We start from the raw sequence: 63,707 nt of genomic DNA on the forward strand, positions 1-63,707 counted from the left end.
TTTATGTGTATTCCTTACAACAATTGTCAGTGTACTGGTTCAGCATGCTTTGGTTAATTGTGTGCAAAATGGAAAGTACAGGGCCCATGGATGCTAAGGAGCCCTGGAATTTACTCCTACCTAGGAATGAATAACTTCCAGTACCTGCATTGGTTAATTACATAGAAGTAGAAGTGTGCGCTGTTATTGGAGCACCCACTAGTACACTTTATTACTGTAAGAAAAATACTGAATTGTGGGTATAAATGTGACAATTTACATTAATATTTAGGACATAGCACATCTTGATAAATGAGCACTGATATATTTTCTAAAACCCTGCTATACAACTGTAGGCACATCCCAGAAATGAAGCTGTCTGTTGTTTTTTATACCTATGACTACATGTGTAGTAGTGAACACAAAACACTTCCGGATGTATTTATGAATAAAGCTGTTTAACCTTCACCACATGGTGCTTTTATTCGATGTTTCCATCTGTGCTGCTGGTCTGGGGCATTGTACCCGGACCACCAATAAGGAGCGGTGAGTGACCTGACTCTTTTAAAGATTTTTTTAAGGTTGTGTGGCTAATTGAACAGAGTAAATATTTCTATTGAAAGGAGCCTCCTTTTGGTATAGTAGTGTGTACATCCCAGAAATGAACATAATCATCCCTGCTCTGTGCTATGGGATCTTGTACAAGATCTGATCTTAGATACAGGCATCTAATTTGTGCAATAAAGTACAAGAAATTGCAACTAAAATATTTTTTTCCAATCTAAAGAAATAAGCAGCATATTCTACCTAGAACTATAATACCCACAGTATTGACTTCACACAAAGCCATATCCTTGTTCCCAAAAAAAAAAACACCCTGGAATTTCTGGAAGCACGCAAGCCAGGGTAGTATACACTGACACAAACTAATGAAACACATCTGGAGAGATTTTTATTGCTAAAGGGGGAGAGCAAGGGGGGAAAATATCTGAGTCACAATCTAAACTGACGTTGTTTTTCGGTCTTTGTAAATCCATATGGAATACATTTAAAGTGGAAAAAACAAACATTAGAAGAAATACACAAATATAGCAGTGTATTACAGGTTACGTAGGGTGTTATTTGGAATAACGTATGTCTTTTATATTTTCGAGTTTATTCTAGATGACATCAGTATATAACATATATGTAACAGATAGGCTAAACATAGAATGAAGATGACTGTACATGCCTTGGATTTGTTAGGCAGTTTTGACAGGCTGTCTCAGTCCTATTGGATCATAGTGGTCTGTCGCCAAAGTCTCTACTCAGCACATTTGCAGATCCAGTAGGGAAATCCACAATTTCATCTCAGATCTTATTGTACATGCCACCAACAATCCATTTGGTGGTCGAAGTGGAAAATACCTACAAGTTTAGTAGCAGATTTAGGAAATTTTAAACTGGAAAATCTGATGGGTTTCCCGCACTATTATCCCATTACATTTATTAAAAAGTAAGCACACTCAAGAAAGTATTTAACAAACACACTTTTATCATTTGCGTCAAGTGGGAACTTTTTGATAACATTTAAAAGCTGTGTCTGAAATTGTGTCAGCAGTATCTTTCTAAATGTTTCTAAAGTTTACATACAAGTACATATGCCTTTTCTTATAGACCTATAGCATGTCCCTACTTGCTGGCACACCAAGGCTATTTGGTGAGGGTATAGTTAGGTTGTGGAGCAAATGCTGTATCACTGTAAGTCCCTGTCCATATATTTTGATAGACAAAGTTGTTACCTAGGTTCTATGTAAATGCAATAACCCAGCAGCGTGCCAAGACCTTTGTGATATGCGGTGTTAAGAGTTAAGATGTTGCTTTCCATACAAATACCACCACTGCTCCAATCTTTGCACAGGCCATTAAAAATTTAATTAATATTTGTTTGCAGTGCTGTGGAGATAATGAAAAAATTAAATCATAATTTAATCTAAAAAAGATGGGCTTATGTATTTCCTGAGTATGCTACAACTAGACAGAGGGAGGTTTATAAAGAGTGTTTATAAAGAAACAGTTGTGCAGCAGAAGCGCAGAGTCTCATTTCAGATTAATTTTGACTTTGAGCCTGTAGAGCCTTTTTGAGTGGGTGTGAGAATGGGATAAAATAAATAAATTCGTATTCCAGTAACTGCTTCACATATGGCATATTCTTGAGATGATATCAGTAAGAGAGAAAATGCAAGTTTACTGACAATTTGCAATTGTCTTTTGTATTGGGTACATCATTAGGAAAGGCTAATAAAGTGTTAATCTCAATCTGCAGGCATACCTTCAATTCTCTCAATAGTGCCCTTAAGTCTCCCCATATTTCTCCCATTCAGATGATTGGAAGCCTCATAGAAAAAAAAAAACCTCTGAGCCTTGCTCCTGTACCAAGACCAAGACTGCTATACATGCATAGTATGTAAGACTATGAGGAAGCTTCCTGCTGATTGGCTCAGATCACACATTCCTAAGGGGGGGGAGTTTTTAGCATTCTTATGGGGGGGGGAGCAGGAGAGGGGAGAGAGGAGAGAGCTGATTCTGGCACAGGAAAAAAAAGACAAGAAATCTTTTTTCTTTTGATAGAGGACTCAGCATCGTGCATCATTTCTGTGAGTGCTTATGGCTGTATTTACATAGACCTTTCTGATAAAGCTTACTTAGTTTTTACCTTTCCTTCTCCTTTAATATCAGAGGAGCTTTAGATGCCTTTAACATCCTGCAAATATGAAAGGCTAAAGCCCCAGGTTACAACAATAAAGAAAAACATATCCATATGCAAAGTAATTGCCTTTATAAAAAATACCTTTAAGTAAAAACCCTTGAAATCATCTAAAAGACATAAGTGCTCATTTATGTCTGCAAGTACTATTGTGCTCTGCATTTTCCCCGCAATGAGCTGTGCATTTAACCGCTTTCATTAAAGTAATTTGCGCTTCTGTAAAGTTGTGCTTGGCACCACTCAGCCCTTACTGGATTCTGTTTAGAATTGAGCGCTGATGCACCCATTGATGCAGAGGAACCTTGGAGCTACCACAACCTTCAAACCAGGCGGTAGTTCCAGGGTTCCATCAGCAACAGGCACAGCATACTTGCACCCAAAGAACTAGGCTCAGATGAATGCCAAACACCAGAAATGAAGCCAAATGGACTTCTGCACAATTCTGAATGCATCAGGCACATTGTCCCCTTACAACCGCAATGATGCTGGTATTCTGTGGAAAATGCTACATTCGTGGGAAAAAATGTCAGTTGTTATCAATTGTATTTGCTTCGTACACTTGACGTAAATGAGCCCTATAGCTATAAAGTCTAATAAGAATAAAGCAACAACCACTTTATTAGATTTTTTTATTAAAGAGGTAAGAATAGCAACTACAATAAACTACTATAAACCTGCAAATGCTAATGGATTTATACTTAACCTGTCACAGGACAGATTTGTTGTGCTAATTAGCCTTTGGCTGGCTCAGGGTTGGACTGGGGGGGGTGCAGGGCCCAATGAGGCTGCCACCGCAGAGGCCCTGCACCCCCCCAAGGGGCCCCCACCATGGTCCCTACACCCCACCCCCTGTAAGTAACCAGACAAAACAATACAATATGACAGTTTCTTATAGTTTCTTAACAAATAGTGTTTATCAGATAAATATATATGTATAACATATAATTACATTTCAGGTAGGATTGGTTAAAGTCTGAAAGAATATGAAATCACACTTGTCCAATACCAGTATTCTAGAAGCATTTTTGCACAAAAAAAATATCAGAAAAGTAGTTCTACATCTGGTAGCCCCATATTTAATATGCCAAAGTTCATATGTGTGGTACACTTATGCAGTGTATAAGACAGTTGGTTGACGTAGTAATCAATTACCCAAACCATTCAAACTATTCAATTTGTTTTATTTCTGCTACAGCAGCACAGTTCACATTCATAAGAGTTTATTTACATTGTGTATGGGTGAGGGCAGCACCTTCTAAATCTGCAATGGCTGAAACACCTGCATCCCATGCTTGCTTCTACCTTGCAAATGCAGGAGGCCTCCTAGGAGGACCATGGGAGGCAAGGTAAAAGACAGACCTGTAATTAACACCTACAAAAGCATTGTCTTTCCAGATATTTTTGATTCAAACCCCCTCCTTTCGAAAAACAACACTGGGCAGGGCCCCTCTTATCTCATAAAATAATATAAAACATGAATACATTGTTGTATCAGCCATGTAGCCATGGTTCCAGTAATAAAAGAAGCCAGGAGTGCATCATTATCTCCCTCATGATTGGGGCTGGTTGATTTCATGTACATTACATGTAGGCCCAAAGCTCAATGACTTGAGCCAGTAACCTTGGTATATGAAACCTATAGACTTATGTATAGCATTGTAGCTTGGGTTGCCACCTGTTTTGACTTGGACAGCCGGGTTTCAGAAGGGCTGGCTGGGTCAAAACCTCCTGAGATTGATGCAACAGTTGGCCAATCGCTGATTGTTGCATCATAGCCCCACCCAGTGACATCACTGGCCTGCCTCTTCCCCACCGTGTGACGCCATGGCCCCACCTCTTCCCCACCCCCGTGACATCACCACCCACCCACCCCCTGCCGGCGAAAAAAAGCCATCAGAGGTGGCAACCCTAGTTGTAGCTGATGGGGTATACCAAACTAAATATGATAAGGAATATTTTTGTGAAAATAGCCTACAAAAAAATTAGAGGGAACATTGCCTACAAACTGTGATAAACACATGCATATGCTCAATAAATGACTAACACAGTCTTCAAACAGCCGGAATGTGATTTGTTTTTACATAGACATATGGAGTCTCAGTAGTAGGTCCATATTCTCACAAATATTTCTGGAGCAAGTGATTCTGTTTAACAGCCTGGGATCTGGACCGCTGATTAAACATATTTGCTTTTTTTAGATGAGATTTCTACAGCAATGACTAGTTTTAAAATATTGCAAGTAATGAAAAAAATGTGTTATGTATGTATGTTTGTATACTATTATTTATATAGGGTTACGTTTGTACACAGCAATGTAATGAATTACATTTATGCATAATGTCTACATTACTTGCACATTTAATTACTGTAATGGTATTTGTAACTGCTACTGAAAGAAGTATCTGTCTGTACTTTGCTATTCCCTGCACTGATCGTTCTAAGTAAATGAATGAAACAATCAGTGGGGTAACAATAGAGCAAACAGACCCCGGAGATAGAAGGGGGCCCAATGGGACTGTGGGGCTCTTAAGTATGAAAGTGGACAGGGAGCAGGGATTTGTACGTAAGCGGGTGGGGGCGCCTTTGGGCAGAAGTAAGGGGGTCGGGTAGGGTTTGCTACTCTGCGTCAGGCCCCTCCAAATACTTTTTTTTGGTGGGAGGGCAGTCACTAGAAGCAAAGTTTCAGTAGTCTGCCCCTTCCAAGCAAGATTTCCATTCCCACAATGCTTTAAATACTCTGGGATTTTCAGACCTGTAAAAAGGAGGATCACAGCTGCTGCTTTCAATAGTATTTATATTTACAGCAGTAAGGGGGGACACCACTTCATCAAGCTTAATGGACTTACAGTATTCAATCTTTGCATTCATTTCAGTTCCAGCTGTTTTATCACATTTGCTTCATTGAGATAGACTGAGACATTGAAACATTCAAATGCGTTTATATGAGACAATGCACAGTGTATTTGTGTCTAAAGAATAGGGTGCACATTTCACTTGCACACTGAACTGTGGAAATGGTGTCAACCGGACTTAATTTGTGACAAAGTGCAGTTGCATTAATATTGATGCATTGGCCGCAAGTGCATCAGGCGTATTGCACCCTGACTCAATGGCACTGGAATTCTGGGAAAACACTACATTATGTTAAAAAAATATGGAAATTGAGCTTAAAATTGCACTTTGCTCACTGCACTTGTGGTCGTTAATGACCCTTTTAGCAGATATGTTGATATGCACACGAGACTATGCTTGATATGTATTGCTCTGCCTTTATGTGAATGGTTAAATGTATGGTCTGTAATCTTCTGTCTGCTGGTAGTGCAATCCTGGCAGTGGTAACATCCAAGTTTTGTGAAGTTCTGCCAGTTGGCTTGGGCTGTATTCTGGTAGCTCTGACCTTGTCTGTAGTCAATCAGAGGATGTAACACGGAGGCAAGGTTTTATCTCTCTCTAAAAGCAACCAGTGGTTGGATATTGCCCACAATTATATATTCTTGTTATGGCCATATGTGGTACAAAAAGTGTCAAACAGTACACCACAGGTTTAACCACAGGTGAATAAACATAGAATAAAACAAGACCTACCAATGCCCAGATTCAAATAAATTGTTGTTCATTTAGTTGCCCTTTAAATATGTAAAGTTGCTTTATCTACATATGGAAATTTCACAGGATGTAGCTGAAGGATTCTGGTTTTGTCATTTTTTTAGTCATCTCTGGTGATGCCCCAGCATGCGCCATAAAATTCTGTCAGCTTAGGCATTTCGTAATTCTGCGTCCATAAGAGGAAGTGTATGTGTATTAAACTAACCCTTCTGTGCGTAGTTACAAACATCTGCAACATAAGGAAGCTTTCATAGTCCCATGCAAATAGTCTGAAAAATGTTATTTATTGAAGGATACTGAGACAGTACTATACACAAAGTTCTATGTAGAATCCCTATTTACGACCATCTCTTCATCAATTGATAATACCTGATATTTGGAATGTATGGAGTTTTTTTTCTCCTTTAAATACATGTTAATGTGTATTTTTATAGTATACCACCATTGAATAATGCAAAAATTATATTTAGGCTGTACTTCTGAAGTAATTAAAAACAGTTGAATGACAGTTAATTTATAAACCACACAAATGTATCATTTTGTTGTGTTAAAAGCAGCACATCTGCAACCTAATAAAATAAAACATTGTGTGCCCCATGCAGCTTTCTGAACAGTTGCCATGCCAACAGACATAAGGTTGCTGGATCTATGTAGAGAAATGACAGTATATCAAGCCTCTGGGCAGATTTAATATAGACTCCCCCCATGAGACACATAAATTAAAGAAATCCCATGTCCCCTATTTTACAGCTTACAATAAGAAAATACAGGTTTCTCCTATTTTGTTTGTTTGAGGTGGGAAAAGGGGCTTTTTTTCATGTCAAATTGTGTCAAAACTAGGACCAATAGTTATGTGAAGCAGTGGTGTAACTTCACTTATCTACCCTGCCCTTCCCCCCCCCCCACAAAAATATTTTGTGGGCCTCCTCCACACCAAATAACTGCAACCCCCTTACTCCCTCATACATGAGTGAATGATATGACAGTATGGTTGGTGCTGGGGCAATGTTGCTTGCCCCCCTATCTAACTCAGGGCCCCCTGAGTTCACAGGGTCTGCTGATAGGTAGTTGTGAAGAAAGATTACAAAACAGCTGTATTGTATGCTCCAGAGAAACCCTACCATTACCTTGATACTTCTGATATGAAGAACACCTATACATTATGGGGCTGATTCATTAAAACACGAGTTCGAATCGCGAATGGCAAAAATTTGGATTGGATACGATAATTTCTGAAGATCACAAAAATGCTTACGAAAAAATCACATTAGTCACGATAATATTGTATTGGCGATCCGAAAGTCACAAAATTTTCGTACTGAACGATTGTAAACAGCGGCAGAACCTTTCCGAATTTTTTGTGCAAGTGTATGAAAAAGTCGCACGGGCGTCCGAGCGTTCATGTCTTAATAAATACCCCCCTATGACTGCCATACCCTGGCTTTAGGAATGATAAACAAGAGACCCTCGTCACAGCTGGGTTACTGTTTAGGATCTTTGGGATTATCAAATTAATAAAGTTGTCATCCTTGTTGATGTTGGGGCAATGTCTGAGATCCTCAAAGACATCTTAAACTAGTTATCTATAACTGCTACTAGCACTGTGTAGAACTGCTACTGGATTTATAGGAAAATAAATCGACAATTTTAGGATTCGTCTGAATGCCAAATCTCCAAATATAAGTAGGAACCATATTCCAACCCTTATTTGAAATGGAAATTAGCAAAGTCAAACCCAAATTCAGGCAAATTCAAATCTTTCAAAATACATATACAAACACTGCTACATTGCTTAGAATGCCCAACACCAATCATTAATAAACAAATTATACAAAAATGGACCTGATACAGAACCCTGATATACCTCACTAAAAACCCTACTTCAAGTAGAGGATGTGGCAACCACCCTCTGTAGCTAGTTTCCTACCCACACAACATTACCAAGACCAAGAGCACTTTTTGTAAAGTAATTTTGGCATCATAAAAAGCAACTACATTGGACTGACATGACCTGTCCTTCATAAAGCAATACTAAATATTACTTAAAATACCATTCTCCAGAATATAATCTTCAATGTGATTCCTTACATTTTTTAAATACCTTGCCCACCACTTGTGAATGTCTTAGGGCAGTGCTGTCCAACTGGCGGCCCGTGACCCCCCTCTGTGTGGCCCCCAACCTGTCTGGCTGCTTTGATGGCTTACATTTGAGTAAGCTTTAAATGGTATCAGTACTGAAATTAACTGGCCCCCTGCATGGTTCTCACCTCAGATTCAGCCTGTAATCACCCCCATTGTTCACTTCTTCACACCTCAGACATAGGTACTGTAGGCAGAGTATGGCACATACAGCCAGCATAGGGCAGGTAGAGTATGGCACACACAGGCAGCATAGGTCAGGGAGGGTATGGCACACACAGGAAGGGTAGGGCAAGCAGAGTATGACACACACAGTCAGGGTAGGGCAGGCAGAGTATGGCACACACAGACAGCATAGGACAGGCAGAGTGCTGTCTGTGTGTGTGTGCCATACTCGGCTTGCCCTATGCTGCTTGTGGGAGGTGAACCTGGCAGGGGTTTGTTGTGGGAGTTTGTTAGCAGTTGGAAATAGCCATTAAATGGTCCCTAAGGTGTGTAATTATGTACTGGGGGTTGCTCTGCTATCCACAGGGGAGGAGGAGGCATATGGAATTTAAGGGTATATCTTAATATGACATAATTCTTTCACATATGAATGATGGTTGATATCCCCACAGTAAGGACCAAGCATTTGGGATTTTGCTGTGCTACCACCATTGTGATAAAATAGGTGTGGTTTGAAGTGGGTGTGGTTTCAAAAAGGGGAGTGGTCAAAACTAGCTTCCATTAGCGGCCCTCCACCATGTATGCTAGAGAAATTCCGGCCCTCGGCACCGTAGAAGTTGGACAGCACTGTTTTAGGGTATTATGCATCTTTGAGCATTGTGGGGGCCAAAGTTCCCTTAGGATTGGTCACAGGACCTATTTTCTATATAGACACCATTAGCGAGCACTTGTTACTTGCTGCAAAATTTAGTAGTGGGGCTGAAGGGAAAGCGGCATAATCCCCTCTAATCTGATCTGCACATTGTCTGTGCTTGCATACCTATTGGATCAGAGGGGGCATGGACAAGGGGAGGAGTGCCTAAGGCAGTGCTTGATGGAAATTTGGCACTGACTGCTCATGCAGTTATAGTGAGTAGGAATTAACATGCAACATTTCTGCCCTACGTTTTTAGTTAGGCTTTAGTTCTCCTTTAACTGCACTGGCTGAAATACTTGTATGTGCTAGTTGTGTCTAATAACTTCTTTATACATGACAGATGAATTACTTTTATACTTTGTGTTTAAAATGTAAGAAATATCATTATAAATTATCTTTTAGAAACCCAATAACCATCCTCAAATAGTAAGGGAGATATACAGAAATTCCATAAATGTTCCCTTCATAATGCTCCTGGGTAATCCTGTGTAATATCCATAAATAAAGAATAAATCTTTTTAACTTCAGGATGTGGTTGTAGTAATAACACATTAAATAATATAGTGACATGAGTTTAAAAGATGGATAAATTGTCTGTTGTTTTCTGTTTCATATTTGCGTTTTCGGTATGCTAAGGGCCCACTAAGAAAAACATGATTTCCACATTCAAAGTTAAAGGAAGTAGGAGTGGGAGTTGTGGGAAAGTAGATGCATAGGCTGGAATTTAGACATTTTATACCACAAACCAAGTTACAAAATAGATGTGACATTGTCTGTGATGCATTTTCCTGTGAGGAATTCTGAGTAATTTCCTGGCAGTCAAATTTACTTTTCATAATAAACAAGTTACATTCTAATTAAACTAATTTTTCCTGGAAAAGAACTCCTTGGACTTTTTATATATTCTATAGACCTCCCATACTGGAGTGGAAAATCTCCTGAATTACTATAGTTAGTTTAAATTGTAAATAAAAGGTTCATTCCACTGCTATTTTCCTACTGGTCATTTGGTCACTGGATAGATTTTCTTGGAAATGTAATTAATATATTGGATGTTTTCCTTTGTAATGAAAAAGAAGAATGGTACTTGTAATACACTGTGCACAACAGGATAGGAATATATATGTAGTGCTATCCAGCTGCTCCCAAGGGAAGTCAGCTGCTACATGCGACTCTTCACCTCAGCTGGACCCTAGCAGTAGTACAGGAGCAAGGATCTCCAGACTAAACTAAAGCACTAAACAGATTCACTTTCACAAAGAATCTTGGACACAAGCTTGTGTCTCTTCATTGCTTTACATTTTAGTAAAATAGAGAAAGCTGCAATTACTTATAATAGAAATATCTCAAATCTTTGCCTTCTTCCAAACCTATGCCCTGCCAGACTACCCTGACAGTAATAGGTAGTGATAAAATATATTGCCGTGAATATCACAATATGATCTTTCATATAAAACTAATGTAGTTTTCCAGTATAATATTTCTTCAAGTTTAAGAGTTAAGAGAAAAGTAACATTTACTACTAGCAAACATTTCCAGCCACAAGTAATGATAGGGCATAACTAGCAATTTTGAAATGGACATAAATAGCTAAGCATAGCTCTGAATGAAAGAAAAGTGATATCACATATGATGTGTGGTAAAAAGGAAAAAATTTTTTTTTAACAGCAGCTTTACATTTCATGTGTTTTCCTAGGTGAAGAATCACAATCAGAATAAATTTGACACAATATTACTTGTTCTTGAAGAGAATTTTTCAAGTTGGTATTTTTATATTACAGTATTGCATTATTATTATTATTATTATTATTTAGAAAAGCAGCACAGCTATAATTATGTTCTTGTAATGGTTTAGAAATCACGCAGGTGTACTTATAGAATACTAGGTTGCACCTTATGTTGATCTGCAGGACAGAGGATTTTTCTTTAATCATTTTTATTGCTAGTTTACATATGTAGTATTGAAGGTATTACATTGGCATTCTTTGTTATGTGGCAGTGGTAGTGCACATTTGGTGAGAAGAGATCCCTAAGAGTAGAAAAAGAACTAGCAATCTAAATGTTATCAATTTATTTATACAAAATAAGCATACTTGGTTGAACTATAAATGCGTAATCATATTATTGAGTATCAAACCTTAAAATGATCCGTTCAAATAAAGTGTGCAGTGACAACCAATGCACACATGCAGGAGTTAAATTAACCTTAAATACATCAGCCTCTGACGTGTTTTTTTTCTTTTATGTGAAGGACAGAACAATCATTATCAGCTTCAAAGGTGACCTGGAGCTAAATGGAGCTAAATGATCTTCAAATAACAATGATATTTAATCAAGAGTTGTAATCAAGTTTTTCCATTGTTTAAATGTTCTTTAGTAGGACACAATGACCAGCGATTCATCACTAAACTGGATAGAAATGCTAGTTTGATAGGCAAAGCTGGCACAAAATTGATTCTATTAGTAAATTTAAGTGTTTATTAAAAGTTGGTAGGTGCAGTGCTCAGTAATAAAATTGGCACAGAACTGCAATGACTGTGTTCATGCAAACTAGGACCTTGTATTAGTTTGCCTATTGTTTTATTTTGGTGAATGAGGCACACAACATGTCACACTCCAGTGTTCAGGAGCACCTTCCATCTGCCTAGACCATCTGATCAAGATAGATGTTTAGTACAGGGCTCCTGAACACTGGAGTAAATGGCTAAGTTCACTTATTGGGCCTATTGAATCACATGCACCTACAGGGTATGTAAGTGTGTGCTATTCCTTTTCTCACCTAAATTTGTCCATTAATTGGCTGATGTGACCTAATATGTATGTGTGCCCTTGGTTTGTTTGCAGCATGAATTGTTTGATCCCAGAGGGTGGCCCTTAGTACTTAATATGGCAGTTTTCTATTTAGGATTACCCAATGGCACATAATACTAAAGAAGAATTTTTATTAAATTTGTTTACTTAGACAATGCAGGGTTTCACATATGAGATGTGTTAAGCAGTTAAGAGACCTACATTATTTGGGGTATAGTTTTTCACAAAAATGAAAATGTAATATCTGATCATATTTCAAAAGTTTCTTATTTCAGTATGGTGAAGCTTATATTGAGTTTTCATTTTCACGAAAAGATTCCCTTCAACACACTCCACAGTCACAAAGTACTTTTCTTAGGTATATCAGATATGCCTGTAAGTGGGCTAGTCACACAAGCATATGTGACAGTGTCAGACTGGGACCTCAGGGGCCCACTAGAAAACCTTACATCATAGGCCCACTCCCCATACTATTTTACTATTTTTCCTTTTTTCCCCACCCAACCTCTTTATTCTCCTAGTGTATTTTATTTAAATGCTAGAACCAATTCTTCCATCTTTTTCTCCTCTTTGTTCCCATTCAGAAATAGGGAATGACCATGAAGCAGGCTTAATGGCCACCTGGAGTTTTCCTGGTATCCTGGTGGGCCTGTCCAACACTGTGTAAGAGTGTTACATCAACCCTGCAAAAGTAACTTTGTTTTTTCTTCTTCTTAGATGACAAGTACTGTATATAATGTATATATAATGGGCCAGTTCAAGTTCAAGAAGATAAACTGATGCCTATAGCTTTTCAAAGGCATTGTCATTTATAGGACCAATCTGGTCTCCTTGACCTAGGACAGTTTCCTGGAAAATAATAAGTGGCTACTACTGAGAAATTGACTCCCCATGAATTAACTCAAGTTTCCGCTTGTGTTACGTCCTATAAAGTCACTAAAGGGCCATTGGATGCCCTAACATATTTGTATCAATGTTTCTTCTGCAATACTATGCCAACCATTTAAATAATCCTGTAATTTGCCATGTACTGGAGTCATGCACATTCCTTCAGTGGGAAGTAATGGGGAACTGAAATAATTAGCAAAAATAACCACAGGGAACATACAGTTATTGTCATCTCATGCTAGAAATGGTACTTTTATTATGCGTTACTGGTAGAAGCCTCAAGGCATCTTATAGAACTGACTACAGTGGAAAGCTCTGTGTCACTTTTGGATGCTTACCAAAATCTAGACACTGGTGTATTGAAGGCTTCCCAGCAACTGAATAGTTAATGTAACTTTACCACAGGAAGTAACAATTGGACAGAAAATCTTTTATTGACGAATACAGATCACTCAGGGTTTTCTTTTGATGGTAACTATTGAAAACTGGACATGAACTCTGCGTTATGTGGTTACAGGAAGACAATCTTTTCCTTTAAATACAGTAAAATATAACTTTCCAAGGCATATTCTTATTCCATTTTTAAAAATAGTAATCAGTAGGAGATAATATATTGTTTGTTACTGAAGGGAAAGTGTTTACATTAATAATGGCATCTTTTGGCTTTCTCTTCTCAGAAGAGCAGAGCAATATTAATGTAATTTATGAGTATATGGATGAAAAATCTCTTATTAGCTGTTGGTTTGCCAACACTGCAGACAGCATGACATACAAACTGATATTATCAGTTAATTATCAGATAACAGATGTACAAAACAAATAAAAACAAATAAAAACCATAGGCAAAAGCAAAATTTTAAGCCACACTGATTATTAAGCATATTTAGTGGTAACATTAATGTGTTCTCTGATGCATGGGTTGCTGTGTTGCCAGTTAGTGAATACAGACAATATTTCAGTTCTGGGATTTCATAGATTAGAAGCCCCAAGCATTGTCCTATTAACTCCTGACTTTGTTACATAGTTACATAGGGTTGAAAAAAGACCAGAGTCCATCAAGTTCAACCCTTCCAAGTAAACCCAGCACACACAAACCTATACTGACCTATCTATACACTCACATACATAAACTATATATACCAACATCAATACTAAGGTGCCCATTCATTAAAGCACGATGGCCACGATTACAAAAAATTTGCATTTTTTCTAAAGTTTAGAATTTTTTGTACTGTTAACGATATTGTTAAAAAAGTACAACTTTTTTGTGATTCATTCGTTATTCCACCAAAAAGTTTTGTAATTCATTCAAGCTTTGGTATGGTGACTGCCTTTTGGCCAGGTTGGAGCTGCAGAGTGCAATTGAGTCCTATGGAAAGCTTCCAAAATCATGCATTGAAGTTTCAAAGTCAGAAAGGTTTTTGCGCCATTTACGATCGATCGTTCGGATATGAAAATTTTGTAACTTTTGGATCGCAACCACAATATTTTCGTACGACCACAACACAAATTTTAGCACAATTTGTACACATCAGAAATTATTGTGGTTGCTCAACATTTTTTCCAATCATACTTTTAACAATCTGAAATTCGTGCTTTGATAAATCTGCCCCTAACTGTAGATATTAGTATCACAATAGCCTTGGATACTGTGCTTGTTCAAGAACTCATCCAAGCCCCTCTTAAAGGCATTAACAGAATCTGCCATCACAACATCACTAGTAAGGGAGTTCCCCAACCTCACTACCCTCACCATGAAAACCTACCTACGCTGCTTCAAATGGAAGCTCCGTTCCTCTAATCTAAAGGGGTGACCTCTGGTGCTCTGATCATTTTTATGGGAAAAAAACACCCCCCATCTGCCTATAATCCTCTCTAATGTATTTGTACAGAGTAATCATGTCCCCTCGCAAGCGCCTTTTTTCCAGAGAAAACAACCCCAACCTCGACAGTCTAACCTCATAGCTTAAATCTTCCATCCCCTTTACCAGTTTAGTTGCACGTCTCTGCACTCTCTCCAGCTCATTAATATCCTTCTTAAAGGAACAGTAATACCAAAAAATGAAAGTGTATAAAAGTAATTACAGTATTATGTACTGTTGTCCTGCATTGCTACAACTGGTGTGTTTGCCTTAGAAAGACTACTATAGTTTATATAAGTAAGCTGTCGTGTAGCCATGGGGGCAGCCATTCAAAGGAGAAAAGGCACAGGTTACTTAGCAGATAACAGATAAACCCCCATTATATGGGGCTTATCTACTAGTTATCTGCTATGTAACCTGTGCCTTTTCTCCTTTTTTCCAGCTTGAATGGCTGCCCCCATGGCTACACAGCAGCTTATTTATATAAACTATAGTAGTCTTTCTGAGGCAAACACACCATTTGTAGCAATGCAGGGCAACAGTACATTATATTGTAATTACTTTTATACACTTTTATTTTTTGGTGTTACTGTGGACTGGAGCCCAAAACTGCACCGCATACTCAAGGTGAGGCCTTACCAGGGACCTATAAAGGGGCAAAATTATGTTCTCATCCCTTGAGTCAATGCCCTTTTTTATACAAGACAGCACTTTATTTGCTTTAGTAGCCACATAATGACACTGCCTGGAATTAGACAACTTGTTATCTACAAAAAACCCCAGATCCTTCCATTAAGTACCCCCAATACACTACCATTTAGTAGATAGCTTGCGTGTATATTATTTTACCAAAGTGCATAACTTTGCACTTGTCCACATTGAACCTCATTTTCCAATTTGCTGCCCAGTTTTCCTACTTTGTCAAATCTCTCTGCAAAGTTGCAGCATCCTGCATGGAACTTATAGTTTTGCACAGTACTTTCAAGGCCAACCTCCAGGTCATTAATAAACAAGTTAAAAGCAAAGGACCAAGGACTGACCCCTGCGGTACTCCACTAACAACACTGGCCCAATTAGAAAATGTTCCATTTACCACCACTCTGTAATCTATCCTTCAGCCAATTCTCTATCCAATTACAAATATTATGTTCTAGGCCAATATTCCTCAATTTTATTTTCTGTGAGGTACTGTATCAAACGCGTTAGCAAAGTCTAAGTAAATTACATCCACTGCCATTCCAGCATCGAGGTTCATACTCACCTCCTCAGGCTTTTTTAGCAAGTTTGAGTTTTCATAAGAACCTGGGATGAATGTGCAGGGGTGCTGACTGTAAGTAGTAGTAAGAAGACTTCCAAACGACTACTTCAGCTATTATAAGAAATACATGGAATAACATAAAGATAAGAGGCCACTATAAAACTGTTTTATACAAGCAAAGTCTTTAGCTTTGTGATGAGATGTTTTGGGGTATCCATTTACTTGTAACAGAATATTTAAAATAAAATTCATGGATTTGTTTCAGTGCAAATACGCTGTTATTGTTAAATATATCACTGCAATATTTCACATACAAGTGAAGATGGTTTTGTTATATTGTTAAGTACAAAATGTTCAAAGCGATGGAAAAAAATCATGAAATGACTAATCCAGCTGGGCAAAGTAGCTTTTTTGAATGCGTCAAACCCTCACATAACAGGCTTCCTTGTCTGTGGCTCTAGGCCTGTTAACCACTGCTTTATTTGATGAACTATTATTTGAATTAAGGAGGAAAAAAAAGCACTTTTGTTATGTGTCATCTGGTGTAATTATACGTAGGTTATTCAATGAACAATGTATAATTTACAGTGAATCAGACTACTGTGCACTGTTAAAATGTTTTCTTTATTCGGGTATTAATATAATGAATATATTTTCCGCTCCAAAGAAAATATGATACATTTCGCTGAACCAGTCGCTAACAAGACAACAAACAGGTACAGGCAGAATACAAAGAATTTTTTGTTAAAATTTGTAAAGTGAAGCAGTGTGACGTCAGTTTAATTTACGTATATACTGTATTAATTTATAAACTTTATTCTGGCATGTATCATTCTCTAAAGCATACATTAAGCAAGCACATGCCAGATGTTGCAGAACTAGAGCTTCCAGGACCTCCTGACAGCCTTCAGGGGCCTGTTATGCAAGGTGTATATATTTTATTATGTATATATCGATCTATGATTTGTTCAGACAGTGTATGCTGGTTATACTTACATACCACTCTTTAGTTTGTCTGGGCCCCCTTCCTTTTTATATTAGTTTTACTGTTCATGCAGATTACTAAAGTTGGTCATACACACACACAGGTTTTGTTGCAAGTTTGGATGAATCCTGGGAATGTGTTTGGATTACAATTGGTCTGTCCAGGCATAAAAATTGATCTGATAATGTAAGTTCTTATTCACTTGTATCGGCTGCAAACAGATCAGGAATTTAGAGGGCCACAGCTTTCTCTGAATGACAGATTGCCCCACTGGACATTAACCAAAGGATATCATTGGCCTGCAGTTATGCAACTTCAAAGTCAGCCCGTGCATGCTATGCCTTAACAAAAGATAAAAGAAGGAGCAGCTTTGTTTTTCAAAATTATGAGGTATACCAAGAACAGCATTTATAGACTGATATATGAACCCTAGGCAGGCTAATTATTTGAGGCTCCTTCCATCCAATACCACCCTCCCTAAGAGACACATGTTTCTGTGTTGCTGCCTTGCACCACCTGGACTGCAGCTAAATACATTGTTTCTTTTGTGCCATAACTAGCTCACCTAGTACTGGGAAGGCCCTTGGAAGGTGCATAAAGTGCCTTGTACATATTACAGCTCTGATCTTATTTTTACCTCTGCAAAAGTGAGGGCCTCTAGCACTTAGCATAGTGTTTATATATACCCCATCCCATAGGCAAATTAAATTACACTTCTAGTAAGGTTCTCAAATGTAGACCACGCATAATCTGGAAGTTGTGCATAGAAGACAAACTCTGATCATTCATGCAATACTACCTGTGGTTATTTAGAAGAAGACCTGAGAGTAAATAATGATTTTGTCTCCTAGACCAGACCTACACAGCTAAAAATGCACAGTGCATCACACACAGCTAGCAATGAGCGAATGTATTGCACCAGGCATGGATCCACTAGGAAATTCTGCATTTTTTTACAAAACTGGCACTACGCGTGGTCTACATTTGATAACCAGCATACACTGTCTGAACAAATCATAGATCAATTCAGTGAATGAGGAAAAAGTCGCCGTAACATCAAATTAGTTGAGTGAGTCAAAAAAGTCACCTGTGTTTCGTGGATTTTTCGCCATTTCACAAATATTTCAGAGAATTTTTCAGCAAAACGGGACAGATTCGCTCATCACTACACACAGCAGAGCATTGTTATTATGATATAGGCGTAAGTATAGTAATTCTGTAAGGATATAATTTTTCTACCTAAGATTTTTCATTTCTTTGTTTCAGCTGAAAATCCTACCTAATAGCACAACAGGGTGACTCTACATTGGTTGGGAAACCTATATATTAGTATTCAGCAGAGGACAATGAATTTCGATTTGCATCTTTTTGTTTTGTATATTCTTTATTTATGATACGTTCACATTTTTTTCCTTTTTATACAGTGTAATAGAAAAGAGTTGAAAAAAGAAAACACATATGACATTTTACATCTATTCAAGCTAACGGTTGTTCCTCTTGGGGGACCTTCTGTGTTATTAGTGGTTCGAGTGGTGTCCAAATGTCCCTGTTAGATGATGTCTCCTCCTCAGTAGCTATGAGATATAGTCCAGTAGACTGTGTTGGGATACAGGTCTCATCATATAGATGCGGCTTATGGAGTTTTCCTGACTGTCACACTACAATCCTATATCAGCCACAAATTGTATTCTATTATATCATTGTGTAAGCATCAAGAAGTTAGATCAATAAACCATATCTATGGATTTAAAAGAGAAAGGGTAAAAAGAGTTATACATAGAAGGTCGCACAGCCGTTCCTATTTTACTGGTCTGATCTGTATGTCTTAACTATTGCTTGTATAGATTTGCATCTTTTAATAAACTTCTACATTAAGTGGTTGCTTGATAATTCTGGAATTTTCTTATGTTTTGTGTGTTAGTGTAGGTTTCTCCCCAGAGGCATAGTTCTATTTTCCAGGGCAACAGTCACTACTACCCTGCAAGCAAGCTATAAGCAAACCTTTTGATAAAAGGAAAAGAAAAGACCAAAATATCGAGTTACTTCCCTGTAGTGGCAAGAAAATAAAGTAATAAATCTGTGCATTTCTCCTTACATAGTTCAACCAGAAATGTTTTTATTCTAAAGTTCATTAAAGTTCTCCCTTGGGACATTGAGGGTTGATTCTTTATGTAAAAAGAAAAATATTCTGGTAATTGAAGAACACATTTTGCTATATGAGCCATTTTCCAGAAACCCTCCCTCAGGTCTCTAATGAACAATTATGCTTTGTTGAAAGAGAACATTGTAATACTCACACAGAGGGATATTCCCTTACTACATCAGGACTCTCTCACATTTGTTGTTTTACAGCAGGCTTTTTGAGGCAATATTCCTTCACATCTTCATGTCCAAACCCTGGAAGCAACTTTCTTGTTTAAAGCTACAAACTTTTTCAGTGTCCAGTAGGAAACTAGTTGGCACTATGTCCCAGTTTGACTGATTAGGTTTTTTGTTCACTTTTAACTGTCAAAACCATTAACAGACCAATGCATTCAACACAAATGCTATAATAATCATGAAAACTCTAAAACACATTGGGCCCGATTCACTAAAGTCCGAAATAAGGAGTGCTATTTATAGCATGCGTTAAAAATCTTATCACTTCTTATTTTTCGCTCGATTCACTAAAAGGACACTTGTCATAATTAAGAAGCGATGTTCTTGGCGTTATTTATCTTGTGACGACATATTTTCAAGCAATATATTACGCAGCGCACAACATATTACGCAGCACGTTGCTTGAAAATATGTCGTTGCAAGATAAATAACGCCAAGAACATCGCTTCTTAATTATGACAAGTGTCCTTTTAGTGAATCGAGCGAAAAATAAGAAGTGATAAGATTTTTAACGCATGCTATAAATAGCACTCCTTATTTCGGACTTTAGTGAATCGGGCCCATTGATTAATATATATGCATTTCGTACTCTGAAATTACAAAGGAGGTATCTATTACATATAACGACACAGCTGTAGGGGGATGAGTCCCAGCTACTTTTGCAAATGGAGGAGGCTTCAAAATTGGGTCAAGTTGTTATTATGGGGGACTTTAATTATCCGGACATTGACTGGAGTAATGGGGTGGCTAAGTCAGAAAAAGCTAGTAGGTTTGTAAATATGCTAAATGACAACTTTTTATTTCAGGTGGTTCAAGAACCTACTCGGAATGAGTCTATTTTGGACCTGGTAATATCTAATAATACTGAACTTATCTCTAACATTTGTGTGGGTGAGCATTTGGGGAACAGTGATCACAACATGGTCTCCTTTGAGATAATGCTACAGAGACAGCTCTATAAGGGAGTAACTAAAACGCTAAATTTTAGACGTGCAGACTTTGCCAGTTTAAGGGCATCTCTGCAATGTGTCAACTGGGAAAGGCTTTTCATGGGGTTAGACACAGAAGGAAAATGGAACATCTTTAAAACATTGCTTTGCAGGTATACACAACAGTATATTCCCCTTGTAAGCAAGGAGAGGCATCGCAAAGCAAAACCCTTATGGCTGAATAAAAGAGTTAAGGTCGAGGTTGGTAATAAAAAACGTGCTTTTAAAGCATTCAAGTTAGCTGGGACAGCGGAAACTTTCATCAGGTACAAGGAAGCAAATAAAGCATGCAAAAAAGCTATCAGGCAAGCTAAAATAGAGATGGAAAGGGATATTGCAGCTAGGAGTAAAAAGAATCCAAAATTATTTTTTAATTATGTGAATAGTAAAAAAATGAAGCAAGAAGGGGTGGGAACTTTATTATCACGGGGAGGTACGTTGGTTGATGAGAACGGGGAAAAAGCTGAAATTTTGAACTCTTATTTTTCATCTGTCTATACATCTGAGGAGCCAGATAATGAAGGCTTCCCTTTTAATATACCCAGTGCTAGTAATTTAGCTACTGGCGCATGGGTCACTCAGGAGGAAATTCAAAAGAGACTTGAACATGTAAAGGTAAACAAAGGTCCAGGACCGGATGGGATTCATCCCAGGGTATTAAATGAGCTGAGCGCTGTGATTGCCAAGCCTCTTCACATAATTTTTCAGGATTCGTTGAGGTTTGGCATGGTGCCGAGAGACTGGCGGATTGCTAATGTGGTGCCGTTATTTAAAAAGGGATCTCGTTCTCAGCCTGAAAACTATAGGCCTGTTAGTCTGACATCAGTAGTAGGAAAGCTTCTGGAAGGGGTAATAAGGGATAGGATAGTTGAATACATTGCAGTTCACAATACTATTAGTTTGTGCCAGCATGGTTTTATGCGTAACAGATCTTGCCAGACTAATTTAGTTGCCTTTTATGAGGAGGTGAGCAGGAACCTTGATGCTGGAATGGCAGTTGATGTCATCTACTTAGATTTTGCTAAAGCGTTTGATACAGTACCTCACAGAAGGTTAATGATCAAATTGAGGAATATTGGCCTAGAACATAATATTTGTAATTGGATAGAAAACTGGCTGAAGGATAGAGTACAAAGAGTGGTGGTAAATGGAACATTTTCTAATTGGGCCAGTGTGGTTAGTGGAGTACCGCAGGGGTCAGTCCTTGGTCCTTTGCTTTTTAACTTGTTTATTAATGACCTGGAGGTGGGCATAGAGAGTACTGTTTCTATTTTTGCTGATGACACTAAATTGTGCAAAACTATAAGTTCCATGCAGGATGCTGCCGCTTTGCAGAGCGATTTGACAAAATTGGAAAACTGGGCAGCAAACTGGAAAATGAGGTTCAATGTTGACAAGTGCAAAGTTATGCACTTTGGTAGGAATAATATAAACGCAAACTATCTACTGAATGGTAGTGTGTTGGGGGCATCCTTAATGGAGAAGGATCTAGGGGTTTTTGTAGATCACAAGTTGTCTAATTCCAGGCAGTGTCATTCTGTGGCTACTACAGCAAATAAAGTGCTGTCTTGTATAAAAAAGGGCATTGACTCAAGGGATGAGAACATATTTTTGCCGCTTTATAGGTCCCTGGTAAGGCCTCACCTTGAGTATGCAGTGCAGTTTTGGGCTCCAGTCCTTAAGAAGGATATTAATGAGCTGGAGAGAGTGCAGAGACGTGCAACTAAACTGGTAAAGGGGATGGAAGATTTAAGCTATGAGGTTAGACTGTCGAGGTTGGGGTTGTTTTCTCTGGAAAAGAGGCGCTTGCGAGGGGACATGATTACTCTGTACAAGTACATTAGAGGGGATTATAGGCAGTTGGGGGATGTTCTTTTTTCCCATAAAAACAATCAGCGCACCAGAGGTCACCCCTATAGATTAGAGAAACAGAGCTTCCATTTGAAGCAGCGTAGGTGGTTTTTCACGGTGAGGGCAGTGAGGCTGTGGAATGCCCTTCCTAGTGATGTGGTAATGGCAGACTCTGTTAATGCCTTTAAGAGGGGCCTGGATGAGTTTTTGAACAAGCAGAATATCCAAGGCTATTGTGATACTAATATCTACAGTTAGTATTACTGGTTGTATATATATAGTTTATGTATGTGAGTGTATAGATTGGTTAGTATAGGTTGTGTGCTGGGTTTACTCGGATGGGTTGAACTTGATGGACAATGGTCTTTTTTCAACCCTATGTAACTATGTAACTATGTAACTATGTAATTTCCACTGTGCCTTCTTATTTATATTCCCTTCTGTATTTGAAGTGCAAAAATGATAATACATAAAGGCTTATTAACAACCCTAACTGCAATGATTGAAGTGCATTTTCACCATGTTTTTATTCTCAGAATGCACTTTTACCCATATAATTTAAATGTAATTGCAACTACACTGTAAGATCCTGGCCTGGGGAGCAAATGATCAAATTATTACTAGAATAGGACCTGTTGGAGTGAGGACCGCAAGAGCTTATTGATCCCAAACCTGCCCGATGGACATCTGGCCAATTTTAGGCCAGATATCAGTTGTGCAGGCCTGTTTGGGGTCCCTATACACAGGCAGATAACCAGCTGAGTCAGTCTGAAGGACCTGAATTGGCAGGTTAAATCTGCCTGTGTATGGCCACCAGGGGCAGGCCAAGCTGGCCTAGGCAACCCACCTAACCCCTGCACTTTCCCCCCTCACGTGTGCTCGCATGCACAGTTCCGGGGAGCGGGGAGGGAGGGAGTCATTGCCCTCACAGTGTTATGACAACTGGCGGGGCAAGAGAAGGGAGTGTGGGCTAGGGGTAGGCAGGAGAGGTTCCTGCCTGGTGCCCCCAATCATTGTGCCTTAGGCAAGTGCCTTTTCTGCCTACCCCTAGTTCTGTCCCTAATGACCACCTTTCTACACAATCTGCAACAGGGGGTGGGACTTATACAATGGCACTATGGGTAGTTATATGGAAGTACAAATATTGGCTTTAAATGCAAGTACCTTTATAAAATTGTGTCAATTATAATAGGAAAAGTAATAGTAATGGTGATATGCAAGAAATCAGTATGGTATTATGCCTCCTGCTTTTCTATGGTCAAGGAACTTCTTGATAATTTATAATATATTTATATATTGCAATAGGGGATATATTATTTACTATATAACATATACTAACTTAGGCTAGTAGGGTCATTTGAGTTTGACATATCCTGAACACAACGGTCCCTGTAAGTAGCAATCTGTCCATGCAGAGGCAGGCAAGAACTAATTGTATTTTCGATCATGTCCTGTGCCCCTCCTCTCCTAACCCTGTCCTGCCATAAAAATCACTACAACTCAGGCAATCTCCTTTAAATGCTTCTTTGTGCAAAAAACTTACATCATTTTATTTTTTAAATTGAGATCCAGCAGACGTTTCGGGGACACAGCCCCTTCTTCAAGTGCTCCTGCCACCTACTTTCTCCACCTTCCCTCATTTCCACCACTCTATGGCACTGGTTCTCTTGGAAATTCTGGGCTCAGATAGGCCTAATGGTAATCTTCCACTAATGACAGGCACTGTGTAGCACAGAGCTTCACTATCTACTATTTGTAATCTATAGGTATATGGTGGAATGAAGGGTGACATAGATTATGCACTAGGTGGGAAAGAGAGGCTGAACATTATGGGGCTGATTTACTAAGACACGATTTCGAATCCGAATTGGAAAAATTCCGATTGGAAACGAACATTTTGCGACTTTTTCGTATTTTTTGCGATTTTTTCGGCGTCTTTACGATTTTTGCGTAAAAACGCGAGTTTTTCGGCGTCTTTAAGATTTTTGCGTAAAAACGCGAGTTTTTCGGCGTCTTTATGATTTTTGCGTAAAAACGCGAGTTTTTCGTAGCCATTACGAAAGTTGTGCAAAGTCGCGATTTTTTCGTAGCGTTAACACTTGCGTGCAAAGTCGCGCCTTTTTCGTAGCGTTAAAACTTAAAAGGCGCGACGTTTCACACAAGTTTTAACACTACGAAAAAATTGCGACTTTGCGCAACTTTCGTAATGGCTACGAAAAACTCGCGTTTTTACGCAAAAATCGTAAAGACGCTGAAAAACTCGTGTTTTTACGCAAAAATCGTAAAGACGCCGAAAAAATCGCAAAATTACCGATCATTACGAAAAAAACGCAATCGGACGCATTCGGCCCGTTCGTGGGTTAGTAAATGTGCCCCTATGACTAACATTACGAACAAGAGTGTAGGACAGCTACTTATCTTCTTACGTATCCTTTCTTGCGTAACCACTCCCACTGCACACCACACTATTAGTGCTAACGTTTCAGAGCCAAACAATATTCATCTTTACCATCACAAATACACGTATTTAGTTAGACTATACAATTTAGCCAAATGAGGTATATTGCAGGTGAAGCGCCACATTTTTTTGCGTGAAACAACATGATGCTAAGACATAATACCAAAAGCAGTCTTTAGTTTGTTTATTTTTGCAAAGACTTGAAAATTTCAAAGGAAAAATACAGACCAAACAGATGGTTACAACATAATATAACATAAACAGAGCTGGATATTACTAACATTGAAATGTTGTAGAATACAATTTCTCTGACAAGACTTATTATAGAGAGAACTAACAACTGCTAAAGAAAATAACACCATCTACGGTGTTACACTAATGTGGCTCTTTTAGAAGCAGAGTAAGTTTTAAAATAACAAATACCATTGTAAAACATGTTTTTGTATTTCTATAGAATGATCTCACAGACATAAAATTTAGATTTTTAATCGGTTCAGTGGAAGAAGTACTTGGCATTGGAGTACTTAAGTTGTGCGACTTCATAACAAATGACATAACATTGCAAACAATTCCAGTATGCCCTTTACTTCTACCAAAAAATGTATTTATTTTCTGTGTGTGTGTGTGTGTTTGTTGAGCTTTTCTGCCCTGGCACACTCAGTGCACAGTTCAGAGCTTCCTCTTATTCCTGTATGCAAGTCTGTGAGTCAGTAAAATCCCATTTTCACATCATAAATTTCATACCATCATTCTCTTTCTGATTGTGCCTCAGGCCATACTACTTAGAGGAAATGCTTTTTTCATAATTTTACAGAATATTACAATTCAAACACAAATCTGTTAGGATTTCTGGACTGAAACACTGTCAAACTCCCAGTAAAACATCATCCTAGAGTCAGCAAGATGCTTCCAAGGCTTTCCTTTAATGTAGACATTAAATGCAAGGCTCACTAGTTCATTGTGTCCCTCAGTGCTCCTCAGTTTGTTGGTTCTGAATGACACACAAGCTAGGGGGGTTCCAAGGGTTGCCCTTGTGCCTCCAGCCTGCTACCCATCCTGTGTGCAGTGAATATAGAACATAGAGTGAGGCACTACTTAGCACACATACACAATATTTTAATGAGCCTTATAGAAAATTCTATATTAAAGTTTGAAAAAAATGAGGTATGTGGTTTGTTTTACAAGAAAAAATGATTGAATACATTAAAAGCAGTATTAGCCATCAATATCTAATACTGAAACACTATTAGAATGATACAGGGAAAATGTTAAAACAAACATATTCAGTATACTGAAGCTTCTACTCAGTTATTACTAAACTAGGGATGTACATTTGAAATTTCTAAATACCAGATCCTCCCAAAAAGGTGTGTATTATTACCAGGGCAGTATACCCTTCTTTTCAACATGAGCTCAATATATAGGGGTTTTATAAGGACATATTTTATGCTCATTGTTTTAATAAAGAATTATATATGGCTGGGACCACAACCAAAACATTGGTCTCACAGGCTTAATCCTCCTTCATTTGTGGCTTTCATAAGAAAGAAAATGATATAAGCTAATGGCTGGGGAGGTTCAATTCTGTGACTTAAGGTGGTTTTACAAGGGCCGATTCTAGCTACCAATATCTGTCCTTTAGACCGATTCGGCAGCTTATCGGCCCATGTATGGGCACTAACCATGGGCCTGCCTGACCAACATCTGGCCTGAAATCTTCCAGATCTCGATGGGGCAGGTTTGATTTATCGGCGGAGCAGGGACCTGGACCAACGGACACCTATACTCACTGTTCTAATTCAACCCTGTTTTTGAAGATATATGCACTTGCACAGATACAAAATTACTAGTGAAACAGGGGTCAATGTGCATTTAGTGGCAGAACTACCGAGGAAACAGACCCCAAGTCCACGAAGGGGCCCGTCTTACAGGGGTCCTGGCAGGGGGGGTTCAAGGTTGAACTGCAATTTTGCATTGCAGATCACCCCCAAATTTTGTGCAGGGCAAGGTTCTGTCGCAAAATATGCTTGATTTTGCCCAGGGCAAATAATCCCCCTGCATAATGGACATCTTTTATCTGTGAATAGACCTGTGCAATAGTCCTAATGGAAAACCGTCTTTTTCTACTAACTGCATATGGTGACAAAATATCTTTTTTTGGTAAATTTAGAGGAAGAGCAATAAAGAATTGCAATTTTACTTTAAATAGAGAAAAATTCTTATTAAAACTAAATTTGAAAAGATTCCTACCTGAATAATAATTCATCTAGTGCTGGTTTTTTTTACGAAGATTGTAAAATCTAAGAAACTAAAAAAGGCCCCACGTGCGCACAAACTTGGTGAAAAAGCCACCAGATACTGCAGGTGTTGTTATACCCTTACTGCATCATGATTTTACTGCGATGAGACAGAATTCCCAATAAAAATATATGCATACCTGTTTAGTGCCCATAAGTCATGCTTCCTGGGTGTGCTCTATATTATCTATATTGCTCTATATTATATCATATAACTCCTGGCCTGTTTCTGACTACCCTGATCACTACCTGCCCTAACCTGTGCCTGACCTTTGACTATGACTTAAGACTTAACCCTTCTGATACCATGCAATTGGACCTGTTTTACCTGTTTTCCAGTGCCAGCTTTCTCCTTAATCCCTATTTCCTGTTGCTGACAGCTTTGCGGACCTCACACTTATATGTTATGTGACTAAATCATTGCAGCAGGCAGAGAAATGTTACAATCTAATAAAACAATATATGTAAAAACAATTGACCAGGTCTAGTAAACCAATGACTGGTTGCTATGAGTTGCTAGACCTGGTACAAACTTTGCAACTTTTATAAAATTACCCCCTCAATTTTATATCTTCATTTTCTCTCCATCAGGCCTCGAGACCCAATTAAAAAAACTGATCATTTTGGATGCATTTGCACTTTTAAGCAAAATAATTTCATTTTAAAGCAAACATCTTCTATGAATCATGATTCTTAATGGTTCTTTATACATTTATGGCCACAAAAAACTAAATATTTTTTTTTTATCAGTATGAATCACCATATGAGTTACTGACGAACCATTTCCAAGCAATTTGCCTTTCAGAGTTTCCTTTATGAAACATGATGCTGAATAATTATTTATGCAGTTAAAAAGGCAGAAGCCTACAATTATTGTCTCTACATAATGTCTTCTCGAGGGCTGTGTCACACTGGCTAGAAGATGCAGGTTTGCTTGGGGCACAACTGATTTTTCATGCAATATTGTATTTTAACAGGATGATTGCACTGTGTGTCTTTTCACAGAAGAAGGGTGGATCTCCTATGACCCAAGAATATGCCTTAAGGCAGCCAGGATCACTGTTCAAACATGCCACACAGAACAAAGAGCTTTTTATACTCTACAGACTAGCTGCTTGGTTGTGCTTCCTACACTGATGTGAATAAAAATATAACTAGCCCTTTTTAATTATTAGTGGTATACAGATGAAAGCCAAGAATCACACTGTATGTCTGAGATGGAGCTCATTTACATGATATAATTAAGTATAAATGGTTGAGAAACAGTGAGGGTTATGTTTCATTTATTATAATGCAATCTCAATATTTGGAAATACGCAGAGCAAACACAGCATTCATTGACATATTAAAATGAGTTATCCTATATTTGGCTACAAATATCTTGTTTCCGCACAGACTTGACCTCTCAGGTGCTCACGATCAGATTACTGTAGATTCAGGCTGACAAATTAGATAAGGAGTTTAATTTTTGTCCATTGAATCATACTACACTGTGTGATTAAAAATAAAATAGGAAGCAGATCATTGCATTACTTTAGAAATGCTGAAAACCTGAAATAGCTGAAACTTGAAAGGGAACATCTCATCATTTTATTTTATACTTTGCCCTATTATTTATAAATACATAACATAGTTATATTGTTTGATTGCCATTTACATGGTTTTTTATTATCACTAACTCTTCTAGCTAACTTTATGTGGTCCTTGAACCGCTGCTCTAATTTAAACAATATAAGTGTAGGCCTTTACTTGCAGCTCTGACATATAAATCTTCAGATTGTGAATAAACAGCTGGAAAATGCTAACTGTATAGATAGTATAGATGGTCAATGGCCAAACCAAATATATGATTATTTTCATTGTTTATCTTTCTATGCAGGGCCACTAATTAAACCTAGCAACCACAGAGCAGTTTAAATTCCAAGCTTAGGTGATGCAACAAAAATCTTCCAAAAATGAGGCAAAATAGATGGAATGATCAGATGAAAAGAAAAAAAATAGGAGAATAAAGAGGTTGAATGGAGAGAGGAGTACAAATAATTTAGAGAGTGGGACTGTGGTCTAAGGTTTTCATGTGGGTCCCTGGTATCTCAGTCCAACACTGCAACGAAGCAATGAGTATGAGTATCCCTATAAGGCCAAGCGAGTGTGTGCCGTAACACAAACCGCTGCATGATTATACAATTGTACAGTAATATTATACACTCTAATACAGACTGATAAAAGAACCCCCAAGCATATGACAAGATCATTCTAATATGAACTAAAGGCAAACTTTGCATTTAATTGTATTTTTCTTATTATTTTCTGCTTCTTTGAATTTGTGAAATACGTGGCAGAACAGACAACTTGCTTTAGGTTTATAGAATACAGGTTAAATTGCAGGATGTTATTACCCCATTTCCATTCAATGCAAATGTAAATGTTGATCTCTGGCAGGTTGTGTGACATCATGTTTTGACCAAATGAAAAAAAACAGTCAGAATGTCATGTGTTTAGTCTCAGGGACATAACAACATGGAAGGAAATTGTCTGTGACTGCTAGGAATGTTCTGTGAATATTTACCTGTAAATTAGAAGTCTAAAATACTGACTGGCTTAAACTAGAGAAACTGCACGCAAGGACCTACACAACATGGAAAGACTGTAGAGCAGTGAATCTTGAATTATTGATATATGTGGTCATAAACCTTAATAGCCTGTCCAAGGCCAGAAGGAAGTGATAGTTACCATATCACCGGAATGAAAACCAGGGTTCCTTGGCTGCAGTGACAAGTCCTGTATTTTAGTATTATTATGACAAGGAATGGCTCAATCTGCAAAATGTGATTTTTCATTTTTTTGTTAGTCTCAGATCATTACCTGTAATGCAATATTTATGTTTTTTAAATGCAAGGAAAATACAAGCTGCTTGTAATATATAAAAACAAGCCTGAATATCTAATGCAGATGATCTGTAAAAATGTGTTCTAGAAACCATTGCCTGAACAATAGTACATAGATTACAGCTGAATATGGGCTTTCTCTAGTGGCTCATTATGGATTGTTTGCCTTTTTAATTGTGATGTGAGGCTGTTTTTATGAAGAATGAATTCTGAGCAGATGTCACTGGAAGACAAAACCAATGATTACATTCCATTGGCATTGCCTTGTAACAAGTGGCACCAATTATGAGCTGAAACAAACAGAGATGGGACAATTAGACCTTATTATTAATTGTACCCTGTATACGCTACTAAACTGAAATAATTATACTTTTAAAATAACTAAGGTAAGGTAACAATATTGGCCTGTAACACGTTAACCCTTTAGGTACCTGTCTGCTATAATCAGGCCTAAATAGAACACCATAGATGGTTTGGTCTAGGTGTCAGCCACTCCTTAAAGGAACAGTAACATCAAAAAGTGTTTTAAAGTAACATAAAGTGTTTTAAAGTAATTAAAATATAATAGGCTGTTGCTCTGCAAAAAAATTGTGTTTTTGCTTCAGAAAATCTACTATATAAATAAGCTGCTGTGTAGGCATGGGGGCAGCCATTCAAGCTGGAAAAAAGGAGAAAGGCACAGGTTACATAGCAGATAACTAGTAGATAAGCCCCATATAATGGGGGTTTATCTGTTATCTGCTAAGCAACCTGTGCCTTTTCTCCTTTGAATGGCTGCCCCCATGGCTACACAGCAGCTTTCTTATATAAACTGTAGTAGTCTTTCTGAGGCAAACACACCAGTTGTAGCAATGCAGGGCAACAGTACATTATATTGTAATCACTTTTATACACTTTCATTTTTTGGTGTTACTGTTCCTTTAATGAGCTGCTCCTGACAATGGCCCTTCTGACAAATATCTGATTAAAGCAATGTCAGGTATCACTAGGGAATGTTGGACTGTACAAGTTGATAGCAGGCATTGCTGCAGTCCTCTCTCAGTGTGTCTCCCCATGTGATCTGATTATTGGCCCAGTGGCCATATGATCAGATCAGCCCTATTTGACTAACCACTGGATTAACAAACTTAGAAAAGATCTACTTGTCATAAGATATAATTTAAAGGAGAAGGAAAGGCAAAGTCACTTGGGGGTGCCAAAATGTTAGGCAAGTGACTTGAATCGCATACCTTTTACCCCGGGCTGGTGCCCCTGTTTGGAGAGAACAGCACCAGCCTGGGGTACCTGCAGCACTTCCTCCTTCCTGTATCGCTCGCGTGCGCATCCGCAGTAAAGTGAAAAGCCGAACTTTAACAGAGAAGTCGGCTTTTCACTCTACTGCGCATGCGCCTATTGTGTTAGTCGCAGCGAAACGAAGCCGTAAGGAGGAAGCGCATCACTCCAGGTACCCCGGGCTGGCGCTGTTTTATCCTAACAGGGGCACCAGCCCGAGGTACAAGGTAAGCGATTAAATTCACTTGGGGGCTTAACATTTTAGCACCCCCAAGTGACTTAGCCTTTCCTTCTCCTTTAAAGAAATCTTGTTAATAGAGTCTAGTTTAACCATGCAATGAGGCAGTGGTTTGAATGACAGACTAGAAGGTTAACTGGACAGGGTCAGAATAGAAAGATAATTAATACGAAGCAGCAATTACAATCCAACTGCTCACAGTCTCACAATTTTTTGACTGCATGGTTCAGTGACCCCAACAAACAAATTGAAAGCTAAAAACTGGACTTTCTAAAACTTCCAGCTGAACTGCCCCTTTGTGCCCGTGACCAGTGGCATAATGTTTGGGGGACAGCCCCCACCCCATAAGATTTTCAGGCTCTACTACCCTCACAGAATCACAAGTGACCCAGAACACATGCAAAATCGCAGTTCACCCTGCATGGCAGGTTGCACACAAAATCACAAGTTATTAGCAATAACCTGCTCTCAGGCCCCCTATTCCCCCAGGCTGCCCCAAGTCTGCAAAGTCTACCCCCTCTATACTCACACCTCTGCCGATGACTTCAACACAGTTGCAACTTTCTTCTCAATTTGTCCTGTTTATAAATTATATACATAATTTTATTGAATATTTTCAAATGGCATTTAAATGATTAACATTTTGCTATGTAAACTATTTTACAGCTTTATAACTGGTCAATACCAACATCAAAGGAAACCACCAGTGTTCAAAGTAGTACTATACAGTGTATGATAACGTATTCTCTTTGTGGCATTAGTTTATATAATGAAATAAGAGGTTATGGAGCTAAGTTCAGTGCTATCAATCAGTCCATATTGGTCTATTATTGATGCCTATGATTAAGGCTAAATGGAAGCCTGCCATTCCAAATGAATTTACCTGATAAAAAGTGGTTGGTGGCTGGGCGGCAGCTTGAATTTAACCACAGGAAGTTATTTTTCATATAACCAGCAGCTGCTTTCTTTTAGGATTTGGACAAATGTAGCTTTTGTTCATTGTTTGAAGGTTAAAGATGAAATGTATCCTTCTGCTCATAGCTTCATTCCTTGATTTAGGAAAGAGACCAACAAAAATCTAGTTTGAAGTTATTCATGGAAACTAACTTTTATATCTAGTGCTGATGGAACAGGAAAGAGAAAGGCATTCAGTGTTAATGTCCCTGCCCTCTTCCAGTAGACCACAGAAGAGTGCATAACAACATCCTCTGCCAAGATTCAACTGGGAAATTTGAGCTTTCATAATTTCTCTACTGATACTCATTCTGAAAGTATCACTTTTACTAGTACATATTTCTCTTTGTTCTTTGAGAAGCAGCAGCATAATTCTTTGAAATAAAACAGTCAATCACCTACAAGTTAGAAAATAAAAGTGAAGATCTGATTGGTTGCTATGAGCAGCATCACCGGTGATGTTGGCATACACACTACAATAAATCTGCCTCATGATGTAGCATGGGAAAGAGATTAACACCTGCCTCAATGAGAATCATGATTCCATTGTGACTGGTAAGTCCAGTTGTTTTAGACTTATCCCCACTAGATACTGTATATGTTCATGACCTGGATGAATGAAAACCTTCATGAACATAAGAAAAGAGATTTTAGGTTTGATAGAAACTGGGCTGATTTTATTATAAGTTAAAGCTTACACGTAGGGTTAAGCTTTGGTTCCATTATACATGGAGCATGGAGTAAGATTCTCAACTCACCTAGTGGCAGCAGTGCCCCCGAGAATCACTTAGGGTCAGACCTGCAGACAAAGGAAACTCTTATAAGCAAAAAAATATGCAGAGTCTCGGTTCTTGGTGCTCCAGCAAGGTTTAAGACATTTTATGTGACAAGGTGTCTGGGAGAAACAGACATCAGTGGACAATTTCCCTGGTCACAATGACACTAGTGGAGCATGATAACAAATCAGAGGAGGAGAAAACGCATCATTTTATTACCTGCTATATATCTGGACCCCTGGCAGCTTCCAGGAAAAAAAAAGGAGGTATAGAACTAGGAATCAACATCCAAAAGAACTGGTGGAGCTCTGAAGGTCAGTTGGATCCAGGAGAGAAGTAAAGCAAGAGGGATTTCTCATAGTAGTCCCTCTTTCCCTGGCTGGTTTGGGTCTGTGCTGGGTGCCCTGGTATCTACCTTTTACATAGTCTTTCTGGCCTCAAATGGTCCAATTAGGTTTTGGTGTCATTGTCCTTCTATCTGTAGAACAGATCAGGGATCAGGTTTCTACTACCAGGAAGCCCACACTGTGTTTCCAGTGAGATCCAACAAATATAACCTATAAGAAAATGGGTTATTAAATATGATTAGGAAGATGCAATACATTGTGATAGTGCACCTTATTTAATTTAAAATGTTCAATTATATGTGTCATATGTCATTTTGTTTGCACACCAAATTATTAGAGACATGTATATGGTTATTTTTTGGGAACAATTAATTCTATTTAATACAAATAATGCATGAAGGTTGGATTAACATCTGTCTGCAACCATTTGAGCAATTATAACCATTACAGGAGATCTGCCAACAAATATTCCAAATACTTTCCAGTACTGAATGGGCCTAATAAATATAACATTTACAAAACTGACAGATAGTACCTTGCAATTTAATTTTCTTATTTCTGCCTAAAGCAGATGCATATCATTCTAAAGATTAAAACACAGATTGAGCCTCTGTGAATGTAGGGCTCAATGTATTGTATTCTACTAATCCCTTACAAATGTGCTGTCTAAACATTCCTGAGAATTAGTTTATTTTAGAATAATTATCTGTTTTTATGAAAATAAAATTACTCCTGGAGGATAGCCATTTTTTTTCTTAAAGACATTAATAATTAGAAGAGCCTAAGCTTCAAAACATGGAAAAGTCAAACTAAATCAATAAAGTTTACTCTCCTAAATCCCTACTAAAGCTGTCCTCAATGTTTTTTGGGAATTTGTTAATCTTACCCATCCCAATAAATCTAAAATTACCTAACAATGACAGTTGAATTTATTTTTCTGCAAAATGCTAACAGTTTTAAATGCCTATGTTTCAAAATAGTCAAATGCCAAGCTGAGGTCAAACAAATCATTTCCAAACGTTCTAGTTATTTTCATGAAGCTAAAGCGAGCAAGATCTGTCCAGTTAAACAAAACAATAAAGATGCAAGCCATGTCCAGCAGACAAAAGGAATTGGCTCCACAAGTCTAAAGTAAATATGGAAAGGAGCTGAAAACAGAGTTTAAAGACTACGAAAGACAAAGCTTCAGCCTGAACCCAGATGTGGAACACAATGGTTGTTTGTATTAATGAAGCTTATTGTTTGCTCTGAAAAGTAAATGTTTTTTGCAATCCCATCATTCATCTCATAGCTTAACACAACAGAAATGAACTCCCATAAGTAAACAAGTCACCATTTATATTCCATAGTGGAAGAAATCAAGATTTTATACATATGCTGCAAAACAACAATTATAGCCAGAGTGATATATTTTTATTCACAACCAATAAGTTGTGTTTGTGGGTTCTGAGAAAACTGGTTTGGCATACTGAACCCATCATGAAACTCTAAAAATTCCCTTTCTTGTGTTAAATATATATAAATATATATATATATATATATATATATATCAAAATAAAACAGCCAGCACCAAGGGTCTTTGTGTTTCAAAAAATCTCTCGTGTATTAAAATTGCATGTACAACCGACGTTTCGGTCCCTTTTGGGACCTTTGTCAAGGTCCCAAAAGGGACCGAAACGTCGGTTGTACATGCAATTTTAATACACGAGAGATTTTTTGAAACACAAAGACCCTTGGTGCTGGCTGTTTTATTTTGATATTTATATGATATCCCGTGCACAGGGGCAACTGCAGAGCAGCAGATTTTGGAGTGTGGTGCTGTCGTGTGGACTGGTTTATATATATATATATATATATAACAACAAGAGATCCTCTGCACATTATAAATATATATAGGACATTAAGACATTCTGTGTATTAACCAAGATATGCCCTCCCCTTTAAACAAAACAGGGATTGTTTGTCCATATATTGCAATATACTTCAAGCTGGCCAACTACGTCAAAGTAATCTCTGGTCTGGCCAGTCCTATACTCAATCTTAACTGAGTCATTGAATTCTATTGCTTTAATATGCATTGAAAAAGGACTGAGTTTTTCAAGGTCAAAACCCCCCAATGGTTGCCCTTTTATTGGTTCCACTGGGATCACCTGACTGTAGCTGGGAGGGGTGGGAGCTAAAACAAGGAGCTGGCCACTGCTCCTGTATAAACTATGAGCCTTCATCATTCCTGCACCATACCCAGCGCAATAAAAGCTGTTGATTCAGCCTCTTCAGACCAAGTCAGCAGCTCTTTAGAGCTTTACAACAGCTTAACCAACTGATCCAACTGATATCTGGTTGGAAATTGTCCAGACATCTATCAGAAAGGGTTTAAAAGTTTAGTTGGGTGACAAAGCAATTGGTGCATTGCTGTGGTCCTCAACTGACAGGTCTCTGTAGACCAGCAGTATGATCCAATTGGTTGCCCCCAGGCCAGTAATCAGATCAGTCCAGTTATTCCTAGTGGGTGATTGGCAAAAGCATATTCCCTTATTTGAAGGCTGCTGGAATTGCTTCAGTATTTTTCATATTTGACCTTCTGCCCCTATGTTTATGTTTTTTTTTGTTTGTTTGTTTGTTTGTGTTTAACTTTTGAGCTATTCGTGTACATTGATTGGGAAGATTCATACACCTTAACTGTATTCCTACTTACATTCCAAAGAACCAAGTGGCAGTAGTGGTAAAGGAGTTGAAAATGATGAACCTTAATAACGAGAGTTTAAAATATAGTTCTACTTTGTGCTTTTAATCCAGACTAAACTTGGTTCAGGTTTGAAATGCTATAAAAACAGTACAGCTTTGAATATGTTGTGATGTCACAAAAACCAGCATTTATACAAATTCCTATGTAAGTGAATGCCTACTTATAGCAATTGTGTTCAGCCAAATGTTACAAGTCGATAAACATCCACATTTGTGTCATCTAACCCCCTGTCAAACCTTCTAATATAGAAGGAAGAAAGTTTCTTCTATTTAGCAACCAAGCAACTCAACCAGGCACTGAGTAATTATGCTTTAGGAACTTGAAGGCAGGGTCTCATCTTTGCAAAGAAGTAAAGAAAAGACTACAATCACGTTTTTGTTGTGTACTGATAATATTCCTGCAATACTTTATTATGTCAGTCGCAGATTTCATTCAGATGGAACAAAGAGCATACGGAAGCATGATTTACAGGGCTATTTAAAGAAAACTGGTGGACTGTGGCAATGATTTATTGGCAACAATAAAAAACATGCATAAACTGTACATACAAGGGTGAGATCACAAATAAATCTATACAGATGCTTAGTGGGAACAAAAATGAAGCAAATGACTTGCTAACCACCTCCTTCACACAAATACACACAAATGCTTCACTGTGATTGCTCCAAATATCAGAGATTGCCAAAAAAAAACTCAACACTGTAAAAAGTGTGCCACTATGTAATAAACCCATCCGTCATGTACAGACTGGCATTTCACTGGTGTACTGACTAGAGGAGTTCCAATAGGTGGGAAAACATGTCAGTAACAGATGTTGCACATTTGGAAGATTCTTATAATAGATGGCAGTTACATTTTACTTTACATTTTTGCTTTTTTATGTATATATTTAAATTATTATTTTGTACTGCAGCAGGAAGAGTATAGAAAAAAAATATAATGTCAAATTGGTAATTTCTCTTTTTTGGCACTTGTTGGGCGTGACCAAGCTAGTAGCCCCTTAAATGAGCTACCAACAGGAGAGGAAGGGAGGGCTGTCTCTTGCAATAACAGCCTTTTTCACATACACACTTGTGTGTTCAACATTCCCCTTTAAAACTCTACACTTCTCAAAAAGGATGAGAGCCAGATGTGCTAAGATCTCTTCACCACCAGGTGAGCTTCTTGCAACATCTTATTACAAGATTCAAAGATAAACACCTGCTGCAGGACTGCAGAGATTTCAACGCACAATATAGATGATGCAGTTTTTACAATATGCCTTTTTCAAGGGGTTGGAGGGCATCCAAATATAGGCGTGTTTGTTGTACTTTCCAGAACTTGTATCAAGGAACAGGACTGCTGTGACCCAACTGATGACACATGGGCTACCATCACACAACATGTAGAACAAAGCCACTAAATAATAAATGTCACAAGAGCTTTTTTTCTTCTTTTATAAATCTCTGAAAGGTTAAGAACTGTATATATGTTGAAATACTGTCACTGCCAAAAGAACACAATTCAGTGTTATTATGCTTACATATTATGAAAAAAGGTTAATTAGAAGCTTTTTTACTTTAAATGTGAATATATATTTAATCTTGAACATGTGTTATTGTGACATTGTGGCGTGACATACTGCTTCGTACTATGTTACATCTGCAAAACCTAGCTAGCTGATGCCTCTTATTATTACAAAAATCCACCAGCTCAGCTGTCTTTCTTCTTGCTTCACTGAGTACTGAGAAGTGAGCATTAGATGTATAGGTGGAAAACCATGTCACATCAATATATTTCTAGAATGGCTCTGTTTGGTACACAAGGAATTAACTGTAACCTTATCAAATATTGATTCTCTGTTTGCACATACCTTTTTATGGTGTCTTTTTGAAAAAAGAAGTCCATCAACCTCAGCCTTACAAAGACTATACTGTATAAATCCACAAGCCCATGACCATTTTAGCCAAAATGAGTGTATATTAAATGTTTTTACTAAAACCTTAAAGTCAGATTTCCTTCTAGACCCGGGCACTTTCAGTAGCCCATCAGAAGGGCTTTGCCCCAGCACTGCAGACAGAAATGGTAACAATTGAGGCATCGTGCTATGATCTAGGAGATGTTTGCTTATGTGGCAAAATGTGACTGTGAAATATTAGATTAGCCACTTCTAGACCCGTATCCAGCTGAATGTAATCCCTAAAGGGGCAATCATTCTTGTGGTAGAGGATGCAAATTTAAAGGTGATAAATATAATATTCATAAACAGAGGTCAAATGTCATTCATGGCTTTTCTACACACATATAAAATAATACATTTCAATAAATGATGACATTTGCTGCCGATTAATATTTTATTTGCACCTATCGCATAGAATATCAGTTTTTTTCTGTTACTGGCCCTTTAATGCCGGCCATTGTTATTAAATGCAGTTTATGTCTGTGTTGGCAAAAAGGCTGAGCGGGTAATGTGATTTTCTTCCCTCCCTGTTATGAAATTGATGATTTGGTTTATTTTCCCTTTTTTGAGTATAATATATCTGTATTGCTCTCACCCTCTATAGGCCATGATAATTTGCCCACATCTAAGCTAAGCTTTCCTTATAGCTGAACAGAGGTATTTCAGATAAATGCTGATCAATGCATGGATATTTAGGGGCACATTTACTATGGGTCGAATCCGAGTCCGAATTGGAAAAATCTTATTTGAAAACGAACATTTTGCGACTTTTTCGTATTTTGTGCGATTTTTTCGGCACCTTTACGACTTTTCGGAAATTATCGCGACTTTTTCGTTACCAATACGATTTTTGCGAAAAAACGCGAGTTTTTCGTAGCCATTCCGAAAGTTGCGCTTTTTTCGTAGCGTTAAAACTTAAAAGGCGCGATGTTTCGCGCAAGTTTTAACGCTACGAAAAAATCGCAACTTTCGGAATGGCTACGAAAAACTCGCGTTTTTTCGCAACAATCGTATTGGTAACGAAAAAGTCGCGTCAATTTTCCGAAAAAATCGCAAAATACCGATCATTACGAAAAAAACGCAATCGGACGCATTCGGCCCGTTCGTGGCTTAGTAAATGTGCCCCTAAGTGTGTGTATTTATCTATATGTATATATTACCTCTCCCATTTTCTTACTTAGGGGAAATATAGGAATCTTGTGCAGACACAAGCCTGGCATTCCATAGTCATGTAGTAGTTATTCCTATGGTTAATTCTAAGGGGAAAAAACCTTTGATCAGTCTTTAAAATTACTGAAATGCCCTTGTGAATATGTACCTAACATATCTCTTTTGTACACAGAATATGTAAGACAATGTAGTTGTTAGAGCTGGAAATGTTTTAATCCTGTGCTGATAACCACTGTAAATACTGTGTTAGGACATAGAGGATATCTTAGAATGCTGGAGAAAACAAAGGGGTAATAATCGCATTCATTTGATTTGCTCTTATTTGCAGACTGCAGGGGGATAAACACAATTAATATGTTAAATAGCATTAAATGTGCTTTATCATTTTTCACAGTACTGTCATAAGCAGTTCCTGTGTAAAGTAAGCCATAGGGTAAGAATATAAATGTAACAGATTCAGGATCTTGCCACTAGATGGAGTGTGCCATTAGTAGCAGAGAAGAAATGTTGCTTAAATCCTTTAAAATGGCACTGGTGCAAAGGCTACAAATGCAACAGACGCAGGTAAGAGAGACCTAGTTGCGTCTATACAGGCAATAAGGCTACTGCCCAGGCAAACCCATCTCTCCAAGCAAGACATATGCAGCTTTTTAATCCAAATAGGCTTTCTATTATAAATGTATATGCATTGTTTAATGGTAATTAATACTAATAAAACTTGGAGCCTTTATATTTCAATGGTCAGAGAGGCTCTTCAAAAAACTGCTTTCTTTATGTAGCCAGGAGAGCCATTATTAGGAGCCATTATATAAGGAACCATTAGGTAAATAGCAATATGGTGGCAGGATTTTTCCACATAGTCAGATAAAAAAACCAAATAAAAACCAATTAGTCAAAAAAAATATATATTTTTATAATATATAGAAGTAATATATCATTTTGGTCCCATACATAGGATAACAAGTCACCAATTCAGTAAAGCGAGATCAAGCAAGCTGCCATTGTGTGTTACGTAGGGCACCTTGACTGAAACGCACTCATGGTCCATACTCACTGAATCTTCTTGGTCAGTTTTGTTGATTAACAGTCAGCCTGGCTAAGTAAGTGATCTGCTTAAAAGGAAAACTGCTTTTTATTTAATGATGAGAAAATGTTGGACCTCCTCTATATTTTACCCTCAAGCTGCTCTTATCAGTGTGGATGAAATATTTTCAGTTCTAGAAAATATTTCACACAATTGTGCCAGCAAAATCAAACAGAAAGAGCTCACACACCTCCTCTGATGAAGCACCTAATGGTGCAAAACGCAGTAGGAGAGTGGAGTATGAGGCACTGGGATGCACCTTTCTATCATTTGGTATAGTATGTTTGCTTTTTTGAATTGTTTTGTATAATTTTGAGCCAATAAATGGTTGTTTATTTCACTGAATACACTGCTGATTGATTATCTATATATTCAGGATATAACTTACAGATTCTCTTTCTTAATCTACTAATAATATTGTTGTGTAGAGAGAGCTCACAGACTTATTGTGTACTCCTATGAAACTCCATTCACCGTGAATATCTTGCCCTGCTATTACAACTTCTGTCTTCTGACATGAAGCCTAATTATAATTATTAAACTTTATATACACAGCCAAGACATGTTTATGCTGCAATTAACAGAGATTGTTCATCGTTCACATCAGTCCCTAACTTAGTGTAGCTTACTTAAAGGAGACATATTATATTTAAATATGTTGTTATGTTTTGGGCTGATTTATTAAATATTACTCAAAAAACCCTAATAGTCTCGCCCATCTGTTCCACCTCCCACTGCCTCTTTTCCCAGGCTGTGCAGGGTGGCCAGTGGCACTCAGCACACTTCATTCTAGGAACCAATCAGCAGCTAGGCTGACCTGACAGGGAACTCAAGCCTGTCTTTGCTTGTGTGACTGCAGTGCTGTGATTGCTTCTGGCAGGGACCATTAGGACATGCTCAGCCCTTATTTGTGACAGGGAAAGGAGCAGGTTATTGTGGAGCTCCAATAAAGGAGCGATTTTTACACATAATGATCATTTTCAGTGAGCATCATATTGTATTCATTAATGGCTACAAGACTGGGGGTGGGGGATCAGTAATACAATTTGTTTTCTTTAAAAATAACACTTTTAGAATCATGGGCCACTTTCACTTTCCCCATTTTCCATTTTAGGAACTCACATTATATCATCTAGTCCATCTAAAGAAATGTCCATATTGTGCCTGTACACTCCACTCTAACCTGGGATTACTAAGCCTGTGTAGCTGCTGCTTGCTGGACTGATATCATATTGTTAAAACTACAAAATATCTGCATGCTGGGAGTCAAATTTTGTAATATTTACCTTGGATGCCACATGCCTTCTTACCTATAGCTAATAAACTGTGACAAATCATCAGTTTCAAATTAGCAGATAGATAGCCTCTACAGTGCAAGACAAGTTTTATTATCCTAGTCAACTGTATTCCTGGGGAAGCAATATATAGCCACAGAGAATTGCCATTCCCTTTTATATAATTTATAGTATGATTCCTTTCCATTCAACATGTTTAAATATAACATAATATAATATAACATCTTAGTGGGTTCTGGTCTAATGCCCTTTTTGCTTATTTACCAAAGCAGACTTGGCCCTGTATGTTTTTCCCCTCTTAAGTAAATGTATTATGCAGCGATTTGGAAAAAGGGACAGGAAACTTTGAATTGTGTTGGGCAGATGAGCAAATCATTTCTATGCAAATGGATTCTTTTTAAGTCACGACTTGCCTGTACCCAGAGGAGCAATATACTATTCAGTAGCTACACCTGCAGAAATGGCATCATGTGGTGGCGGAACACTGGTCCCTGTGGGAGGGCTCGTCCTAGATTTCATATTTCTGTGTGACTGAGATACCAGTAAAAATAACTCATAAATTTATTAGTCTTGGAATTTACTCTTTTCCCTTAAAACAATTTCATGTTAAATTGATTCTTCTATGTGAAAAACACACTCTAAAAATATAATGATCTTACTGCATACTCTGAAACTTGGTGTCTGGCACCCCAATGCCTTTATTAAAGATCCACTATAATACAGTAATGTCCATTTGGCTGGATAGAAATAATATGATATAGATCATATAGGAGACACGCAGAAATTCCATTTACATTGTTGTCATAGGAGGATTACTTCAACAAAGACAAGTAAGTATAGTAAGAGCAGTTTATGCCCGCTTTTTATGACTGATTTATGTTTCTGTTTTATGTATTGTCCCTTTCCCCTTTTAGTAAGTACCAATAATATTTCAAGTGCTGACAACTTAACAAATCAAAGATCAGGGAGGGTATTTGGGAACAGGCTATAAAATCCTTGGAAAGAAATCTGACACTGGGGGGGGGGGGAGTAGTTGGAGCCCAGTGTTGCTAGAGATGTTTCTAACTGCATTTCATTGTCACATAACATAGGGTGTGTTCCTCACCAACTTGGCACCAAAATGCCCTGTCACCAGCTGCTCCCTGGCTGAACTTGCACTGGAAGTGAAGACACAAAACAGTGCTTAATATAAGCCATCCTATATCTCAGCCTCCTATCTTCTACAGTGTAAACTAAAGGTGTACAACCTGCACTGCTTAACATTCTACAGCTCTCATCAACCCTGAAAGCCTTCAGCTATCTGTGGGATTCTGAGAATTATCGTTCAACAACATGTAGTAGTCGTCAGGTTGTCAAATCCTTGTTTTTTTATCTGGGACTTGTGATACAGCAATATGAGTATATTTTATTTTTTTGCATACAAGTCAATGTATTGTATATTGCCTAGTTTGGCTAATAATAGTATTCTAGAAATTAGTTAAATCTGAAATCATAAGATGCATTTTATGCGTCTGGATTTTTTAGGCTAGAATATCTACTTATTCTCTTAAATCCCAAATGAAGCCCTTTTCAGTTTGCCTTTCTGACTCCAAAATGGCAATCAGACCAGTCCCTGGATCAGCTTTGTACTAAGAGCTATTTTTAATAACCCTGTATTCCCTCACTCGCTTAAAAGCCTTCCAACCCCGTCTTGAAATTATCTGCCTGTACAACAATTTCTCAGTTCTCACTGTAAATATCCCAATCTGAACATTAAAAAAGTACCTAATTTCTAAGTGGAATGGGTGCTCTCTTCTCCTCTGGAAGGACATACCCTTTACCAGCTTAGTTGTCCTTCCAGTGTAATAACTAGATGTCATTGGGCCCCACAGCAAATTTCATTTAGAGCCCTAGTACATTGGTAGGTTGATCCATTCTGCCAAGATATATTAAAATTGCTCATTATGAGGGCCTTACTGGACCCCCTACACTTTAAGCCCCCCCCGCAAACCTCAGGGTCTGCTTCCTCTGTCGTTACACCCTGTGTCCTTCTGGACCCTCTCTAATTCATTAATATCCTGTTTAAGCACCAGAGACCAAAACTGCAAGGCATATTCTGGATGGGGCCTTACCAGCGCTCTGTGAAGTAGAAGAATAACCCCCTCCTCCCATGAATCTATGGTTCTTTTAATACAGCTTAAAACCTTGTTTGCCCTTGCAGCTGCTGCCTGGCATTGCTTGCTCTCAGATAACAATGATCAGAGCCAGAGGCTACAGAAAGAGGGAAAACAAATACGACACCTAGCACAATAGTTTGGATTTTCTGAAAATGATGAAAACATGTAGATATTTATGAGTGTCTCAGCACACAAATAGTTAACTGTGCAAACAATACTAAACTCTGTAGTGAGAGTGCATACATATAAATAAATCTTAAATATTCCAGTACACAAATGGTTAAAGGTAGTGTGTATTTCAAACCACCAAAGCAGTCACTGTATACAAGGAAATTCAGATGAAATTCCCTAATTTCTGACTGTATAGCAGAAATAATAAATGGGAAGTGTATCATGTCAATTCAAACCAGCGGGTTCCAATTATCGTCTTCTACAAAAGCAATTCAACTGTAGGGGGAGCGCCCATAGTGTAATTTGTTTTCTTTAAATGTTATGAGCGCATTAATAGGTCACTTACTGATGCCATTTAGTCCATGGTTGCTGATCGGAAAAGACAAAAGTGGAATGCATCTGAGTAGGGACCCCAGCAACTCCGTTACTCTAAAGCAAAAGTACTTTTCACTGCACCTCATTTCCACTAAACAGTTAACTATTTGTTTGCTCGGACACTCAAAACTATCTATATGTTTTCATCATTTTCATAAAGATGATATCAGATGTATTGAGCTATGTGTGGTATTTGTTTCCCCTTTTTTGTAGCCTCTGACACTGATCATTGTTATCTAGAAGTATTTGTGACCCAGCGGAAGAAATGTGGATAGGATTAGCATAAATGAGTACAAGGAGAGACTTTTCCCTTTAAAACTGTTTTTGTTGGAATTCTTGCTACAGTCAAGCTTATTATCTACAACAGTGATGTTCAGATTAGTGCCTGTGTGTGCCATACTCGGTCTGCCCTATACTGCCTGTGTGTGCCATACTCTGCCTGCCCTATGCTGCCTGTGGGAGGTGAATCTGGAAGGGTTTTTTTTCCAAGAGTTTGTTAGCATTTGAAAATAGTCATTATATGGGTGTGTAATAATATACTGTGGGTTGCTGTGCTATCCACACAGGGCCAGATTTCTCTTCTGGGCGCCCCGAGGCCGCCCCTGTTGGTCCCCCCCCCCCGTGCGCATGCGCAAACGCTCGCCGCCCAGTGCGCATGCGCGAACGCAGCCGCGAGTGCGCATGCGCTCCTTTAAACTCCCATACGGAGCAGTGGGGAGAGGTCCCGACTGCTCCGTATGGGAGCCAAACTTAAAAATTTTCTTGCAGCGGGGCGGCATGCCGCCCCTAAGCTTCTGCCACCCTAGGCCCAGGCCTTTGTGGCCTCTCCACAAGCATATGGATTTCAGTGTATGTTGCCTGTGTGCCATACTCTGCCTGCCCTATGCTACCTGTGTGTGCCATACTCTGCCTGCCCTATGCTGCCTGTGTGTGCCATACTCTGCCTGCCCTATGCTGCCTGTGTGCCATCCTTTTCCTGCCCTATGGTGCCTGTGTGTGCCATACACTCAGGCAGCATAGGGCAGGCAGTACATACAGTGACACAATGCTGGCACTGCTCCTACAGTCTGTCTGAGGTTTGAACAGGTGAGCAATGTGGGGGCTTAAAGTCTGAGCCTGAGGTGTGAGCAATGCAGGGGGTGAACAATGCAGGGGCTAAAAGGTGGTAGCAGTACAGAAGATTACATGTTTAAACAATACAAGGGTTTACAGCCTGAATCTAAGGTGTGAACAATGCAGGGAGTCAGGTGCAGTTAATCTCAGTACTGATACAATTTAAGGCTTTCACAAAGGTAAGAAGATGAAGGAACTCCAAGCACACCGGACAGCAGAGTTTGCCAAAAGCTGGTCTTTATTATTCCATTTAAAACCAAAGCGCCTGACGCGTTTTGAAGTGCGCACTTTGTTTTCCATAGGTTGGTGGGCCTGTGCCACAGTTTTATGTGTAATTGTGCCAATAGTGATGTATGGTTTCCTTAGGCAAGGGGTCCCAGGAGGCAGCTATCATTGTTGCCAAATGGACACTATTGTAGATGGAGGTGGGATGGAAGGTAGCCCATTGTGGTAAACATTCCAAAAGGTTGTATATATTTTTAATGGGGTAATGGGGGGTTTTTCACTCAAATATCTATTCAACTGTTTATAATAAATGTTCTCGTTTTGAAACAATGCTGCGACCGTGTTCATCCCAACCTGGATATCCTTATTATTGCCTTGATGGGCTAAAGGGACAAAAGAGGGTGGAGGCATATAAAAGGTTGGTAACGTGAGAGACATTAAATAATAAACAGTCACATACCTTATTTCTTGTCATTTGTTCCCACCCTCCAACACTGTTCCCCTTGTTTGAATAGTCTTTGAAATTAAAAGTTCAATTACATAATGGTGTGCCATCTCTACATATAGTTTCAAAATGACCAGTTTCATTGCTGATCTGACCTACCTAAATTTATATGGTATGAATTCCAGCACAGTCTGAAATGTGGCCTTCACTTTTTGTGCATCCAGAGCATGTCTCTCAGAATAATTAAATATTATTTTAATTAGATTATTAGACTGTAAGATCTATAGGGATATGTCCTTCTATGTCTTTCAGCACCTGGTACTTTATTTTTGTAATTCCATATATATGTATATGTATATATATTAGGTTAATTGCAATAAAGAAGGCACATTGCAATAATTTAGTTATTGAAGTATGTTTTCCCTTCCTGCACTAGAGAAACAAGGTTGAACACACTTACATACATACATACATACATACATACATACATACATACATACACACATACATACATACATACATACACCAACACAAAGACCCCCAAGTGCCCTTTCTTAATAAAGGTTTCTGAGCACAGAAAGCTTACACAAGCAATAATAGGAGGCCATTGTGACATAGAAATCTACAGCAACCTTAATTAGGCTTATGTGATTTGTCCTTCTAGAACAGTAAATAGATAAAGCAAATATATCAGGAATGCAAACATGTAAATTACAAAGCCAGGCAGAAAGATTGAAAGTTATTTTTAATGTGTGCATGTTCTAGAGGATATGGTTTGCATGTTATATGCAAACACATGGATATCCTTGACTCATGTAATTTAGCATTGTATAATTTAACAGCCTTGGTAGCTGGAAACATGTAGAGAACATCATAGTCCCACGGCACAAGATTAGCAGGCCATTAATAAAGTACATTCACTGGGATACGACACTGTCTCTGGAGCCAGAAAATCCCTTGCCAACATTGCTGTTCTGTCCAGGAAATGCTGAATCTTGGCACTATTCACTGAGGATAATCAGTTCTGTGAGCAGAGCTACCAGTCATAATTCTTTTTTTAAATCAGCACCACAGGCAATGAACACATATAAAGAACTGTGACATTCAGTGTATCTAATTATTATCCTTTCCCAAGGCAAGGTCAGAGCACATGAAGAAGCAGAACACTGAACCTATAATATTCCAAAGACTATTGCTATATAATGCACAAAGGCCATAAATGGTATTCAGTGATGTCATAATTGGTGTCCAGAGACATCACTTTTGTCATGTGACTCATATGAAACATATACTCTAAGATATAATATTGTTCTGCAGTGCTAATAATGGTTGAACTTAACCAGAGCTGTCAACCTTTAGCAGTGGGTAGCCGGGGGATACTGTGGCATGCGCCACTGAAAGTGATGTCACGTGTATGCATGAATGCCCAGATGAACTGAAAAATCGATACCTGTGCATATGCAAATGCTTAGATGATGTCACTGACTGCTTACTGCCCTTGTATGTGCAAAATTTGACGCAAACTTCGGGGGATAGCCAAAAAATTGTGAGAATACTACTGGGTGGCAGGAGACCGGGGGAGAGAAGATAAAATCAGGGAACTCCCGAAAAAATAGGGGGGATTGACAGCTCCAATTTTAAGCTCCACAATCTGTACTTGACATTCAGCCTCATGCTTTATGTAGTCACTGGAGCAAACTTTGTGCTAGTTGTTATATTAATTCCTGAGGTTGTAATTTACAAAAATGGGGAAAGGTGCAGTGTGCTAAAAACAGGAGCAAAGAATGCACAAGTCAGTAAAAGCCAGAAGCAGCATGACATTAGGGAAACCTTTATTTAATGCCTGCTTATGGCAGGTGGAATCCCCTGTGCTACTATAAGTATTCTGGTGCAGAATGCAGGTATAACTGCTCCCTGTATGAGTTCTAAGGGCCGTGGTAGATGGGGAGATTTCCCTTGTTGAGGGCAACTAATCTCCCCGATATGCCATCCAACCGGCTTGAATGTAAATCACCGGTGGGATGGCATATGCGACGCCGTGATTTCCCGAAGTCACGGCGCTATGTATGCCATCCCACCGGCACCAGGCGAACAAATCTCACCGTCTGCCGCTGCCCTAAGGGGCACATTTTTGCACCACTTAGCAGTATAGCCTTGTGATCCATTGAGCTGGTTAACAAGTTAATGTAAGCCTTAACACAGAGCAAGGAAAATTAGCTCCTGAGGATGGGTAAAGCCCTGTAACATTGTCTTGTTTATAGAATCCACTGTCTGTACATAAGGGATACTGGCTCACTCTCATTGCTCTACTCAGCATGATACACGCTGTCATTATAAAATGATATTAGCAGGGTATAGAAACTCTGTGTGCTGCTTGTTTTTTTGTTCAACACTTCATTAATGCAAGACACACTCACATATATAGATTGAACATCATACTGTTATTACTTTCTTCTTTTACGTTTTTTGACATTTACTGCACAGTTTAACCAGATGACACAATTTAAAGTTGTTTAGAGGTACAGGTATGGGATCTGTTATCTGGAAACCCATTATCCACAAACTTCCAAATTATGAAAGAGTAATTTCTCATAGATTCCATATTAAATAATTCAAAATTTTAAAGCAAGTTTGTTTTTTCTCTGTAATAATAAAACACTACCTTGTATCTGATCCCAACTAAGATATCATTAATTCTTATTGAAGGCAAAACAATCCTACTGAGTTTATGTAATGTTTAGGTGATTTTTTAGTAGACTTAAAGTATAAAGATTCAAATTATGGGAAGAACCATTATCCTGGAAAACCGCAGGTCCCGAGCAATCGGGATAATAGTTTCCATACCTGTATCTCTAAAACCTCAGCAGCCAGCAGATAATAAGATAATAACATGATTAATCCACATAGACAGGAAGTTGAATTGAGTTGAATAATTTAACAGTCTTTAAAGGAGAACTAAACCATAAAAATGAATATGGCTAGACATGCCATATTTTATATAACAAACTTATTGAACCAGCCTAAAGGTTTAACATCTCTATAGTAGTAATAATCCAGTTCTCCAAAGTTGTCAAAGGGGGTGACCATACTGGACACTTCTGCAGCTCTTGAGAAGCTGAGCTTAGGGGTCATCGCAAATTATCAAGCAAAGAAAATTATGTTTGTCTGTCATATAAGCTGATCCTAAAGCTGGCCACACACGTGGTGATTTTCGATCTTTCGTGCGACCATTGTTCACACGAAAGATCGTTCCAACCCTCCACTGACATTCAGGGATGAATCATCAGATATGGAGGTAGAAACAATAGGATTTTTTACCTCCTTCTGCCGATTTAGCCCTGAAGGCAGATTTTGCTCAGGCGCCTTCAATGGGACCCAATCATAATCTTTTAACCCGCCCGATTGGCGAGTCAACCGGTATCAGCAGCCTTCTGAGATTTCGGTCGCCTCGCCAAGTTGCCATACACACACCAAATATCGTACCAAACGAGGTTTCGTACAATATCATTGGTGCATGTATGGCCAGCTTAATGGGCTGATGATTTAAGTCTGATGCCAATAGCACTGGTTTCAGAGCTGCCATTCAGCAATTATCTGTGTTAATTACTAATCAGCCCTATATTGTGAAATTTATATTCTATATATACAGAATATTGTGAGTGGGTCCCTAAACTCAGTAACTGACAGCAGCACAGAGCATGTGCAGTGAAGATAGGAAGCTACTGGGGCATCTTTGGAGCCAAAGATCTTCATTGCTAAAAGGCTGTGGTTGTCTTGGGCTGGTACAGAAGCACAAAACATAATTTACAACATTTCTAGCCTACCTCTTTAGTTTAATTCTCCTTTAAATGCCTGGATAGGCCCTGCACAGTATGAATGTTTAGGTGCAGTAATTCATTTAATGCAAAAAGCACATTTATAAGCCCACACTGAATGTAGCCAAAGTGTTAAAAGAGGGTATTCTGTGCTCATAAGTACACAAACACAGTGCTTAACCACTGCTGATAGCCTAAGGCACCCATTACAAGAGGATGTACCTGAATGGCTGTTTCTATGAATTCTTTATTTTACTGAGATGTTGCCCACAGGACACTAGCATAATAGGGGATCCTGTTAGCCCTGGATGACTCACATGCCAGCATTTCCTAATTAGAGCGCTATGAAGGAAGTGATTCATCCTCAGTTTTCCAGATGCCATCCTGGAAAAGTAAAATGTTTCTGGGTATTGCTTCATTCTGGTATCGCTAGAAATAAGAGGTTCCCATTCACAGCCTGCATAAGATAATCCCTTTAATTAACATTTGGTTTCTTTATCTATGTTTGTCTAAGAGATTGGAAATCTACCATAATCACATAACACCACAGACACCAATTGGGTGTAGAAATAAAATCTTTACATACTCCATGGAAAAAAACAAAATCAAGTTGCTACTGGAAAAATGCAAGTTTCCTTAATTTCCACATTACAGTGCTATCTATTTTGATGTTTTCAAATACCTTTCTTCAGTTGCTAACCAAGCCCATCCCCATTCAGTTTCAGCAGATTATTAATAGATAATACTTATAATGACATAAATAATACAAAAATAATAATAATAATAAACACGTTTAAGCCTTAGAACATAAAGCTCTGCAAAATGAAACCATTTTAAATAAAAACACAGGCAAAGGATCCCTTATCCAGAAACCCATTATCCAAAGAGCTTCAAACTACCAAAAGGCCATCTCCCATAGACTCCATTTTAATCGCAAAAGCAATGGTATACTCAGAAGTAATTAGATCCAGGTGCAGTGTAATAGAAATACAAGACAAAAACTACTCAGTTAAAAAGTGGTTTATCCATCGCTGTCATGTTTGGGGAAGATGCAATGAGTTTTGATGACTTGTGGCAGCTTATTAGCCTGCATGTAGCCCTTGGGAGAGCCTACCTGAGCAATAAATCTATAAGGCAGGTTTATAAATATATAGATACTGACATTGACTGTGTGTATAGGAAAAAGAATTATAAGGGTAAGGAACTAAGCCAGTTTAAACCAGAAGCCATATATATATGTATTGCCTGACATCTATGTTAAGTTGTGCCTGGGGCTCTATGAAAAGTGAGATAGAACAGCCACTGTCTTGTGGCTTAGGTGACAGAATGTCTGGGCCAGTCCATGCTATTATGTCACAAAATCTTTTACATAGGGCTAGTATGCTTGGATATCATTTCTACGTGCAGTTCACCTTGGCACTAAATAACCCTGCACCCTGCTGCAAAACAAACCTCTTAATGGAAAACTGCTCTTGCATCTATTCATACAGTTTGTCTTGTTCTTATGTTCAATAGGTAATGTTATACGGCCTGACATTTGCTGTAGTTGTGGAGTGGGTAAATTCCTCTAAAGTGAAATTCAGCCTGCTGTATTGTAAGTCGCACAAATCAAAGGGAAGTTTTGTGGATTTACCTTTCACCCAAAAAGGTTTATGTTTATTGTATTGTAACTGATCTCAGTACCGTTTGCTGAGAAACTACAGATGGCCCATTTCATTTACCTTTATAAAATTTAAATAACAACATCTAGCCAATAGTTTGTAAACCAGACAATGTTTATTAAAAGAAAAAATATCAGTCCCAGGAGGACATATAAATCTTAAGGTAATTTAGGTCCCACACAAAATGGAAAGTCTCAGGTTAGTGTGGCATAAACTCTTTACTCAGGAAGCAAATGACCCCTTTGGGTAAACGCTTGTTTCAGAGCATTAACTGCCTTCACTGCAGATTTCTATGGGACCCTTCCAACTTCCTAGTTATTAAGAAAAATAACACGAAGTGGAGTAATCATGTGCTTTATTATTATTAAGGTCTGTTTATTACATGCAGCATTTTTTGGACCTTTCAGATGCTTTTAAACAGCTGCCCAGTAAATGCTAGACTTGCACCTGTGCTTAGGTTAATAAATGAGTCCTTATATTTTAATGCAAACCAATTTTGTGGATACATTTATAGCCAGCTCAGTTCAATATGTCACCAGTAGGATACATTCCATATCATTCTCCTGGATGTTTAAAACTTATTGGTGTTATACACACCGAACATGTATAGTGTATAAAACACATTATAAATTAGGGAAATACCAGTATAATGTTAACTAGAAAATGGCGTTAAACAGAAATTAACTGGAATTTATAGTGTTAAGAAGCTATTGAAATAAAACTTGTAAAATTAAAAAGAATACACGTGCCTAGAAGAATAAACAAAAAGCTTATTAAAGACATTACTACTTGATTAAACCTAGTTGGGATAACAAGGCCACATCCAGAGATTTCCATACTTTCACTAAGTTGCAGTTCTTAGGTTTAAATTGCAGAATTACTGCCACTTATACCTCCAACAGCCTAAATATAGTACAGCGTACAGTGTGTGAAACATATGTTTTCCAATCAGGCACTTACAGTAATGCCGGTGAAGGGGAGATTCAGATGTTTTTTTTATATAAACATTTTACAAATAAACTTTTATTGTAAGAATTATTCAGTAAAATAAGAGAATTGACTAAGACTGAATACTTTTGTAAGCATGTTAAAATAGAGGTTGTGAAGGCATTTGTCAGGAAAAAAAAAGGTTGCTACATGCAGTGTTACATGTAATGTTAGTATGAGGCTTATTGTGTTTTATACTCGAAGGTTTCACTCAAAATTCAGTAGATAGTTTTAGATTCTTTTATCAAATACCAAGTCAGCTGTCTAACAGAGCTTTGCCTTTCCAATTAATAGTAAAGAGGCCATTCTGTGTATCTGCGAGTTTATGTCCATTAATCAGAGGAAGGAGTTGGGGGTGTAAAGTCTTTCATTAAGTTACTATTGATTTCCTTGCTTTAGCAGAAGTGATCAATAAGAAATGTACATTGCCTTTAATATATCTAAAAGATGAATGGGGTTTTAAGATACTGAATAGCACTTACAGTATCTTAGAACATTATGTACTAAATGTACTGTTTTTACACACATATTGTTGAAGGATCCAGAGTGACATGGCAACAGAAGTTTGCTGTATGGATAATTCATTATTCTTACCTTTTATTTATATAGAATAGCCCAGTGGCGATTGATCATTTTTTCACATTCACTCCTACCTCTGCCACAGATGCACACAAACAACAGGGTCATTTTCATCAGAAACCAATTAACCTGCCTCTATGTTTCTGCATCATGTGAAGAATCAGAAACACCCAGAGGAAACCCACTTACACAGGAAAAAATAGACAATGACTCATTTACAAATGCAAAAGCAATTTGCCATGTGTTTTTCCCATAATACAGCATTTTCACCCTAGAATTCCATTGTGATTGGTTCTCATGCATCAGTGAGCATGCTTGTCTACTGTGTGAGAGGGAAGGAAAGCTCAGCAAAGAAAAGGGGGCGGAGCTTCATGCTATGTACAGAAGGTATACAGAGGTATAGAAATGGAGATGGAAAACTTCAGTCCTTGAAAAGAGAAAATGAAGATGCCATGCTCTTAATATAAGTGGCCAGCGGGTGTATGACAAAGACAAAATAGCATTAGAATTCAAAAAGTATTGCAAATCATGGTACCATTGTGATTGTATCATACCTTCTTACACCTGTCAGTTTTAGCTAACACCTAACTGAACAAGTTCAATGGGACCATTGTGATTGGATCTCTGTGACTCTACTACCATCAAGAGTTTAAATACTGGGGAATTCCCTACCATTTGAACTGAAGAAGATACTGTATATTATGACCTGGATGAATGAGAATCTTCATAGACATATTGCAAATCATTATATTTTAACTCAGCCCCCATTTTATAGTGCCAGTCCATACTATGGGGCTGATTTACTTACCCACGAACGGGTCGAATGGAGTCCGATTGCGTTTTTTTCGTAATGATCGGTACTTTGCGATTTTTTCGTATGTTTTGCGATTTTTTCGGATTCTTTACGAATTTTTCGGATCCAATACGATTTTTGCGTAAAAACGCGAGTTTTCCTATCCATTACGAAAGTTGCGTAAAAAGTTGCGCATTTTGCGTAGCGTTAAAACTTACGCGAAAAGTTGCGCATTTTTCGTAGCGTTAAGTTTTAACGCTACGAAAAATGCGCAACTTTTCGCGTAAGTTTTAACGCTACGCAAAATGCGCAACTTTTTACGCAACTTTCATAATGGATACGAAAAACTCGCGTTTTTACGCAAAAATCGTATTGGTAACGAAAAATTCGTACAGAATCCGAAAAAATCGCAAAACATACGAAAAAGTCGCAAAATGTTCGTTTTCAAGTCGGAACTTTTCCAATTCGGGTCGGATTCGTGGGTTAGTAAATCAGCCCCTAAGCGTACATTTCCCAAAAATTCTGAGCAAAGAAATATACCTAGAATCAGTGTAAATGTTTGCAATTTACTAGAAGAGAATATCACAGAAGAGGTCCTAGTTGTCATTAATCTACACCCTAAGAAAAAGCCTCAGGCAAGATGGATTTTCTGTACAATACTATAAGAATTTTGCATACACCCAGAATAGGTACATCACTGAACACAGTTCAAAATGGAGTTCTTTTTCTCCTAATGGTATTTGAATATTCAGCTCCTGTGTCTCTCTCTTAATCAAGGGCAGGTGCATGTCTGTTCAATGGCCACAATCCATCAAAAATACCGTATAGAAAAATAGCAAACAGCACCTTCTTGTCTCCATTGCAAAAAAAGCCTTTATTGAATATACATGGCCTGAAATGTCACTTTATCCAAAAGCCATGTATTTCAATAAAAGGCTTTTTTAATGGAGACAAGAAGGTGCTGTTTGCTATTTTTTTGTACTTTCTTTTTTTCCTAACAATTATTAAACCCCAAATTATGGTGATCGCAAACGCAGTCAAAAGACTAATAAAAACACAGTTGTTACTGAACAATTTATATAATGTTGAAATTATGACCAAAATAGTAGTATTTGCCAAACAGTCAGGCAATTAAATCAGGTATTAGGGGTCTGCCTATGTATGCTGGGGGCTGAACCTCCCAAAAATGAGCTTGGCACCTCTACTTTGGTAATAAGATGTCATGGCTACCTATGAGGGAAAAGTAATAATAAATAAAGTTATACAAAATTTTGTACTTATTCTTTATGTTTAATGCAAACAATGCAAAAAAAATGTTTATGCCTTTATGACTGACAAAAAGTTCATCTCTATCTATTCATTTCTATTAGGCTTTTAATAAAGATTTTGTGGGTTTGTTTTTTTCTTTTGCTGTAAAAATTCACCAAGCATGATACATATGTCCAAGGGGAATTCCTTGCTCAGGACCTAAAATCAATAATAAAACAGCCTGCCCTTTTTTCTGTAGTTGATAAATCTAAGCAAGTCATTCTGGATGGTAAAGCCCAACGTCAGTTAACACTTGACACATACTTGGCTTCCTGTAATGGCCAATTCACACTTCATTTTATACCTGTAATTGTCAGAGGGCAGACCTTACATATAATTTAACTAGAAGACTGTCTCTTACTTAATTAATGGAAAAAAATGTCTTTAAAAATTCATCTATTTTATTTATTAAAAAAATAAACATTAAAAAAATGTTTTCAGTTGAGCTGGAGGTGCTTCTGGCACAAACATTTACTCTCCCACTGACAAGCACACAGTAAACTATGCTCCTAAATGCAGCCCTTTCTGATAACAGAGAAATGCACTCCTTAAACTCCCACCCCATTAGACAGACAAATAAGCACAAATACTGTTCCTTTTCCAGAGCCATCAAGGGCCACTTTGCCTATTTATTATTCTCTAGTGTCAGGGTTCTGTTTGTGTTGGTTTTTCTCATTACCACCGTAGGCTCGGAATAACTAATTACCTGCATTTCTGACAGCAGTTCATAGGTGTAGCTTGATTTTTACCACTTGCAAATCATATAGATGTTACATTCCAAGCATAATTTAACCACTCCCCCTATCTTAGAAATGTGACACAGGCACAGCACGCTACTGATGCTTAACTAAAGGATATCATGAACTCATGCCATTGGTTAAATACATTAGTGCTTGTTCATTTTTGCCACAAGTGGGATTGTCTGCTTACGTAACAAGCTAAACTATGGTGGCAGGGCCTGTATTTGTTTTATATTCCATGTTTTACCACATGTTTTCTTACATAGATTGAAATATACCACCCTATTGTAAAATGCAATGTTTAGCACAAATGTTTTGGTCCCTAAATACCAAAATCAGATTGGCTAATAGCGTGCATGCTCCTGTTGGGAAATCAGCACCAGGACTGGAAAGAAAGGTGCTGGGCTGCTCTGACTTTTCTGATCAGGTATGGGTAAGCAGGGCTGGCTTCACGAGTATGGATAGTGGGGCAGGCCTCCACATGATGTCAAAACGCTTTAGTTCTCCTTTAACCTTTGTCACCTTAAAAATAGCGTTAAAAAATACCACTCTGTCTATAAAAAATACCACTTCATTCCAGTTTATGATATTAAAAAAAAAAAAAAAATGCATTAGATATTATTTCACTTCTGTCAATTATATAAAGAAACATACCCCCTCTGTCGAAAAAATATATACAGATAATGTTTACCCTATTGTAAAATATGAGAATACAGGAGTAGAATCCGTTATCCAGAAACCTGTAATCCAGAGAGCTCATCGCTACAGCACGACCATCTCCCATAGACTCTATTTTAATCAAGCAATTATAATTTTTTAATTGAATTAATTGATCCTAACTAAGATATAATTAATCCTGTTGGGTTTATTTAATGTTTAAGTGATTTTTAGTAGACAAAGTATGGAGATCAAAATTACAAAAAGATCCCTTATTTGGAAACCCTAGACCCCGAGCATTCTGGATAACAGAATGTATACCTGTACTTTTAAGACCATATAAAGCACAAGGCTGAAGGATAAGTGCTTTTATACAGAACATGGAACTCCACTTAAATATCCTTAGTACTCACTTTGAATATGCTCAGTACAGGGGGTATAATATTTTTTATAGTACAGGCACAAGTTTCAGTGAGTCATATGACACATATTACATCATTAAGCACAGATTAAAACTGATGACATCGATTTATAAAGATGTGTTTTTCAGAATAGTATTTTAAGGAGACTGAATACATTTATACAGTTTACAGTGGTTTCCAATATCTTTTGTAATTTATAGGGTGGGTTGTACTATCTTACAGTATGTGTGTTAGTGAAATAAGTGTTAGTCAAATAAGTCTGTGTGAGGTTATGTAACCTGTTGGCAAGTTTTAGACATCCACAGTATCTAAGAATTCCCCTCCAAACACAAAATATGGAACATGCTGTTTAAAATATTAAATCTAAGCTGCTGAATGTGTCTAGCACAACAGGAAACATTTTACTCTCTTCAATTTGCCAGCTAGTGTGCTTATTCCTGTCTTTTCCTGGCAGGAATGTTTTTTTTGATAAATGCAAAAACAGTGTTTATTTAGGTACAGTGAAAATGATTATTCTGGTGAAAGGAAATGGTGGATACCCCTGTAAAAATCCTGCTGCCTCTTACCTTATATCAGTTTATGGGATTCTGAGCAGTCTTTGCTTTAGATGTAGTTGTAGTTCAGTTTGCACCCTATTTGTAGATGAACACTTGCCAGTACAAGTCTTTAGTTACAGTAAGTATTTTGTTAGTGGGTGGAGAACACAAATAGTGAATTAGACATTCCTGTCCAAACATTATGGGACTCATTTTCAATGGCTAGAGGCAGGAATTGTATCCATCAAACTGTAGTAAATTGATTCCTTACATCTATTTGCCTACCTGGATTCCTGACCTTGTAGTCACACAAAAGCAGACCTTGTTTACATTGGGTCAGTATTTAGTGTGAACTCTGCTTCCAGTAGACCAGATTTTCATTCTGGACATTTTCTCTAGACTCCCACTTGAATATGGTCAGTGGTTAAGCAATCACCAAGTCACTCCACATAGGACCAGTTTAAGTTACTCACTGCAAAATTCAGTAGCAGCTACTGATGCAGAACCCTGTATCATACCTCCCAGTGCCAGTTGCAGGACGCTGGTTAGGATGGTTAAAATTCCACTACTTATTCAAATGAAGGTTTGAATTTAGTTCCTTATTATGGATTCTTGTGAATCTTCTCCCAAAGTTGGGATTCTTTAGACCCTACCCACAATTTGGCATACCACTTCTTTCTAAAATTGGAATTGTTTACCTAAACTTAGGCAGAATTAAGAGGTATGGTATGAGCAGTTAAAATATTACAGTAAATCCTCTTTGGATTTTGAATGTGAGTTTATGTTTATATTGTATATTGTATGTATACATTGTACTGATATTTTTAACCTCCCCAGCTCCATGATAGTGAAGTGTATTTGTAACAGCTTAAACTAAAAAAAATTGCAGTTCATGTTTGTTTTCTGCTTTTGGGCCAGATTCAGTTCGGTGAGAAAAAGTTATCTCATGGTGGTAATTTATGGAGGTTACATTTAAGGTGAAAAACACTTTTCTCCTAATTCAGTTCCATAGAACCCATAGAATGTAATAGATTGTTCACATCATAAACAATGAGATAGGATTTCTAAATTGAATTGCATTTAAAATTGAATTCCATCCATCAGTTTTCATGTGATAAACCTTTTTCTCGCTGAATTGAATCTGGCCCTTTGCTTTTGGATTGCCTAAAACAAAATTATTTCCGTTTTTATTGGAACTTTGTATTGCTAAACTGACCATATAAACACACTAAACTACTAAACTGACCATATAAACACACTAAACTACTAAACTGACCATATAAACACACTCAACTACTAAACTGACCATATAAACACACTCAACTACTAAACTGACCATATAAACACACTCAACTACTAAACTGACCATATAAACACACTCAACTACCAAATGAGGTGGGACTTCAAGCTATAGTAATCAAAAGGGATCCATATTAAGGAAGAAGTGTAGTCCTGAGCAGAGGTAAAGGCAAACAAGAAAAGGAAACCCCCTCTGTGCTGATACCTGCAATCCAGACAACATGGCATTGTATGTGAATTCATATAATTGCTCTTGTTTAGCAATTCAAAAAAGTCCCTGTCCATTTTTGACACTAAGGGGCCCATTTACTTACTCACGAACGGGCCGAATGCGTTCGATTGCGTTTTTTTCGTAATGATCGGTATTTTGCGATTTTTTTCGGAAAATTATCGCGACTTTTTCATTACCAATACGATTTTTGCGGAAAAACGCAAGTTTTTCGTAGCCATTCCGAAAGTTGTGATTTTTTCGTAGCGTTAAAACTTGCGCACAAAGTTGCGATTTTTTTCGTAGTGTTAAAACTTGCGCAAAACGTTGCGCCTTTTAAGTTTTAACGCTACGAAAAAAGCGCAACTTTTCGCGAAAGTTGTAACGCTACGAAAAAATCGCAACTTTCGGAATGGCTACAAAAAACTCGCGTTTTTTCGCGCAAATCGTATTGGTAACGAAAAAGTCGCGATAATTTCCGAAAAGTCGTAAAGGCGCCGAAAAAATCGCAAAAAATACGAAAAAGTCGCAAAATGTTCGTTTTCCAATCGGAATTCTTCCAATTCGGTCGGAATTCGTGTCTTAGTAAATCAGCCCCTAAGCTTCTTAACTTTTTTGCTGTCACCATCCATCTGTTTAAAGTATACATTAATTTTTTATGTCTGCTAATTTTTTTGTGGCTCCAATTTCATTCTGTTTATAGGACATGTCCAATATTTCGAGTAAGAGCTAATCACTCTCCTTTGTGGAATTTAAAGTTCTGCAGTACCAAAAAAGTATGTAGTCTCATGATGGGGTTTTAGAAATTTCCCAAAATTAGAGCGTTACCCATGTGATAATTTGCTGCTTAAGGTCCTGTAGTTCAACTATACAAATCTGGATGTACTCAGTTAAACAATAAACGACTTTGTAGAGTGATTACATAGCATTTGCTAAATGAGGGTGTGAATATAGCAAAGATATTTGTCAGAAGTCTGTATTCATATGCAAAAGCCTACATCTAATTTGAAAGTATTGTCCCCCTGCAAGTATCAACAGAAGATAATTTTTGAATGCACCAGTATCCAGGGAGGGGGCTATTTTTTAAAGATGAAAGTCACACAAAAGTTGCAGCACACAATGTTTAGCTGGTGCTCACAATAATGCTGTAATTCTAAAGAAAGAGCTGCTTGTGGGTAATAAGTATGGTTATTTGTATCTGTGGGGTCCAGTGTTGGACTGGCCCACCAGGATACCAGGAAAACTACCAGTGGTCCCAGCTGTTAGTGGGCCCTCCTGCTCCTAACCATTTGGCCTACTTCATGGTCATTCCCTATTCATGAATGAGACAAAAGAGAGGAGAAATAAATGGAAGGATAGATGCTAGCATGTAAATAAAAGAGACTTGTCGAATTAAGTGGTTGAGTGAGGAAAGAAGGAAAAATAGTTTGGAGAGTGGGCCCATGGTCTATGGTTTTCTGGTGGGCCCCTGGGGTCCCAGTCCGACACTGGTGGGGTCTAGGCACTCCAGCTCAGACATAAGCTTTAAAATACAGCTAAGACATTCTCAATATTAAATTCATTGTTTCACTGAATATTACTGGAGAATTGTATTTTTATTTTGTGAGTACCCTTTTACATTGCCTTTATCGATTTTAATTGTGTGTTGCCTGTGCAATTTACACGCTACTGAGAAGAAACTGACATGGTACATGTTGTACCATTAAGTCAGTTTCAGCAGGAAGACCAAGCTAATATGTGATTAGAAATAAATAAATCCCCAGGCTAAGAGATGCTTAAGGACACAAGGCAAGTGGCAAGCACAAAAGGCAGGCACAGAAGGCAGTGGGTCTCATTACAGGCCTGGATTTGTGGGATGGCCACAAAGGACTGGGCCTAGGGTGACATGTTTGAATTGTTCATTCCTACATACACCCAGAGCACTGGGATTGGACACACCTGAGCTTTGGAAGGATATTGAATCTCTTTTGCCCAGTCTTCAGTGCTGCGGGTGTCTATAGGAACTATTGAGCAACTGCATGCATAGGCAATTAAAGGCAACCAGAAGAACTGAATAATGTGTATGTGGGCGCACATATATGGTGGGGGGCTTGAAGGATGCAGGAGGCACAGGATTTTAAAATCCGACGTTGCTCATTTAAATCCGCAGATGTAGTGGGCAACTTTTCCCCACAATGAGTTGCATGTAACACCACTTTCATTGAGGGTAATCCTTGCACTTCCATATTAGATAAATACATGTATACATAGGGTACTGAATGCAAGTTCATAATCTGACAGGATGTGTGTTATGTGCTGCAGTGAGTCTCATGTGTGGGAAAATTTCAGTTAACACCTCCTTGATTAGTAGATGGGCAAAACATAACAAATAAAGGCCACACCTGTGTCACACAGACAGACCGGCTGTATTACTTCCTCCCCTATACACAGCCTGCGCCATGCACTTTCTCAGAGCGTTTGTTCAAGGACAAGTCTACATTTGTTCTCGCTTGTAGAAGTCAGAAAGAGATCACAAAAGATGCAAAGACAACAATATTATTCTGCAGATGGAAACAATTATGTTTAAAGTTGTTTTCATTAATTAAAGGCGTATTGCTATCTAATATTTTTCTGTCATTTAAAACATTTTTTCTACATTAAATGGTATAGAAATACATAAATGAATGATGTATTATAAATACATTTTGATTATGATTCTGAACTTTTAATTCTGAAATAGGGCATATTTACTAAAGGGAGGAAGTTTCATAATTTTAACACCCTATGTACCTTAATCCCCCATTTTTGTGACTGCCACTGTCAGACACACAAGACCAGGGGAATCCATACAATGAATGGAATGCAAGTGGGCAAAACTTGTATCAGCATCCACATTAAATGGTAAGGAAAACAGTTTATTGGCAATAGATTAGTCACAATAGTGCCAGCTAGAACGCTATATTTATTCTTCAGAATAAAAAATGGCTCCGGGTGCAGGCAAAGGAGAATTCTGTAATATAAAAATGGGGCTGATTATCTGCCTGCAATCTACTCACTGTCTACAACCAGACCTACACAGGTGATTTTGCAGGTTTCTGGTTTCTGTAATCTCAATAAAGTGCTCACTGGTCTAGATTTGTGTACAACCCACAAAAGCTGAGTACTTGGGGAAATAGATGGCACACAATGCGATTTATTTTGTCATCCTAGAGATATTAAGCTCAGCAAGCAGGCAAACAAAAACATCTGAACCATGTGGGGTATCATTGCTCTTAGGGACTGCAGACTGGCATAGCAATATGACTGCACTCAGTATGTAACTGCAGGGTAAGGGTCAAATCACAAAGAATCAACCTAGGGCAGCATAAAAGGTAAATGATGAAAGATAGAAAAAGTAATGCCCCTTAAGGTGGCCATATACTGAAAGACTTGCTCATTTGGTAAGGTCCCCAGATGAGCAGATATTTTCCTAACATATCTACCTTGAAGTGGGCAATATCATGTGGATCTGATAGTTTGGTCCCATTATGCAGGCCGTTGGAATGAGGACCACATCAATGCACAGATCTGGTCCTTGATCTGAGAGGAAAATCAATCCTGCTTGATTTTTGGAGATTTTTGTCAGATGAGTAAGCCCATCGGAGGACCCCATTCATGAGCTGATAAAATGCCAACTCTGGTTTGTTGGCAACTTTTAGTGGCAAGTGCATGGCCACCATAAGGGTGCAAATGATCCAGTTTGGAAGAAAGAATGTGGCTATTCTTGATAACAAGGGTATCAGGATCAGTCTTATCCTTAAAAGAGAGAGACTGGAACTGAAAAAGAAAGGTGCCCATCCTTAAGAGTTTGGGTTTTCGTTCACTGCTCGAGTTCAAAAGAAATAGTTAATCAGAGAAAGTGAGGGGGGCAAGGTTGTGAGAAATCATCTATATAGCAGTTAAAATCACCTGTCAGTACAGAATAACAACGAAAGCCAGGATTCAAAGTCAGAAAAGAAGGTAGCAGAGGACGTGGCTGAAGGAGATCTGTAAACAGCGGCCACCTGTACAGAGAGAGATTAGAAGATCATGCACCTCAATAAAGTTGAATAAGAAGGTGGCAGGAATAGGAATATGAATAGGAATATGTGTGAATTAATAGCGAGAGAAGACAAATGCAGGCTCCCCCACTGCACGGGTCCATGGGGTGTGAGAGAAAGAAAGACCACCATGAGAAAGTGTAGCTTCAAAGGAGATTAAAGTGATGCTGACATGACGATGAAGAACCTAAATGCTGCCATGCATCCTCACTTTCATTAATAAAATCTGTCACTGAAGCTGGTTAGCTCAAAATATGGCTTCCTTCCCTCCCTCTCTGCTGCACACTGCAGATCCCTAGGCAGCTCCTCAGTTCAATAACAGCAAATGTTTTTTTTTGTTTGT

At 38.1% G+C, this 63,707-nt stretch overlaps 1 long non-coding RNA gene across 1 annotated transcript; it reads right to left on the reverse strand.

The window, feature by feature from the left end:
* Positions 1–17,457: 17,457 nt before the first annotated feature.
* LOC116409737 lies at positions 17,458–32,606 on the reverse strand. Its single transcript, XR_004221984.1, has 3 exons — positions 32,389–32,606; positions 32,037–32,083; positions 17,458–18,874 (listed from the first exon to the last, which is right to left on the reverse strand). It is a non-coding gene; the product is annotated as an uncharacterized LOC116409737 (long non-coding RNA).
* Positions 32,607–63,707: the final 31,101 nt, after the last annotated feature.

Source organism: Xenopus tropicalis, chromosome 3 (genome assembly GCF_000004195.4).
Source record: "Xenopus tropicalis strain Nigerian chromosome 3, UCB_Xtro_10.0, whole genome shotgun sequence".
NCBI classification, from domain to species: domain Eukaryota; kingdom Metazoa; phylum Chordata; class Amphibia; order Anura; family Pipidae; genus Xenopus; species Xenopus tropicalis.